Source organism: Convolutriloba macropyga, unplaced genomic scaffold, assembly GCF_964194025.1.
Source record: "Convolutriloba macropyga unplaced genomic scaffold, txConMacr16.3 SCAFFOLD_666, whole genome shotgun sequence".
NCBI classification, from domain to species: Eukaryota; Metazoa; Xenacoelomorpha; order Acoela; family Convolutidae; genus Convolutriloba; species Convolutriloba macropyga.
Window position 1 is genome coordinate 15772 of NW_027450502.1, and position 72089 is coordinate 87860.

At 34.8% G+C, this 72089-nt stretch overlaps 3 protein-coding genes across 3 annotated transcripts; all 3 read left to right on the top strand.

Annotated features, from left to right (window-relative positions):
* Positions 1–18015: 18015 nt before the first annotated feature.
* Positions 18016–20172, top strand: LOC142355955 (uncharacterized). The gene is made up of 4 exons (XM_075407954.1): positions 18016–18213; positions 18428–18903; positions 18982–19645; positions 19750–20172. The coding sequence occupies exons 1-4, from the start codon at positions 18016–18018 to the stop codon at positions 20170–20172; spliced, it is 1761 nt and encodes a 586-aa protein (XP_075264069.1).
* On the top strand, positions 20169–21482 carry LOC142355956 (uncharacterized). Its single transcript, XM_075407955.1, has one exon. It carries the CDS (start codon positions 20169–20171, stop codon positions 21480–21482), a length of 1314 nt encoding a protein of 437 aa, XP_075264070.1.
* Positions 21483–21504: 22 nt separating this feature from the next.
* LOC142355957 (uncharacterized) lies at positions 21505–35030 on the top strand (the record flags this gene model as incomplete). The annotated part of the gene is made up of 2 exons (XM_075407956.1): positions 21505–22206; positions 34884–35030. Coding segments are annotated over exons 1-2 (849 nt in total), but the record flags the coding sequence as incomplete, so codon positions are not given.
* Between the last annotated feature and the right edge of the window lie 37059 nt (positions 35031–72089).

Genomic DNA, 72089 nt, shown 5'->3' on the forward strand with positions numbered 1-72089 from the left:
GCTCCAACTGCATTTTATCAGTTTGTATATTTGCATAAATTATTGAGAGCGGATTTCTATCCGCGCAACTGGCAGAATACTCAATTCTGATTGGTTGATTGAGGGCTGTCCGTGAAGACGGAGTGAATACAAAGTTTAACTGGTTGGGGTATATTTCTATTCCTGTATAAATAGAGAAATTTGCTGAGTGTAATACTAGTCTAACTCTAATAATAATGAACAGAACAATTTTAAAATTGTTTAAAGAGGCGAATTATTCTGCCTTTGAGCAATTGGATTTGGAGTTGGATGCCAGAGAGATGAAATTTTTCCTCTCTGAGCATTATATAACAACTCAAATTGTCCTTTCTGAAGAGGAATTTTATTCTCTGCGGATTGCGCAGGAATATTGCATAAATAATAAAGACAGAAATTTACTAAAATATACGAAAATATGTCCTGCTACAGTGCAGTACTTCAAATGTTGGTTGGGGAAAGAGGTAAATTTTCTGAGTTACACTTATTTTTGGGAATATAATGGGGTAGGAAAAAAAAAATTTTTGAATTTTAGTTCGAGCGTAAGCTAGCATCACCAAACCCTGAATGCCACGAACAAATGTTGAACTATGTGTTCGATCTGTGGCGAGTGTGGTGGACCCCTGAGACAGCAAGAGCTGCCCAGCAACTATATGGGTTGTCTGTTGTTCTGGGGTGCGGGCTGCTTTTCCGAGACTGTACTATTACCCGCGAATACATTAAACTCATTAAAGTCGCTAAGGCTCGTTTATTTTAATTTTTGTTAATTTTGGTTTAGATATTTTTATAGTATGTATATTTTATTTTTGTAATTTCGTATGTTTTATAACAGATTTGTATAAAAGAATTATTTCTTTTGGACTTTTGGAATTAAATCTGATGGGATTGTATTCCCATAGCGTTTAGGTTCAGTCCGTGTTCGCTGAGGTCTGACATCAGAATAAATTGGATTAGGATTAGTTTTTATTTTTACTGGGTGGGGGGTTGAACTAATGGTAGGGCTAAATGTATGGGAATTGGACGTAGTACTTTGTGAACTACTTTGGGGGGTAAACAAATTCCTGATATGTAGTGTACTTTCACTATCATTTCTATTTGTTTTGTATGGGCTGTTAGGCGCACTCCGGCACGTGTTAACAGTAGTTGAGTATTCAACTGGTTGCGGTGATGTTATTTGCTCAGCCTGATTATTTGCGTTGTTAATAATAGGCCACGGCATATATTCCGGGTTATCAATTGTTTGGTGATTGAATCTATTTATTGAGTACTGGTTGAACCTATCATAGTAGGCCTGTGAATCATCATAGTTAGTACTATAGTCCTGTACTAACTTGTCTATTTCCTGTTCTTTAGGAAAGTATTCTACTAAGTGATTTCTATGCACTACTTTCTTTTGTTCAGTTGTGTCGTGAACAATTTCATACGTAGTATTAGTAATTTGTTTAGTAACAGTATATGGTCCAGAGCGTAACTCTAGTAGTTTCTTGGATTTCAATAATCCTTTAGCGTGATTCTCTAGTAGAACTTTACGACCGATTTTGATTGGTCTACCCAATTTAAATCTATTCCTATACTCGTGTGCTTTGTTTGTAATTTGCCGACAGCGAGTATATGTTTTACTATATATACTTTTAAATTCATTTTCACGTTGTAGTATAGTACTGGACAATCTATTTTGTAGTAGTTTGTCTACTTTCTCGTTTTTACAAGAATTTTCACAGTGAGTATGTAAGGGAAGGTCTTTACAATACTCTGAAATACAATTCCGTCTATTATCCCGCAGCAAGCCAAGCTTAAGGGAAATTGGAATTTGCGGTTTAATACCGAATACTATTTCGTACGGAGTATATCCTGTACTGTAATTTATTGCAGTATTATGCGCGAAGGCAAATTTATTAGTAAGACTAGCCCAGTTTGAACCGGTGTCGTTAATAAAACTGCGCAAATAATTTGCTAAGTTTTTATTTTGTACTTCAACCTTGCCATTTGTCCAAGGTGAGTATGAGGTCCGTGGCTTTAAAGTAATTCCGAATTCATGCGTCCAGTGCACAAAATCATTACTCAAAAATGCAGTACCGTTGTCATGTACTATTTGTTGGGGAATTCCGAATCGGGTAATATATTTTTCAATTAGCTTAACGGTTTCTGGTGCATCAGCGGTTTTTGATGGATACACTTGTATAAAGCGAGAGAAACTGTCTACTATAACTAGACAAAATTTCTTCTGATTACTACAAGGCCTAAATGGACCTTTGTGGTCTATGTGTATAGTATGAAACGGGGTTGTTTCTAACTCTCCCCACTGTTCTAAGGGGGCTTCGTTTAGATCATGTCTTTGTGGTTTATTCTTTTGGCAATCTAAGCAGTCATGTACTAGCATTGTAACCCATTTGTACATTCCGGGCCAATAAAAGAATCTACTAATGTTGTTAAATGTGCATGTGTCTCCGCGATGTCCACTTAGTGGATTATTATGTGCTAACTCAAAACACTTCATAAATAGCGATAGTGGAACACATATTTTGGTATCGTATAAACCGTTCTCGTCTGGTTTATTGTAGCATAGTAAGTCATATTGTTCCTCGAGTAGTAGAAGGTTAAATATATTTTTGTATGCACGTAATCCTTTACAATGCTTAATTGTACTTGTGCTCGGCGGTTCTTTGCCTGCCTTTAGCCACTGGCGAACGGTTTGTAAAACCGGATCATTTATTTGTTCGCGCAGAATTGTATCTGTGTCTAGTTGAGCTTGTTTGGTGAACTCTGTTAATTTTAGTAGTAAGTCCTTACAAGATACTTTTACTACTTCTGTATGTAGAGTCGTCGGTTCTACAATGTCACACTTGTGCGTGCGTTGTTTGTATTCCTCTTTCGCTGGTTCTAGTTCTTGTATCAGGGATATATCTACATTTCCTTTTTGTAATTCTAACCAGTCTTCGTCGTCAAGACCGTCGTCAACTGCATGTACCTCTTCGGGTATTTCTTCATATGTATGATCGTTAAGGCTCTCTGTAGATACATTCTCCGAAGACATTTTTCTGATTTGATTTATCTGTCGTCCATATCTGAACGAGTCGGCAATATTGTATATTGCACTACATGTTTGCTCTATATCGTCGCTTGCGTCGTTAATACTAAAATCTTCGTCAGTTATATTTAGTATTTTCTTTTTCTGTCCGGGTATATGTGCAATTACCGGATAGCTAGTATTTGGGGGTGCTTTCTTTTCGTCACAGTGTAGTATTGAATAGTTTATTGGTTTATAATCCGATGTGTAGAAGCGAATGTCCTTTGGGACTGTTTTTTGTGTTCAATTTGGAACTTTTTCGCTTCTTCTTGCGGGACTTGTCTACTAAGTAAGTCGGGGAAAGCAAGGTTTTTACCTTCAGTGTATATTATCTTTAGATTCTGAAATTTAGTAAGCACGACTTGATACTTAAAGAATCTATGTGATAATTGTCCGCGGCGAGACCAGAGGAATAGTATAGGTCTGTGATCGCAGAATAGATATATTGGATAGGGGGAGCCTATAATGTAGAACTCGTACGTTTGTAATGCTGATATTATTCCGCACAGTTCTCTATGCTGTGGGGACATTTTCTGTTCTGCTTTATCGAATACACGGGAGTTTGCAGAAACAATTCTTTTCCCTTCGGGGAACTGTTGAATTAGTATACTACCAGTTCCTAAGTTGGAAGAGTCAGCATGTATATGAAAGGGGTATTTTGGGTTGGGGATAGCGACGGAAATATCGTGTGCAAATTTTGCTTTCAATTTATCGAATACCTGCTGGTGGCTATCCAGCCATTCGAAATTCGTTTCATTCTTAACTAAATCATATAGCGGTTTTGCGTCTATATGATAGTTTATAACATAATTTGCATAAAATCCCATCGCCCCTAATACGCTGAGGACATCGGTTTTCGATTCTGGCGTTTTTAAGTTTTGTATATCTGCAATGCGCGAAGTGATTGGGCTAAGTGTCCCTTTCGATATTACATGCCCAAGGAATTTCACTTTTCGTAAGAAAAATTTTGTTTTATCCGGCGCAGCTTTTAAGTTAGCTTTACGCAGTAGTGCATGATATTCACGTATTACTGTGAACATTTCCTGTTTATCTTGTGCTTGTAGCAGTGTATCGTCAGTATAAGTGATGGCTTGCTTTTTCTTTATTAGCGGTCCAAATGCATAACGCATAAGTTTACTAAAGAAATTCGGAAGGGGCTTTAAGCCGTAAAATCCGACTTGATAGGTATATTGACGTCCACCTACAATAAAACTAGTTAATTTCTGAGTTTCTTCTGTAAGGGGAACTTGATGATAAGCGCACGACAAATCACTACTTGTGAAATATGCTCCATTTACTCGTGTCATCAGAACTTGTAGTGGCTCGAGCGGCCAACTTGAGTTACTTGTATCTGTAATTGAGTTGAGGTAGCGAGCGTCAATTACAAGTTTTACATAGTCATTCTTAGGCAGTATAATAATTGGATTTACAAACCAGCTATTTAAATCGTCGTGCTCATTTAGCTCTCGTATTATTCCGGCTTGTATTAATTCGTCCATTAATGCCTCTAATTTGTCACGCAAATGTAGGGGAACTTTACTGGGACGTTGCTTTTTAAATTCGCAGTCCTTTTTTGGGGGTATGTGAAATTTCTGTTTCGTGCGGCCGATGTCATATTTGTGATGGGAGTATACATCCTCATCATCTAGAAGAACTTCTAGAAGGGCTCTGAATTCATCGTCTGTTAAATCACTCTGTGTGAAGTCAAACTTTTTAAGATACTCGATATAGTGTGCATAGTTTTTACTTGCATCTTTTGGTCGTGTATCGAGTCCTTCTTGTACAACTTCATGAATAATGAAGTGATTTTGTTCAGTTGTTCTAAACTTGGGAAATTGTCCGGTATTATTGGGCTTGCATAAGGTTTTTGCATCACTTGAGAAATCAGTTGCTATTTCAGCATCATTTTTGCATTTGTTTACAATTTCATCGCCTACAATTCCAAATATCTCTTCGATGCTTTCATCTGTGTATTGCGTAGAGGACGGCATTTGATTAATTTCGGCTTTACTCACATAAACATATATTTTAATTCCCGAAGAATTAAATACATTGTATAGCAAGGCAGATATCTCAGACCAGTTCATTTTGTCTAATCCACATGCGATTTTTGGCATAGCTATGCATCTAATGTTTTGCATTAGAAGTATATTGCGAAGTTCGAATAGTGCAGTTGTAATACTTTCAATAGTCGGTTTACTATTGTATTTTTCTTTAGTTATTAGACTAAAGATTTGGTGTCCGAGACTAGGAGCAATGTATTGTAATACATTTTGGTTTATTGTATTTCCGTCACGATCGTTCACTTCTACTTGCCACTTACAATGTTCTCTCAAGTCGGGGAACCTTTTACACAGCATGAGTGCAAAGCCTTTGCTCATAGCGCAGTCCTTAGAAATTGTGTGTACAATAGCCATACTACTATTGAATATTGACTGTTCTTCGTGGTTAATATAATTTATGCAACTATCGGACTCGTTTGACTCAGCCTCTTGTACTGAGTTAACAACTGTACTAAGCATGAAACAATTATCCAATTCTTCATACTTGTTGAGTATTGAGTATGCGAACTCACTACAATCGCGCATGTTGAATTTGCGCGTATCATGACTTAATACTAGATCACATACAGCGTACCCAATAATACCCTTATTAAGTGTAATGGGGTGATTTTTGTGATTTTCTATTAGTATAGGTAGTGTTTTCTCCTTTTGTGTACAGACTGTGTTAATAAACACTAGTTCTGTCTTTACTGTATTTTTGTGCGGCAGAAATGAAGTGCCTTTGGGGTAACATAAATCAGTGTTTTGGTGTTTGTACAGATAGGTTGATCTTGCCTGTATATAAAGTGGCTGAGACAAGATTATTGCTTCTATCTCTGATACTTGTGGATACTGTTTTTCGTTATTCAGTGTTCCATAACTGATTACTCCTGTGTGTTCTTTTAACTCTACAGCAGGAATATCGAAATACAGAGCTTTAAAGAAAATATGGCAGAAATCAACACCAATCAGGTTAGACGTTCCTTCTTGTGTAACCCATACTTTATAGTTTGCTTCATACTTTCCGTCAGTGTCAAAGTATGATGTTACTGTAGTATGGCCCAGCATACGAATTTGTGATCCATTATAGGATTTTGTGATATTGAAAACTGAGAAGATTCTCATGCTAGGGTTCAATTTTTGCATTTCTAGAAATGTGGGGTAATTTATTATCGTACATGTCGAGCCTGGGTCAATCAGGTACTCAATCTCAAGTCCACTATTTTTATTTATGTCTCCGGTGGTGAAATAATACATATTTAGGTAAATCCTAGATTTTGGATTACTATTTGTATTAATTTTCGGAGACTTTAGAAGTTTAAAGGAAAGAAATCTGTGATAGCATCGGTGTAATTATTCTGATCGTAATATTCTGTTTGTTGGTTTTGATCCTCTACCCAGTGAACAGAGTGGGACGAGCGGGGTTGTTGATCATAATATCTACTACTTGATGCTTGGAATTGATTATTATGCGCTTGGGGGGGATAAGAACGTTGAAAATTTTGATTCTCACGTTCATAATATTGCCTAGCTTCAGTTTCATGGGGACTAAATTGGTTGTTTTGGGGAAATTTTTGTTCGTAGGATTTGTTGTTATTATTATTATAGTGTTTATTTCCGTATCTGCGGTTGTCATATCCACTGTTAGTATTATTTGGGCGATTCTGGTTATTAAAATACGGTTTACTGTTAGTCTGCTTTTTGTAGTCAGTACTGAAGGATGTCTTTTTCTCCTTTTCCTCAGTGAGTTCTCTCTTCATCTTTTTAAATCCTTCATCAATTCTGTGCTTAGAGCAGTTAGAAATGGAATGTCCATGATTACGGCAATAGTTACAAAAGCGTGTATTATTTGGTCGTCCTTTTACATTAGGGTCTTTAAAGGAACCTGAGTTAAGAGCGCTGACTTCGTTATTTCTTATTAGGCTAGTAAGCTCTTTAATTTGTGCTTCAAGGCTACTAATTTTATCATTTGTTTGTTTTACTGTTCCGTCAGTGCTAACAGTAAATGTTAGGTCCTTTGTTATTAAGTGATTTTGTATTTCGTCCCATGTTTTATCCGGATTTTCTATTCTGTATTCATGAGCTTTGCGCTTTAAAGATGGGGGTTGCAGGCCTCTAATAGCAAAGTCAATATACTTTTGCTCTCTTTGTCGCTGCTGTATTGTTCGTTCAGTAGCGATTTGGCCAGGATCAGTTAATCTTGCGGGTATTTTTTCAGGCCATCCTCTATCAACAGCATGCTTAATTCGGTGGAAATAATTTTTAATTAATTCCCCTTCCTGTCTGGTTGCTCCCTCAACTTCAAGTCGATATTTGAATTGGTCACGACTATCTGTGAACCGGTTTATGAAATCTCCTTTTATTTGATCCAGAGTTCTTGTGGGGTCAATAGTATTGAACCACTCTAATGCGGTTTCTGTCAGTAAGGATCCAAATAGCGCTTTGCGTCTATTTTGGTGATTTGCTAAAGCGGCAGCATCTGTAGGTAACGTTGTGCCCAAAGAGAAGTTTATTTTTTGTTCTACAGAACTCCAAAATTCATTTGCGTTTTGTCTGGGGTCATTTCCCGAGAATGTAACAAGTGACATATTTGGATGGGAGAGAGGTGTATCAGTAAGTGTTCTTACTAATGTAGCGGTACCGGTTGTTCCAGTACCAGTGCCACCAGTACCGGTGCCACTTCCAGTTCCTCCGCCTGAGGCCATTAACTTGGTTAATTTTTAAAAGTACTTAGAAGATAGAATATTTATACGAGCCTCACTGGTCGCACCAGTTTATACTAGAGGGTAGGGGGTGCGAAGGTTCAAACTTCTGACTCGATGGTCGTACTCCTAGTATATGCTATCTTTCTAAGCCTGATAAGTCTCATAAAAGTATTTAATGATCTAAGTAAGTAAATTTGACTAATTGATCTAGTTATAAGTTTTATATAATCTTTATAGAAATTGAACATAGATAAATTTACAGCTAAGTTATGAGGTTATGAAAGTTAAAATATAAAGTTATAAGAGTTAACTAAAAGAGGAGAGGGTCGGGAAAGTTAGTAAAAACTTTACTAACTTTTAGTTGTTATCAGTAACTTATTATTCCCTTTTGGATAAAGTCCTGACGTGAAGATTATCTCTAACTATTCGTGATTCGATATAGTTGAGAAGATTGTGTTAGCAATTTCACTTCGAATTACTTTTTACTTTGAGATTTCTTTCTCAATTTGGAGATATTAAATTCTCAGTTTCTCTGAGTTATTAATTCTTAATTTCTCAAGTTGTGATTCTTTCTTTGCTATATATAGTTCGCAGAACGGGATAATTCCCGTCCTGCTGGCTGGACGGTAAAATGTCCGTTTGGCCGGACGGACGGACATTTTACGCAATTTGAATGGTTCAGCTAAATTGCATCATTCTATTTTTAGAATGATGTAATCTGAATACTTAGCTTAGCTAAGCTAAGTATTCAACATAAACATTACTTTAGTACAGTGTCATAGGTGTGCCGATCTGTTACCCACTGTGGCCAACTGACCTTCTAAACACAGCTCCTCAGGAACCACAGTAATTTGCTCTAAGTCTGCACAGGCTTTAAACATTTCCCCTTCGTCTTCTTTAATAGAGAATATTAGATAATTTGAAGCCTTAGAAACATCAAGATTATCAAATATTGGACTTTTTCCATTTTTATTCTCCTGATGGTTTCGATATGCTATTGTGTATTCAATGAATTTCACTGATGTTCGCGACGGTGGACCAATTGCTTTCTCTTGTTTGAAGGTCGTTCGCTCGCAGTAACCGTAAATATATTATAACTTAATGAAGAAAGAATAGAAATTTATGCGATAAGATCCTTGCCGATGCGCATAATTTTATTATTCTTAATGCTAGCTATTGTGCAATCTTTGAGTTGATCATTAGATTAAATGGGCTTTTCAAATCTTAACTACCAAGCTCGTGTAGAACCGTCAGAAATGATGTGTTTGAAATCGCAAAGGCTGCCAAATTTTCACCTATAAAGAGTGACCTTTAGTTTAGGAAAATTGGTAGAAACAACGATCAAACAGGTTTTGTGGAGAAGAAACAAAAATGGGCATCGGTAATGTGGCCGATGCCGCCGTTTTTTTCCTTTATGAAACCATTTGAGAAATTTCTTTTGCCCGTCCTAATATATATCCTACTTTGAGCTCTAACCAAACTCAAATTTTGAGTTTAGATTCAGCGCTCCAAACTACTATTGTTTTCTCAATTTAAGTTCTTAAATTATTCTGGACCTGTATAAATTGGACCTGAGTTTATAATCGAGACTAAAAATCAGAAATTAATAACAAATGAATGATATACCATCTTAGGCGTCACACCACTAATATGACGACTTTTTTTTGGATAAAGGGGGTGATTGAAACGTAAGGCAATACTTAAATGATTTTATTAATTAATTTTAATAAAATTTTGATCAGTAATTTGGTTTAATAGCCTCAATTAGTTATGAAATAGTGCAGTTCAAGCACACTGACTCAATTCGAGTCAACTTGCGTTTATTGATATTTATCTAAGAGGAGTATTGCCTCAAGTTTGGTTCGTTGAAAATTCCGCAGCGAAAGCAGAGAAAGGTGAATTTTCATCAACATACCGAAACCGCATTTTTAGGGACATTAATTTTCATCTACAATTATGTGGGTTTTTCGTAATCCGCATGAATTTTAAATACGAGTAACTAGCATTCGATATTGCTGTCTTGCATCGTTTTGGTTCACGATGCCAGATCTTAAAAACCAGTCCGATTGATTCAACGAATATGTTCCTTTAGATCCTTGCGTTTTTTCCCCATTCCTGATAAGCATAAAAATAGTAAAAACTGGCATTATTATTTGTCTGCTATATAACACTCAAGCAAGATGCCAAAACATGTAAAATAGACGTTGGAGGGATTGCATCACAGTAACCGTAGCCATAACAATAACTTTCATTTTTTTTCGTGTTTAAAGTATATATGCAATGGCTCTTTAATACCCGGGCCAAAGAATTTTGCCAAATTTATAAGATCAGCGGTTACTAGGGTCGACTAGTTAACTATGTGGCTTTTCCAAATCCTTACGAATTGTAAATACGAGTAAACGAAAAAGGATATAGTTCTCTTGCATCTTTTCGGTTCCCGACGCCAGGCCTTTGTAAACGGTCAGTTCGACCCAACAAATAAGTACTTAGAGGTCCCTAGGTCCCTATTCCTAGGAACGATAGGCGTAAAAAAGTAAAAACCATGCTTTATTCTTATCTGCTGTACGAAACTCAAACAAGATGCCAGAAGTTGTATAAATGGGGTTGCAAATATCCATAGCCATAACAATCAACTTCATATTATTTCGTTTTTGAAGTTTATATGCAATGTTTCTCTAATAACCGGGCCGAGGAGTTACGCTAAAATTGTATCAGATAAACGATATCTATCTTGTATCTTGGCAAATGCTTCAATTCTCTTACACGATATTGCGGCGAACGCGTTGAATTTGAAGTTATTAAACGTATATCTTACAAAAGTTTGCTTTGAATTTAGCGTAGATCTTACAAAATTTCATCGCTTTGAGCTGTGTGTGAGACTCAAACCACTGACCTCCTGTTTGTGCCACCGTACCATATTGCTCTTCAGAACCCGATTCTTTCATGTCAAATCAACGCCAAATTCAATGAAAAGTTTTGTTAGATCTACGTAAAATTATGTACAATTCAACGTAAAACTATGTAAGATCTACGCTAAACTCAAAGCAAAATTATATAAGATCAACGCTAAATTCAATGCAAAAATATTTAATATTTAAGCTTAAAAACGCAAAATTATGTAATATCTACACTCAAACGTAGATTGTACAAAAGTTCAACGCGTTCACCGCCAATTTTACATAATTTTGCGTTTGATAGCGCTGACACTTCGATCCGGGCACGGAAGAGAGGTCAATTCCGCAATAATCAACAAAGCAGTAATCTGAAAAAAAAATAATTATTGTAATAACATTTAGATCAGCAAGAGTTGCATGAGTTCACGTATTATTAATGGCGCATTTTGATTTCTCAGAAGCATTTTTTTACAGTGAGAAACTGCTTATTTAACGAGCAAACTTTAAATTAATTTTTCAGTAAAATATTCTTTTGCTTTAAAGACTTCTCTGCATTATGTATCCAACCCCAGCCTAGTGGGCTTTAATATACAGCAGCTCAATTTTCAATTATATATCCTAATTATTGCTTACTTAAAGGGAGGGGAGTTGTTTCGTTTATTAATGTGTAACTAGTACTCTCTAATTGAGTTCTGAATGTTTGTATAGGTTTCACACTAGGAGTGTTAATACGTGTGTTGTCAGTGGGTGTTGGAATGGCTCTCTGGGTGTTGTCTTTTCTTCTCAGGATGTTATCCCCTTGGATTCCAGGAACTGTTTCCTATCATCTTAGTCTCCCAGAATCTTAATACAGCAGCCTTACTTAGTTTTCATTTTTCCAAGAAATTTAATGTTTTCAATATAAAAGTGAAACATTTACACTGCCGAGTTGTGAATTATAACACTTTATTATCTACTTTTGGCGCGGAATTCAATGTTTCCTTTTTTTAGCTACTTTTATATTTAATATTTTCGCCTTAATTAATCTACAAAATTGAAGGTTGTCGTTCAGAACGAGGTTATGATTATCCTCTTCCAGGCCATATTTGCGTACGAAAATAACCAGGCAGACGAGAAAGTGGCTCATTTAAAAGTTTCACGCGCTTGTATGAAAAAAACCATTAAGACCAAAAATGTACATATCCTTTTGATCTTTACATACTGGTATAGTCAGTCCCATGAAGTTGCAAGGCTATCGAACGTTTCAAAGGTCAAAATTCAATTTATAACATGCCGAGATTAGCGCTTTCATGTTCATTTGCATGTCGCGATTGTTTCGAACGTTCATTTGCGTTGCAATTTTATGGGACTGATTATACGGTTAGAATTAGCTCGTTCACATTTTGGAGACTGAAAATGTATAATTTTGCGCATTCCTAAGTAACACTTTTTAGTTGAACCTTCTAGCATAAGTGGTGAAAAGAATTTTTTTTGTATGTACCCGACAACTTCGACACGACAAAAACTTGGAAATAAGAACCTTTGAAAACAAAAGAAACTTACTTTTCTGGAGAAATAACATTTCATTGTTTACAATTTCTATATATCAAAGATTTGCAATTGCCTGCTATCCTGAAGTTGTACATGACATTTCGAAGTAATCAAGTTTTGTTTTAGTGAATCTAGCACAACTACTGAGAAAACAGAACAGTAGTTTAGAGCATAATTTTAGCTTAGTTTTAGAACATAATGTATATCAAATTTCGGTTCATCCCGTTATAGCCCCCCAGCCTACCCCAGGTTAGGGGTCATACAACATATACCCCCCAAACACCCAAGTACCGTTACTATAACATAATGGGGGCTATATAATTTTGAGGGTTCGGGGGTGTTATAATTGCAAAGATCCAAAAGTCAACCCTACCTAACATTCAGTCAGCAGCAAATCCGATTCCGAACATTTTCAGAGTATCAATAACTTTCGGTACCAATTCAGAAAGTGTTCAGAATCTTTTGTATCGATTCTGAAACCTCTCTGAATCAAAGCAAAATTCAAAATCATTGTTCTCTCAAATTCTCTGACTCAGAGGACAATTTTGAATCAGCTCTCAACAAATTTGTCTCAACAATGCAGACAAATTCTATAAAAATTCTTATTATGAGTTAATCACTTCGAAAAAGACTTGCCTCACAACGACTCTTGCCGAAAAGAGGAATCACAAGTCTCCTTATAATTTCTGTTTTTGTGAAACAACTTGATGTTGGTTCTTTGCAAAACTCCCGAATTGAGATAACGGCACCAAAATAATTTTTCCACCAACATCGGTTTAAATAAAAGATTGTTCCACTTTTAATGTTCTGAGCTTTTCAAGGAGAAACAATATTTAATGTTTATGTAGTAACATCCCCATTCAGTACCGAACTAAACTGCAAGTTAGGTGCGGGACATTAAAAGTTCAACTTGAGATCAGAAAAATTATCAGACAGAAGTAATGATCTCACGAAAACCGGACAACGATAGAACTCAGCAAAGTCATCAGACAATGAGTGAATTCAGAAAAATCATTAGTGAGAACAAATTGAACCCAAAATTCGAGTGTCAGGAAGCAGCAGTCAAAAAGTTTGTCAAATAAGCAGTGAGCTTTTGTTTTTATCGCAAAATTTTTAAAAATTCAAAACTTTTAATAGAAATAAATCAAAAGTTCGCTCTATTATGCGGCTCTAAACAGCTACCAGTCCTCCGGCCTCTGCAGATTGGACTTAGTAGAATAATTTACAGCAGATAACTCATCTCCGGTCATCAGAGATACTGACGCGAGAAGATTAGATCCATTTTTTTAGAAATCAATTGCTATTGAAATGCTAGGTTTTCAGCAAATAACTCAAAGAACCGTAAAATTAAAAAAAATTAACGAAACAGTTGTATATTAGAAAGAATAGTTTAATTTTTACAACACTTCATTTGGTTGTATCTAGAAAAATTTTTGTGTCGCCACTATTAATAACTAAAATTAGTTTTGAATGAATCGGCGTTGTAAATTCTTTGTTACACCTGATGATAAATTCTTTGAATAGTTACGCTGCTCAATCTTCTCCACCATATAAAGAAGAAGTTTGGGTATGTAAAGGTTCTCTTTTTAATGGCTTGTTTCTTGCGTCTGCTATTGTCAATAATTGTTCAAACATCTCATTTTTCCCATATTTTTGCGAAGAGAGATCAAAAAGAAAATATTTTTTATACTGTTCGCGAACAAACTTTCTGTCCTTCCCGAGCAAAAATTTTGATTGACCGTTTTGACTTTTGGAAATATTTTTAAGCCCTTAACTGTTTACGTTGCATTTTATCTAAACTTGTCTATCGCTCAGCATTTTATACAGTTGAACTCAATTGGCGCAAGTTACTAGACACCAACTGTAAAGTGTTGTTAATTTGTCAACTAAAATCTTGCTAATTGACAAAATCATGTCATTTGAAGCACTCAGTGAATTCTTTAGTTCACCTATCTGCATAGTTTCCCCCTGAATTAAGCAGGCTACAATAGATTAGACCCCTCTAGTCGTTCATTAGCGTTTATTCCGACAATAGTTGGTTATGTTTTTAGTTGAGCTCATAGTTCGCAAACGAATTAGAACACTATACAAGCACCGCAATCCTTCAAAAAATGTTGACATGATACAGCTTCTATAAAAAAAATTAGCGTCAAAGAGTACGCAATTGTGAGACAAAACGATCTCAACATCTTTTTTTGCAAATTTGTATGTTTTGTTGATACTACTTGATCATTAGTACTACTTTATCAGTAGTTGATGATCCTACTTTGTTGATTTACTACTCGCCGTTGTCGATACAAGAGGATTATCTTGGAAGATCTTTCAAGATTTTGGAAGAAAATGTTGCAGATCGATGTATCCTCTTGCAAGATCCTGCCAGATTCTTGCAAGACAATGCAAGATAACCAATCAAATTCGACTGGAGCTGTTTTCTTATAAACGTACAATTTAAACGTTAGGTTTATTCTGCGTTATTTCCAAATTGAATAAATTGATGAATGATGCATGAAGAGACAACATGCCACCTATGTGAATTCTCGGTATAATGATAATGCATTTTTTCAAATTAGAATTTTTCTAAAGTAAATAAAGTACATAACTTAAGTAGTTAATTTTCAGCACAAGGAGACAGTTCCAATCCTTATTTACAGCTGCCAATGGAATACTCGAGTTGATAGTCGGAAGTGTGAATGGAATTGGTCATCTAGTTGCAGCATGTAACGACGCTGTAGATATCCTGTCAATACCCTTCCATTAATAATGATGCAACTGGTTTTGAATATAACTGTTTAAATACAAATAATTATTAGTTTCAGAATTTAACAAAGATACATTGAAGAAACATTTTGGAGAAACTTAATTTTTGAAACGTCAATTAAAAGAGCTGCTTCACTATTCGCTTCCATCCAACATCCTTGTAAAGGAACCAAGTTCCTTTATATTTTATCTCCCTCCACACCCTCATTTTCCTCCCCCCACCTGCACTTTCGTCCTCCAAAACCCATTCATTTCCTGATTTCCATTCCCCCAACCTATTTCCACTGAAGCTATTTATTTAAGTTGATTTTATTGAAGAAGTCAGAAGTGGTTGACATTCACTTTCAATATTATCTATAGTAAGGGATTTTCCGTTTTTAACCACAACTTGTGTGCCAATGGCGCGAATAATGATGTATTTATAGAGCTTGATTTGCTACCATGGTTGCGACTTTCAGAAATACAAATATTAAAGAAAAGTTGTCTTGGTATGCAAGACTTAGGCCGAAGAGCATAAACATTTCTGGCGTATCCTAGGGTCAAAAAAGGAGCTTTGAAACTTGCTCGACTCAGACTGGGGAATTTTTGATTTTTTAGGGGGGAACTTAGGCATTTGACACTTAGCACATTTAAACTCTGATTTGATAACTTCACAAGTTTTAATCAAAAACATCACAATCACAAAAGATCCAACTGATTTTTAATCTGGCTCTAGAAGTGAAGACTGATTTGAGAGTTCTCCTGAGAAGGATGCTTGCGTGGGACGCCTAGTCAGGTCAGATGGGCTAGCCTTACTTGCAGAATTGAAAGTCTTCATTTCGACAGCTGGATTTTAATAGGCGTCTAGTTATCGTTGGATCAATATAGTATCTTTCCGCATTAGTTCTGAAAGGAGTAGGTTCTCCTCTAGGTGAAATTTGAAAGCACCACTAACACACACATTGACTTAGGATTAGTTGCAAGGCCTGGTATGCCCTTGCTACATTAAGGTTTATAGGAACGTGAAGTTATCCCCCCAACAATGTCAGTAGACACACCCATTAGGCGAAAGTTAGCCACCACAGGTTAGGGTTCTTTCTATCGCACTTGACAAACAAATAGGCAACCAGACAAAAAATTATAGCTGTCTACGTTTGTAAGAATTTCACTGATTAGTGAAAAGGTTTAACTCTATACAACTTATTAACGAAGCTTCATCAAACTTCACTGATTAGTGATTGCGACAAGCAAAAACATAGCAAACTAACATTAGGCGAAAAACATTAGCTAAGCACAGTAAGCAACAGCCTCGTTTAAATTATAGGTTTTAACATAACAAAAGGTAGAAGAAGGCTAATACAAGGAAACATAGTGCAGCAACAGTGCAGTATAAACTTTGTAAAATAAGAAAAACTGCTAAAACAATCAATATGCCAAACAAGTCCAAAGCATCGTCAGCAGCAAAGAACAGCCTAAAGCAACAACTTCAGTTGAAAGTGATAGAGTGGAACGCAGTAAAAGACCTCTTCGAAGAACAAAGCAATAGTACCGAAGGTCTAAGCATACTACGTGAAACTTTGGAACTCTTGAGGTCTCAAAAAGAGCAGTTAGAGAGAAGTTGCAATGAAATCATGAAGCTACAGCTGACAAGTGAAGAGTTGACAACACTTGCTAATGAATCTGCCGAAAGAAACATAACCATGCTGAAATGCAAACAGAGAGCAAAAGCACACAGAACGGATGCAAAGGACACTGAACCTAATTTTAACACATCAGCAGCGCTTTCCCCTAATCTATTGAGAAAACAGTACCCTTTACGCATTAGAGAAATGAAACATCATTTCAAAACCCGCAACAATCAGGAAAGTAACAATGCTGACTCGTGCCTCCCAGAAGACCCTGATAATTCTCAACCCGTTTTGAACTATGAAGGGAGAGGAAGGAACCGGGAATTTCTCACAGGGGCACTGAGAACAGATAAACGATCGAGAGAAGAGAACAATGTTCAAGGACAGAGCCGACATGAGATTGAGGACAACAGAGCAGGGCATTTGCAAAAACCATGTTTTTTTCACAACAATAACCAGGCTGCTCCGACCATGAGTCATAGGTACACACCGCAAACCAACCAACTACCAGTGAACAATTTCAGCGGGCCTGATGGACAAAATAACAACGGCTATAACAACAACCTATACAATGGCTTTTCGAGTTTCCCACCAGACTGGATGCAACACCAAGCACTGATGATACAGAACACATTGAGTGTGCCTAAGATTTCAATAAACAATTTTACAGGTAATCCTCTGAAATGGCATCAGTGGTTCAATTTCTTCAAAGCAACCTTTCACAACAACAGTGGCCTCTCAGACGCCCAAAAAATGACATACGTCCAAAACTCTGTATTTCATAAAGCAAGAGATTCCATAAGTGGATACTCCTACAATGGGGATTACTACCTTGAAGCCATCGCTGAATTAACCAGAAAATTTGGCAAACCACAGCATATTGTCGCTGCATACCTGGATCAATTATAGAAGTGGCCAAAACCCAGATTAGACGAATCAAACTCTTTTGTGAGCTTCTCGTCTTTCTTGAGGAGACTTCTACAAACCTTCCGGCTCCACAACTTTGAAGCTGATCTGAACTCTTCAGTTGTCTTGAGAATGGCCAGAGACAAATTGAACCCTAACATGATAATCAGATGGAATCAACACACAAAAAGCCAAGGCTTGCTGCGACCTAATCTTCCCCACTTTACTGATTGGATGGACTCATACGCAGAGGCGTGCGAAGACGGAACCAGAGAACAAGAGTGAACACTTTTTCTAGAAGGGGGCCTTCAGATGTTTCATTTCAACTCTGCCCACAAAACCACAACCTTGGTCGTTGTCCCGAATACTTGGAAAAGTCAGTGTATGACCAACAGGGTTCTGTGAGGAGGTTCAGTCTCTGCCATAACTGTCTAAGAGATCACGAAAAGGGTCTCTGCCAGTCGAAAACAAGGTGTCTTGTGGACAGATGCAATGGCTTCCACCACTCAACGCTCCATAGGACAGATGCAAGACAACAGCAACAAAATGCGCAACCAATTGGGAACTGGAATCAAATCTCACAAAACAATGTCTTCAGAAACCAAACAAACCCAACCCAGTCATGCTATGGACGTAACTTTCATAATGAAAACCAAAGGCAGCAGACGAGTTCAAACTACAACCAACAGAGTAAAGTGGATCTAACAGCACCACTTCACACAGGGGCAACTTGAACAAAAGCGGTTTTCACCCTCAACCGATGAACGCGCAGAAAAACGTCAGCAGACAGCAGAGAAACAATCAACGCACTGTACCCCAACAGAAGGCAACTACTCCGCAACAAAACTACACTTGCAGCAACCAACAGGAAACTTCATGGATAAGACCGCAGATACAATTGCAGGCGATAATAGTAACACTTTTCAACAGAGATCTTTGCATTGAAACCTACGCCTTGTTGGACAGTGGCATTGACAACACTCAAATAACACAGAAGGTTGCTGATGCACTTCAAGTTCAACAACCGAAAGACATAACCCTACCACTAGTTTTATTTCACGGTGAACACTCAGTTAAAACAGCAGATGTCATTATCGGCATAAGAGTTTTGTGCATCAATTGTCCTGTGATCAGAATCCCTGTGTACGCAACAGCAATGGAGGAGTTTCGAATGCCAAGAGTTCAAATTGAAATGTTGAATGAGATCTGCAGAGACCATTCTCACCTCCAGAACATAAGATTTCCAGCAATCAGAGACAACCGGATCGTAATTCTGATTGGAGCAGATGCATTCACAGCAACGGTTCCCAGACAGTTCACAACAGGACCCACTGGCACCCCATACGGAGTCAACACTCTGCTTGGCTGGACACTGACAGGGCCCATTCCTTAGAGGTACACACAGAAGAGGGTCGGACAGTCAAACAGCACAAGCATAACACTTTTCAGTCATATCAGGAGACGACAAGACGATCCAGATGAAGATCTTTTCCAACTCTTCTGGACAATTGAAGGAGTAAACTTCAATCAGTGCTCTTCAAAGGGACAGTTTTTAGATGACAAAGAAGCTCTGTCCTTCCTCAATGATATCATAAAACACATTGGTGACAGATTCCAGATTGGACTTCCATGGAAGAAAGACACCAAACTTCCTAACAACTACTTCATGGCCAAAGTTCAGTGGCACGCTCTGCAGCAGAGACTGGAGAGGGACACCAATTTGAGAGAACGCTACGAGGAAACCATCAAAAAAGATTTGGATAAAAGCTACATTACAACTGCAGACCCCAGTTGCAGACACTCTGTCTGGTACCTTCCCCATCATCCAGTGATCAACAAACAGAAACCAGATAAGATCTGCAGAGTCACAAATGCTGCTTCCAAATATAAGGGTACCTCACTCAAAGATGCACTGCTGACAGGGCCGGATCTACTCTGCAACCTGCATGGCCTTCTTCTCCGCTTCAGACAGTACTCAGTGGCAATCACAGCTGACATCAAGGCAATGTTCATGATTGGCATCCAACCACAAGACCAGGATTATCTCTGTGGACACAGAATTGCAATGAAAAGATCTTCAACTACAATCGACTCATTTTTGGAGCCACATGCTCACCTTCTTGTGCGATTTTTGTTCTGCAGAAGTGTGCAAATGACCAAAAACAAGAACATCCAGAGGCCTACACATCAATCATGCAGCAGTTCTACATGGATGATTTCATGTAGACCTACTCTTCTGAAGAGGAGGCCCGCAGAAGTGCAGATGAGATCAAAACTGTTTTGCATACAGGAGGATTCAATCTGACAAAGTTCCTGAGCAACAGACCAGCCGCATTAGATAACCTACTGGAAGAAGACAAGGCGGAAATGAAAGCCCAAAGAATCCTTGGTCAGACAGGGGACCCCAAAACTGACAAGTTGATGTTTGCAAAACCGAAGCTTCTCTACACAGGACAGCAGATGACTCAAGGAAAGGTGCTTTCAATTTCAGCTTCTCTGTTCGATCCATTCGGACTGATTTTACCTTTGCCAACAGAATTAGATGCATTCTCCAGAGAATCATTAAAGAGGGAAGAAACTGGGATCAACCTGTGTCGGAATGCTACCAACAGGAACTACAGGAGTGGATGGATGAGTTTGACAGCATGACTTCAATCGAAATTCCTAGATGCTTGATTCCCAGCACCAATAGAACCAATCAACTACACACGTTCACTGACGCCTCAATGAGTGCAATTGCTGCCATAGTTTATGTGAGGACAACCAAAGCCGATGGATCTTCCACATCCCAATATTTGATCAGTATAACAAAAGTGGCTCCGATCAAGAAGCTGAGCATTCAAAAACTGGAATTGGAAGCGGCAACACTTGGAGCAGAGCTAGCTGGATTCTGTGAGAGTAAGATGACAACAACCATAAGATCAAAACATTTTTGGACAGACAGCATGGCTACACTTGATTGGATCCAATCTAAGCAGAGACAGAAAAAGTATATTGCCAACAGATTGACCAAAATTCACGAGAATTCCAACCCGGACAATTGGAGACACATCCCTGGAAAGATGAATCCCGCTGACCACGGCACACGAGGCCTCAACCCATCAGACATACCAAAGCTGTGGCTTCAACCACCGGACTTTCTGAGCACACCTCAAGACTCCTGGATTTTTGCCGAAGACAGTGATCCCCACATATGCGCTACACAAGCGACAGAACTTCAGACGCCAGTCATTGAGGTTGAAATATTTTCAACATGGAGTCGACTACTCAACTCTACTAGAATGGTGTTCCAGGCAATAAGAGGCTTCAAGGCAAAAGTCCGAAGTAGAAGACAAAACGAATTACCTGAGACCTTAAACAATGACATTTTTGCATCAGATGAGAAAAAGGCAAAGAACTACCTCATCAAAATGTCCCAAAACGAGTTGTTCTCAGGAACAATTTCTGCACTGTTGAAGGGAGACAATCTTGAGAAAGGAGACAAGCTGATGCCTTTCACGCCTTTTCTAGATGACGACGGACTCTTAAGGATAGGAGGAAGACTCAACAAGGCACCTCTAACCTACAGTGCGAAACATCCTCTTGTTCTCCATAGCAGGAGCAAAATTGCAAGTATGTTGATTGAAAAGGCGCACCATGACTGTGGCCATCAGGGCGTGGAACATGTGAAGGCTCACCTGCAACAAATTTTCCCGGCGATTGGATTGATAAAAGTGCTGCGAAGCCTGGGGAAATACTGTTTCATTTGCAGACATTGGAGGGCAGACAATGTGAGACCGAAGATGGCCGATCTTCCTGAATTCAGATTTCCAGACGCAAACAAGCAGTACCCCTTCGTCAACACAGAAATGGACATGTTTGGACCATTCCACATCGAGGACAAGAGAGACCCAGATGCACTACGTCTGCTTGTTCACATGCCTGGTCACCAAAGCTGTCCACCTAGAAGTATGCCATGACCTCTCAACCGATTTTCTTCTCATGACCACCCGCAGATTTGTATCACGACGTGGATACCCTGACCTCATTGTGAGTGACAATGGCAAAAACTTCATTGGAGCAAACCAAGCAATGAAGTTTAACTTCCAGAGAAGCTACAAGCCAGACAACAAGTACATCAGACTGCAATTGGCTCAACAGAACATTCAGTGGACATTCAACCCTCCATTGGCACCACACTTCGGAGGAGTTTGGGAGAGGTTGATACAGACCGCGAAGAGGAGTCTACTAATAGTGCTGGGCAGTCGGAAACTAACACTCTCAGTTTTCCAGACAGTTGTGGTAGAGGCCGAGGCAATTTTGAACTCCAGACCATTAACTCATGTGGGCTGCAGCATCTCAGGTGAGGGACCACTTACTCCGAATCACTTCCTCCATCGCAGACCTCACATTTGTTTGAAACCTCTTGTGAACAGCAACCAACGGTTCTCCGCTAAGGATTTCAAGTTGACGCAGACACTACTTGATCACTACTGGAGCACGTTGCTGAAGGAACATATTTCTGAGCTCAACAAGAGAACGAAGTGGCAAAGGTCAAATGATGAGCTGGATGAAGGTGACATTGTGTGGGTGCTCACGGACTTCACACCCAGAGGCATCTGGCCTCTCGGGAAGATTGTAAAAGCACACAGAGGTTCAGACGGAATAGCCAGGAGCTTCGACATCCAGACGTCTACAGGAATGGTACAGAGACCAGCAGTAACCTTAAGTCCTGTATTCCTACAATTGTCAGGTGCGCCGGAGGGTCACTGAAACAAGTTCATTGAAACACACACACACACACACACACACACACACATACACAAACAAAAACTCAATATCGTAAAGAAAACTTTTTGTGCTTTATTGTGTTTACATTTTCATTTCAAATAATGCCTTTTCTTGCCGGGAGTGTAAAGGAACCAAGTTCCTTTATGTTTTTATCTCCCTCCACACCCTCATTTTCCTCCCCCACCTACACTTTCGTCCTCCAAAACCCATTCATTTCCTGATTTCCATTCCCCCAACCTATTTCCATTGAAGCTATTTTTTTAATATGAATTTATTGAAGAAGTCAGAAGTGGTTGACATTCACTTTCAATATTATCTATAGTAAGGGATTTCCCGTTTTTAACCACAACTTGTGTGCCAATGGCGCGAATTATGATGTATTTATAGAGCTTGATTTGCTACCATTGTTGCGACTTTCAGAAATACAAATATTAATGAAAAGTTGTCTTGGTATGCAAGACTTAGGCCGAAGAGCATAAACAATCCTCTACCTTAAACTAAACGTTCTTTTATTCCCGATTGAGAAAACTAATGTGTTAGAGGTGAGGATACTCTTTCCATCAATGACATTATAGGTGCCTTTTATTTTGATAATTATATATAAATCAATTATTAGTTAACCGCTGGGAAAAATTTTACAGTTCACAGTCCTCGTCAGTTTTAAATAATTATGTGCGATTTTGAGATTTCACCAGACGTTTGGCCAATCCTCATGAGTCACTTTGGTCAGTATCGTTGGGAAAGCCATGCAGTTACTTTCAAATGGTGTCGATGGAACCAATAGTTTTCCTTTTTAAACATTATCCCCTTATATTACTTAAAGTTATCAATAGCCGCCATCAGCCTCTCAAACGGCTATTATTTATAATTAGGTGCTCTCTTTTTACAATTCGAAGAATTTCAATTGCATTGGGGCGCTGTCATTTTTACAATTCAAAGAATTTGAATTGCATTGGGACGCTGTCTTTTTTTACGATTCGAAGAGGAGTAATGGCGAGGTCCATTTTTAATCAGTTTTATTGGAGTGAATTTTGAAGCAGGAAAAGAAGCAAGTGGATAAAGTTGGAGTGATTTTGTTGCTGAACAAAATGAAGAGTGGGGCCAAAAGAGAGTGATTTTTTGTTCATATCGCTGTTTTCTAGAGAGCGAGAAATTCATCTGTGAAAATAAGCGAGCGAAATTTTTTGTTCACGTGCGGCATTTTAAAGCAGTTTTTTTATTTCTTTTTAGTTAAGAGGTTTGTTTATAATTTTGTTTTAATTATAGGCTGAATTTGGTAGTGGTTTGAATTTTTCTGGAAATTCATGTGAATCTTATGCTAATTTGGAGGTTTTTCATGTATTTCGCTGATTTTTGTGCCAATTTTTGCAGTTTTTTGACGATTGTTTGGTTTTACTGGCTCAATTGGGTATTGAAAAGACCCCTTCTACTTGAGAAAATTTCTGATAACAAGTGGTTACAGTTTTGAGGGTATGAACTATTTTTTGTTGAGGACTATGACAAAAATGGCAAAAATTTGAACTATTTTTCTTAAATTTTTGCAGTTTTTCTTTTTCTGTTTTTTTTTAAATTTTAGTCTTTTATGAGTTGCTTATATTTTGCGAGCACCTGGATACCCTATTGGCTGAATGGAATTTTTCTTTGGAGTTTTCTGCTTTTGTAATATTAAAAATTAATTACTCTCCCCGGTTTTTTAGTGCAAGTTCTTTGTAAGAACTTTTTTTCATTGTTTGGCTAAAAGTATTTTCTTAAAATATTCTCACATGTGGGTTTAGTAGGCACGAGTGGTTTTGAGGAAGTATTTGGGGCAGAGATAGTAATTTCGGGATCTCAATTTATGACAAAATTTGATCAAATTTCTTTACATATTAACAGATTTGATTTTGTTGTTTTTACCTTTTCGTTTTAAGATTTTGCTTTTTTTGAAGATCTGCTCATACATTTTCATGATTTTTGAAGTCAATTGGTCACGCCGAAACAGGAAGTAAAGCAAAAGAGCAGGTGGTTTTGCGGCGTGATATGTTTTTGCTCTAATTTTTAAGTAGAGTGAAAAAACGATGATTGAACAAAAATTTGGTTTCTTGCTTGTGACTTTTGTTCACATGCGGCCAATTCACTTTGATTTTTACCATTCTTTCAATTTTTTTGGATCAATTTTTGTTTCTAAGTAATTTTCCCAATCCACTCATAGTTCATTCTAGGCATAGTTTTTTGTTTGAACCGAATCAATTTCTCGCTAATTGTATTTTGTTCACATGCGGCACTTTGACATTGATGTGTTGTTCTTTTTACTTTTTTGATGTGATTTTTTTGAGATGATTTTCCCATTTCACTCATAGTCTGTTCTAGTTTTAGTTTTGTGTTTAGTTAATGAGAATTTTTTGAATTGTACTTCAGGGCTCGTACTGCCATGTTTTTTAGAATTCAAAGATTTTGAATTGTATTGGTGCAATGTGTTTTTCTTAGATGTGTTCACAAATATTTCAATTATTTTGGTCTTACAAAACGGGATAAACAGGTAAATCCAAGCGGGAATTAAGTTACATTTGAGGCCCAAATTCATATGTGAAAATAAGCGAGCGAAATTTTTTGTTCACGTGCGGCATTTTAAAGCAGTTTTTTTATTTCTTTTTAGTTAAGAAGTTTGTTTATATTTTGTTTTAATTATAAGCTGAATTTGGTAGTGGTTTGAAATTTTCTGGAAATTCATGTGAATCTTATGCTAATTTGGAGGTTTTTCTTGTATTTCGCTGATTTTTGTGCCAATTTTTGCAGTTTTTTGACGATTGTTTGGTTTCACTGGCTCAGATGGGTATTGAAAAGACCCCTTCTACTTGAGAAATTTTCTGATAACAAGTGTTTACAGTTTTGAGGGTATGAACTATTTTTTGTTGAGGACTATGGCAAAAATGGCAAAAATTTGAACTATTTTTCTTAAATTTTTGCAGTTTTTCTTTTTCTGTTTTTTTTTTAAATTTTACTCTATTATGAGTTGCTTATTTTTTGCGAGCACCTGGATACCCTATTGGCTGAATGAAATTTTTCTTTGGAGTTTTCTGTTTTTGTAATATTAAAAAAATTAATTACTCTCCCCGGTTTTTTAGTGCAAGTTTTTTGTAAGAACTTTTTCATTGTTTGGCTGAAAGTATTTTTTTTAAATATACTCACATGTGGGTTTAGTAGGCACGAGTGGTTTTGAGGAAGTATTAGGGGGGAGATAGTAATTTCGGGATCTCAATTTATGACAAAATTTGATCAAATTTTTTTACATATTAACAGATTTGATTTTGTTGTTTTTACTTTTTCGTTTTAAGATTTTGTTTTTTTTGAAGATCTGTTCATACATTTTCATGATTTTTGAAGACAATTGGTCACGCCGAAACAGGAAGTAAAGCAAAAGAGCAGGTGGTTTTGCGGCGTGAATTGTTTTTGCTCTAATTTTTAAGTAGAGTGAAGAAACGATGATTGAACAAAAATTTGGTTTCTTGCTTGTGGCTTTTGTTCACATGCGGCCAATTCACTTTGACTTTTACTATTCTTTCAATTTTTTTGGATCAATTTTTGTTTCTAAGTAATTTTCCCAATCCACTCATAGCTCATTCTAGGCATAGTTTTTTGTTTGAACCGAATCAATTTCTCGCTAATTGTATTTTGTTCACATGCGGCACTTTGACATTGATGTGTTGTTCTTTACTTTTTTGATGTGATCTTTTTGAGATGATTTTCCCATTTCCCTCATAGTCTGTTCTTGTTTTAGTTTTGTGTTTAGTTAATGAGAATTTTTTGAATTGTATTTCAGGGCTCGTACTGCTATGTTTTTTAGAATTCAAAGATTTTGAATTGTATTGGTGCGCTGTGTTTTTCTTAGATGTGTTCACAAATATTTCAATTACTTTGACCTTTCAAAACGGGATAAACAGGTAAATCCAAGCGGGAATTCAGTTGCATTTGAGGCCCAAATTCATATGTGAAAATAAGCGAGCGAAATTTTTTGTTCACGTGCGGCATTTTAAAGCAGTTTTTTTATTTATTTTTAGTTAAGAGGTTTGTTCATATTTTGTTTTAATTATAGGCTGAATTTGGTAGTGGTTTGAAATTTTCTGGAAATTCATGTGAATCTTATGCTAATGTGGAGGTTTTTCAAGTATTTCGCTGATTTTTGTGCCAATTTTTGCAGTTTTTTGACGATTATTTGGTTTTACTGGCTCAGATGGGTATTGAAAAGACCCCTTCTACTTGAGAAATTTTCTGATAACAAGTGTTTACAGTTTTGAGGGTATGAACTATTTTTTGTTGAGGACTATGGCAAAAATGGCAAAAATTTGAACTATTTTTCTTAAATTTTTGCAGTTTTTCTTTTTCTGTTTTTTTTTAAATTTTACTCTATTATGAGTTGCTTATTTTTTGCGAGCACCTGGATACCCTATTGGCTGAATGGAATTTTTCTTTGGAGTTTTCTGTTTTTGTAATATTAAAAAAATTAATTACTCTCCCCGGTTTTTTAGTGCAAGTTTTTTGTAAGAACTTTTTTTCATTGTTTGGCTGAAAGTATTTTTTTTAAATATTCTCACATGTGGGTTTAGTAGGCACGAGTGGTTTTGAGGAAGTATTAGGGGCGGAGATAGTAATTTCGGGATCTCAATTTATGACAAAATTTGATCAAATTTCTTTACATATTAACAGATTTGATTTTGTTGTTTTTACTTTTTCGTTTTAAGATTTTGTTTTTTTTTGAAGATCTGTTCATACATTTTCATGGTTTTTGAAGACAATTGGTCACGCCGAAACAGGAAGTAAAGCAAAAGAGCAGGTGGTTTTGCGGCGTGATTTGTTTTTGCTCTAATTTTTAAGTAGAGTGAAGAAACGATGATTGAACAAAAATTTGGTTTCTTGCTTGTGGCTTTTGTTCACATGCGGCCAATTCACTTTGACTTTTACTATTCTTTCAATTTTTTTGGATCAATTTTTGTTTCTAAGTAATTTTCCCAATCCACTCATAGCTCATTCTAGGCATAGTTTTTTGTTTGAACCGAATCAATTTCTCGCTAATTGTATTTTGTTCACATGCGGCACTTTGACATTGATGTGTTGTTCTCTACTTTTTTGATGTGATTTTTTTGAGATGATTTTCCCATTTCCCTCATAGTCTGTTCTTGTTTTAGTTTTGTGTTTAGTTAATGAGAATTTTTTGAATTGTACTTCAGGGCTCGTACTGCTATGTTTTTTAGAATTCAAAGATTTTGAATTGTATTGGTGCGCTGTGTTTTTCTTAGATGTGTTCACAAATATTTCAATTACTTTGATCTTTCAAAACGGGATAAACAGGTAAATCCAAGCGGGAATTAAGTTGCATTTGAGGCCCAAATTCATATGTGAAAATAAGCGAGCGAAATTTTTTGTTCACGTGCGGCATTTTAAAGCAGTTTTTTATTTATTTTTAGTTAAGAGGTTTGTTTATATTTTGTTTTAATTATAGGCTGAATTTGGTAGTGGTTTGAAATTTTCTGGAAATTCATGTGAATCTTATGCTAATGTGGAGGTTTTTCAAGTATTTCGCTGATTTTTGTGCCAATTTTTGCAGTTTTTTGACGATTATTTGGTTTTACTGGCTCAGATGGGTATTGAAAATACCCCTTCTACTTGAGAAATTTTCTGATAACAAGTGTTTACAGTTTTGAGGGTATGAACTATTTTTTGTTGAGGACTATGGCAAAAATGGCAAAAATTTGAACTATTTTTCTTAAATTTTTGCAGTTTTTCTTTTTCTGTTTTTTTTTTAAAATTTAGTCTATTATGAGTTGCTTATTTTTTGCGAGCACCTGGATACCCTATTGGCTGAATGGAATTTTTTTTGGAGTTTTTTGTTTTTGTAATATTAAAAAATTAATTACTCTCCCCGGTTTTTTAGTGCAAGTTTTTTGTAAGAACTTTTTTTCATTGTTTGGCTAAAAGTATTTTCTTAAAATATTCTCACATGTGGGTTTAGTAGGCACGAGTGGTTTTGAGGAAGTATTTGGGGCAGAGATAGTAATTTCGGGATCTCAATTTATGACAAAATTTGATCAAATTTCTTTACATATTAACAGATTTGATTTTGTTGTTTTTACTTTTTCGTTTTAAGATTTTGTTTTTTTTGAAGATCTGTTCATACATTTTCATGGTTTTTGAAGACAATTGGTCACGCCGAAACAGGAAGTAAAGCAAAAGAGCAGGTGGTTTTGCGGCGTGAATTGTTTTTGCTCTAATTTTTAAGTAGAGTGAAGAAACGATGATTGAACAAAAATTTGGTTTCTTGCTTGTGGCTTTTGTTCACATGCGGCCAATTCACTTTGACTTTTACTATTCTTTCAATTTTTTTGGATCAATTTTTGTTTCTAAGTAATAGTTAGTAGTCCTTCAAGTGCTTATAGTGGTTCAGCTGCTAGGATTGCCTTAATTTCAGGATAAAAGGTCATTTTTAGTAGTTTGGGCTCAAAATGGTGCAATTTTTCATGTTTTTTGGATTTTTTGTTTTGATGTCTTAAATTAGTTGTTGTAGGTCTTTTGGGAGACAAAATTGCTTGTTATGACCAGTTTATGAGCTACATGTTTTGGTAATACAAACACAAACACGCAAAACACATTTTTTTCAGATTTTTTTTGAACACTTTTGTCATTTTTGAGTTGTTCTAGCCCTAGGTCTCCAAAAAATTTCCTCTAAGGTTTGATAAAGTGCTTGATGGTAGGTTACTGCATAGTTTCTAGTGTTAATGGATTGGTTCTCATGTTTTGTCATCATGAATTTTAGCATTTTTGACAAAACTTGCAAATTTTTTTCATATTTTTTGACGTTTATTGTCAATATTCAAGTTGTTTCAGTCCCAGGCGGAAGCAAAACCTCATCAGGGGCTTGATAATAAGTTACTGAAAAATTTTTAGTTGCCATGGAATAGGTTTCAACTTTTGAATATCACAAATTTTAGCAATTTTTTTTACACAATTCGTATTTTTTTCATGTTTTTAAAAATGTGCGCCATTTTTTCGGTTTTTCCAGCATCAGGGACCAAGCAATTTTCTTCGAGGTTTATTAATAAGGCACTGCATAGTTTCATGTTGCAATGAAATGGTTTTTAACATTTTAATGTCTCGACATTTAGCATTTTTTTAAATAAAATCTGCAATTTTTTAAGGCTTCCTAAAATCTTCGTCAGTTTTTTTGATATTCGTCCATTCTCAAGCGCGATAAAACATATTCTATGTTTTGATAAAGAATTACTATTTGGGTTTTAGTTTCAATGGAATTGTGTTCAACAATTTAACCTTTCGATTTTTAGAAATCTTTTGATAAAATTTGCAATTTCAAATTTTTTCAAAATATTTGTATTTTATTTACTTTTTTCATGCCTCAGTAGCCAGGTAACTTCATCCAGGGTCGATTAGTGTGTTATTATTTTGTTGCTAGGGTGCAATTGAATGACTTTTAACATTTTAATAGAACGAATTTTTATTTTTTGAATTTTGAAATTTTTCTAAAAATTACTGCCTACCGATCTATGAGCCAAAGAGTTTTTTGAAGCTTGGAATTGGTTTACTGGATAGCCTCTAGAGACACAGAAATGATTCTGAAGTAAATTTTGTTACAATTTTCAGCAACATTTCCTTATAATTTGCAATTGATTTCTTTTTCTTAATTTTTCTTAATCGACCTTCAAGGGCCAATGAATATTTTTCAGGTCTTGCAGATCTAATCCTGGATCGATTTCAGAAAAAATAGATTTGAACATATTTTTGAAATAGTAACTTTGTAAGGGAAAACATTTTGCCTGAGGTTTAAAAGCTTCAAGAATTTTAGCAATGAGTATATTTTTGTTTAGTTTTGATTCTTTTAGTTTCTCAATTTTCTGAGATGATTTTGTTTGTGATCTGGCTGGCATTGTTCAATTGATCTGCTGGTCACGTAGAGTTCGTCTGAGTTTTTCATTTAATTCCATGCTTTGTATTTCAGGACTTGTCCTGCTATGTTTTTTAAGTTCGCCGTTACCTTTTGATCGCGTTTTTCGTTTTACATAAATCACGATTTTCACGTGTGACTTCTGACTTATCCCACTCACTGTCTCAACAAAATGGATTTCAAATTCTTTTACGCATTGAATTCTGCAATGTAATGAATACAGTCACGGTCAAAAGAGCAAAATCAAAAGAAACGGGATGAACCAATAAAGCCGGGTCGTTAAGTCATAGTGCGTTAGGTTATCAAAGTTCATCAGAGTGACTGTTAGCTGATTTTAGGATTAAACTTAAAACCCTTAAGGTTAGAAGATGAAGTAGGTAAACATTTAGATTCTAACTGAAACTGCACACGGAATTAGAACAATTTTTGAAACTTGGGAAAATTTTTGTGAATTTCAATTGTCCGTTTTTCTCTTTCTGTTTCAAACCCGATGTGGGTCAAGCGCGTCAACGACGGCAATTTTTTGGCGATCGGCCGGCTATGTTTTCAATACGTTTTTGTCACCATATTAATGTTCCATACTCATAGAGCTGCTTTTTTGAGAGTTAGGATACTGCAAAAACACCATTACTACTGCAGTAAATCAGTGATCAATTAGGTAAGGTAGGCTTCAATTTTGAGCACTGAAACTAAAGTAAAACTCAGAGAATCAACCAACAACTCTAAATTGCTGACGAGTTATTTGGTTTTTGTTTGGCTAAAGTTTTCTTTGCATTGATTGGAGTCTAAAGTGTTTTAGAAAAATTTCTCAATGACAAATGTCCTTGATTGAATTCATTCATGGAATGAGCAATTAGATGTAAAAGGAAGATATGAAACAAGATATGAAACAACATAAAAGTAAGTGACAGCTTTTGAAGTGGCAGAAGAAGTTGTTGGTATGCGGGAGGTCAGATGTTCCAACCCGTGTGCATCAGTTTCCTTTTTCTAAGAAACCAGGTAAATGCGGTGTATATAGAAATTTCACCGCAAAAATTGCACATGTTACAAAAATTCAACCCTTTCACCGCATTCATAGCTATAAATGGGTCGGGTGATTTGCGGTGAAATTGTTTTTTTCCACCTTAATTTACTGCAGCTCCTACATTTTGTTTTTGTCAAACTTTTGACCCGGTGAGGTTAAAAACTTGCAAAATACAACAATCGTGTGATACGAACGACATTAGTCTCAGTTTTGTGTTCAGGTTAAGTTCAGGTATATATTAATGTGTAAGCACGCCAGCTTATGGGGTTTTCAATTGAAATTCGCATTTTCACTTCATGACTTTAACTTAATTTAGTACATGGAAAACAACAATATTTTGGATAGAATCGCATCGGTACTATTGGCGCCTTTAAGCAACAGCGAGAACAATCAGACATCAAGAAAGGAAGTAATAGGCTAAAAACTTAGAGTTTGAGAAAATTGAAAAATCAAATGTGAAATTATTTAAAACTTAGGGCCATAAATCTGTACAACCCACCCTCCATTGCTCAGTTTTGAGCAGGGGAATGAGGAGAGACACACTGTTATAACCCGAGGCTAAGTTTACTACTAGGCCATCCAAGAAACCACGGAACATTCTTGCATCATTTTTATAAGTGTCGGTAATGGCGCCTATGCGATGCAAAAGTGCCATTTTGACTTATTTTTTCAGATTTATGCTTTTGATTGATTTCAACCGAAGTGTGAAGTAATTTTTGAAAAAGTTTAATTCTCTATGCAGAATTTTTGATTGATTGTTTTCTTCTGGAATATTCTGTTGATTTTTTTCTCGAGTGATTTTTTCACGCTTAATATTTAATTTGAGGGATTTGAACACTGAGCGTCAAGAAACTGGTCTGTTGCTGAAACAGAATCTGTTGTGAGCAAAGAGAATACGCAGGCCAAGTAGCGTAGTGGTCAATCAACACGACTCTCATTTGAGAGGCCGGGAGTTTTTGGTTAACAAAAAACAATTTGGTCTTGTTGTTCCTGTACTTCCTCTGAACAGCCTTCTTCAAATTGGTTGGACAACAATTTGTTCAATTTTAAGGCAACTGCAGGATAGCAATTCAGTCGATTTTGCATCTACTAACCATGTTGAGAAGTGCGAATTCAAGTATTTATTCAATTCGTTAGGGCTTGTTTCGAAGATGATTTTCCACTTAGCATTCTTTGTTTTTTTTTTGTTGTTTTTAGTTGGAGTTACAAACACGTGCTGTTCTGGTTGTCAATTGGTTCTATGCGCATTCAGTAATTCAAAACACGTTTTTGTCTACAAATCTGGTCTGAACACTGAAGAAGATTCGTCACTTAATTAGGGAGCGATAATATTTAGGTATCAATTTACTTAGTGTCATCCGTAGTGTGCTGAAAATATGGCGTGATAGCCGAGAGGTAAGGTGTGTGATTCATACGCCAATGATTGAGAGTTCAATCCCCTGCCACCTCTGTGAAGCTGTCTGTGTAAGGATGAGCTCTTACTTAACCATAGCTTCAGGTTGACCATAGCCTGACCAATGTTGGCTGCAATGATGGTACCACGTGAAAGTTTCAGACGCAAACAAAAGTGGCCATAGTCACCAAAAAAAGAGCGATGCTGCTCATAGAAAGAATAGTCTGAAATGTGGGGAATAATAAGAAAAAGGGAAGCTGAGAACAGGCTACTGCAGGCCTAATGCTGTTCCGCTGCGATTACGCAGGAACCAAAATTATTATTATTATTATTATTATTATTATTATTATTATTATTATTATTATTATTATTATTATTATTATTATTATTATTATTATTATTTTTATTATTATTATTATTATTATTATTATTATTATTATTATTATTATTATTATTATTATTATTATTATTATTATTATTATTATTATTATTATTATTATTATTATTATTATTATTATTATTATTATTATTATTATTATTATTATTATTATTATTATTATTATTATTATTATTATTATTATTATTATTATTATTATTATTATTATTATTATTATTATTATTATTATTATTATTATTATTATTATTATTATTATTATTATTATTATTATTATTATTATTATTATTATTATTATTAAAACAGAAGTCAACAAGTACCGAAGAGTGGAACAGTTGGGAGGTCTTCTTGTCAAGCAAGAGTTGAAAATAAGGGGATCAAGAAGTCCAAAATGAACTGTGTCGTTTCAAATGTGAATTATTCGTTCGTGTTTCGATTCACATTGTTTCATCGGTTTAGTATTTCTAAGAGAAACTTGCAGGTTTTTTAAATGTCTAAATGCAGAATTTAAATGCAGCTGTTTAGCGCCGAAAAAAATTCCTGGTGTAACTAGACTAAAACAACCAAAAAATCACATTAAATATATTTACATGGGTCATTCTGATAGCTATATGTGATTGACTCACAGGAAAGATTTTGTTCAAACAAGATAATGTTCAAACAATAAGAGTGAGGGCTAAACTAAAAGTTTGGTTAAGAAAACAAAAATTAGTTGTGCCTTCATATGAAAACTTAACATCTCATAAACAATGAATGCAGAATCTTGTTTCTGAATCAAACTGTTGAGTTTTAGCTCACAATTGAGTGTCTCTTATATTAATTTTAGAAGCGTTTTTATCTTGTATGAACAAGTTCGTTCCTGTGAGTCAATCACATGTTCAGCTGTCAGAATGACCCACTTAAAGACATTTAATGGATTTGGCTTGTTTTGTTTAGTCGCACGAGGAATTTTTGTTCTGCGTTAAACAGCTGCGTTTAAAAACTGTATTTAGACATTAAAAACCTGCAAAACTTTCTTGGAAATAGTAAACAGATGAAACTGATGTGAATCGAAAAAGGGACGAATAATTCACACCTTCAGTGGCGGACGATGGCGTTGCACAATCAGCAACAAGGCACCAGTATTCCATTACAATGTTTTAGAGGACAAAAACGAGGACGGTAGTGTGGGCTTTATAAAAAACAATAGAAAAACTCATGACTTCAGGAAATAAGTGTTAGTTTAAAAGCTTTAAAAATTGAATGAACTGTTAAAAAATCATTATTGAAAATATTTACAAAATTGGATCGAAAGACACTAAATCCTCCCTATTTCGGGAAGGGACACCACAAGAGACCATAAGTTTTAACACATGCATGGCCAAGTTTACTTCTAAGCAATATCTAAACCCAACGAACGTGACTACCTCATTTGTTTTTACATTTTCAAGACACTGTTACTAACAGTAGTTGGGGGTCAAATTGACTCTAATTTATTACAAAGTTTCTAGATAAAAAGAGTTTTTTAGAGAACTTTAGCAAAAAAAATGTCTGAAATCTTGCAAACTTCAGTACGAGACTGAAAAAACTTCGATTGGTCAAAAATACACTATTTTTAATGACCGAATGAGTACTAAATTCCACGAGATTGATAGTCATTTGCCTAGTAGCTTAACGGGGATGTGAATTGTACGTACCATAGAGATTATTGAGCAATAATGGTCAGCAAGCAATATCCACCAGGGATGACCATTAAAAGCCTCAGAAGGACTTAAAAATCTTGAGAAACAAGAGTTAGTGCCCTGGCTGTGGGGAAAAACAACGAGCGCCATAGAGTGAACGCGAGGAAATTAGTTTAAGTAACCATTAGGACGAGGAAGAGCTCAAGAAACCTGAGAAAGCAGAGGGAGAGGAAGAGAAGCGATACCACGAGATCGAACCGAAAAGAAGGAGCTTAAGAGAAACTGGATCAGCAGTGGACAACGTCAAACAACCAGTGGGGAAAATGAAAGTTCGGGTGCAGTCGTCTTAAAATGTATTTTTCAGTCAGCCACTATCTGACTATCGTCTTTAAATTGTCGAAGCTGGAGAGGCATGAAAAACAACACAATTTTTTAGATCCCAAAGTCATCTCGAGTATTCACCGGGTGACAGAGTATCCTATGCGGAAACTTGACAATAAACAAACCTCAACCACCGGAAAACAGAAGCTCATAGGTCAATCGAGCAAATTGTGTAACCCAATTTTAGATTTCATAATAAAGAGTAAACACGGAAACAGACACAGAAATCAAAGTTCCGAGACATTTCCAGCAACAGATATGCAGAGCGCCAAATAAGGACCACTGTGAATCAAACTACTGACTATTTTATTAACAAGGCGGCTCGGCGATGTGCGTACGCACAAAATGTTCCGACCCCGCTCATCCACATTCTTGACTTAATTGGCTACCAAATAATGAAGCGATAGATAACTTTCAAAAACATACACATCGTTCAATAAACAACCAATGAAACACGATAACGCCATGCTAGAGGGCCAATGAAAATTGTTGATGAAAAAAACTCAGGACAAATAGAAAGGACAAAAATGAAAATCAAACAACAAAGATTATTTACGACCAAAACTATAATAAAGTCTATAATAAAATATATTATCAAATCTATAATAAAAAAATCATAACAAAATCAAACTTGCATCAGATAAAAACCAAAACAATTAAACCTATATTTCATTAGAAAAGACATGGGACGTGTCCCCAACGCGACTGGTTTACAGGTAGACAAAAAGGAGGAAATAAGTGCGAAGTTCAAAAATACTTTTCCATTTTTGAAAACAATTAATTGCACAATTATTATTGTCATTAGATATCAACTGAAAACACTAAAATGTTCATTTATAACTACATAGGAAGCAATTGAGACAAGTCACTATCCAATGTTCGACGGCGCAAATTTTCAATGCCAATGGACCAACGATTATTGTTATAATTTAAAAAAAAAAACAAAAATTTTATGAAATATACAAATATATAAAAATATAACATTTTACCAAATCCCGTGGTAGCAAAAGTAACAAGCCAAGAAACGAACAATTTCAAATAAAGCCGTTATAACGATGAAATTATAGCTCACGGGAGACGCATTGTTACCTGTTTATACAGAGACTGAGCTACAAATCAACCGAAAAACTCTATAAAAAAACGAAGCTCAGAAACCCAAACTTATTTTTCAAAACAGATACATTCAAAAGTCAGAAAAGACCTAAAAATACAACAAAAAGCGATGGATTAAGTTTCAACAACTCAGGAAGCCATTTGGACCTGTAAAAATTGAGACTAAGTAACGAGCCCACAAACAAACGAATTCATAAAGAAGCCAAAACTTCGAACAATTTTGCAACATAACACTGCTCAATGCAAAATTATATGATTTAACCTGCAAGAACTGTAGATCACTATTTTGTTTTCATCTTAACATCAACGAATCCTCCTTATAAAAGGACTACTTCGACGTGACAACAAAAACAAAACCAAAAATTGTACATAATCTCGAAAATTTTAATTAAACTACAAGGTCGAAGCAATCAGTTACAACGCGTAACCAAGCGCCAATATTTATTTCGTTTCAACAAAAGTATTTGAAATCTCTAATAAGAGAGATAGAGTAACATGGTGACAAAAATAAAAGAGAAAAGAAGACAAATGAAAAAAAAATCTTTTTTTTTTTTAAATTTTAATTCGAAAGTCGTTAGAACAAACAGCTTTAAGTTGAAATCTCCAGCTCGGTTGCGTTATACGTCTTTTGGAAGCAATTAAGGTCTATCGTTATTGGGTAAATGGCGTACCACAGCGAGATGAAAGACAAACTTAGGCAACATCAAAAACCCACAAAGTTTTGCGAGATAACTGTGTCTCAGCCCAAAAAGCATAACTTTTCAACAAAAACAATTAACATACTAGATACGCCTTTTGCCAACCTTGTGCATTTTCCCTACAATGCCTTCTTTTAATTGGACTTGTCAATAATGTGATAGTTCGACAAGGAAACAAAATAAAGATAAAATTTGCAATTTTGCTTAAAAAAATCAAAAATTGAAAACACATAGTATCAAAATAATGAAACATTTAGTTGAATTTGAAACCCTTGCCGAAATTTATTTATTATCAAAGGTAGTCGGTTTCCAATTGTATTTACTGAGAATGCGCCTGAAGGTGAGAGAAAAAACAAAAATAATGGCAAAATTCACCGACCTTTTTTCAAAAAAATATATATTCAAAGTCCTAACAGACATTAGATAACTACTGAAAAAAATGTCTAGGTTCTTTTATACCTTCTTAAAAAGAAATAGAAATTTAATTGGGGACACTAAGTCATTGAACTACAAAAATCATAAGAAATGAAAACAAAACGCAAGAAGTCTTTAAAAAATCTTTACGAAAAGAATTCGTCAGAGCCATGAAAACCGTGCGCTTAATTCTGAAAACATAAAAAAATGTAGCTCGGTCTCATTTATTGTAAACAATATCTGTCAATTATTAAGCCCTGATTTGAATTTCATGTCCGTAATTTACATAAAAAACGTTTACATAGCGGAAAATATTTGTAAAAAAAAAGTTCGCGCCCCAATCTAAAAAAATTTCATCAAATGGATTCATGGTGAGATCAAGATCAGCCCAGATATTGCTGAACGTCTAACAAAACACTCAACCATTGAAATTGGTGCAAAATAGATCTATTCTATACAAAATTGTCAGTTTGTCAAAAATAAATAATGCATTTTGTATATTTATCGACAACAAATTTGCCAAAAAATTGGCCAAATAATAATTTCAGAAGACTCTTATAGCCAGTTGAAGTACAACTAGCTCTTTTTGAGATTAGAAAGATTATGGTTACAATTTAAAGGTGTCTACTTCCAGCAAATTTAAAGCAAGTTGGGTTAAAAGGAACCCTTTTTCGGCAAAAAATTTCTGAATTTTGAAAAAATTAGCATGAATTCTAACCGAAAAACTCAAATCCAGCAGTTCAGCAACCCTCCTCTATCTTTAAAGATAAATTAAATAACCCAACAATTAACAAAATTTTAAAATATTTTGGCATTAATTATGAAAATTTGGTCAAAATGACGAAAATTTGGTCAAAAATGTGAAAAAAGTAGCTGAATTACGTCTAATATTCACAAAATTTTAAACCTCTGTAACTCCCTATAAAAAACAAAAAATGATAAAAAATCTTTTTAGTTCCATATTCTACACTGGACGGGCTTTCTAATTATACCATTCACAGCTCTCTACGATTATTATATCGATCGGCCAAAATTGACTGAACAAAAAAAAACCCGTTTGAGTTTATAGTTCCTCCCCCCTCAGAGAGGCGTCGTAACAATTAGCCTGTAATGAGTGGTGGTCCAGGAGGGTATCCCAAACAAATCAACCGAGTTTTCCATAAATCAGCTGTAGTGAATCTTGTTGTCATGGTTTCTTGACGTTGTAAAAATATCCGGGATGCGATTTGACTCACAGTAAAACTTGCACGCTCATGTTCCCTGCAAAAAATTGCTCAACTTTGTGAATTGATCAGCGCTATGCAAATAAAATATACACTCATCCTCCAATCTAACCAGAAAGTTCTAACAGCATCAACAAAAGTTTATGAATAACAAAATGGCTAGACTAAAAGACTGCAGAGTGCAAATTCAGTCCAAAAAAAGCCTCGATTTTTGATCTAACTGGAAGCCTATATACATAATAAATAATTTGATGAACACAAAACGCATATGCAAGTGTTTAAAATTCTTTGCCCGCAAATGAAAAACTTGCCATCCCGTACCTTCGATACAAATGAGGTTCAAACAAATTTGCGGAAAAACTGCAACAACCTACAGCATCCCAAAGTTTTCTAAAGATGACAGGAGAAATGTATAGTGTATGCCATCGCAAATTGTTTGAGTCCAGTTCAATCCTCTCTCATCAAGGTAAGCAACGACACTTGTTATACTAGCAACAACTATGGCACATGACAGATCAGGAAATAAGTTAAATAGGCGGTGGAATATAAACTCATTCGCTTCAAAATCTGAGGTCACCGGTAAATCAAGGCAAAAACAGTACATAAGAAATAAATCCTAAAATCATCATTCGACGACAGGAAGATATCTATAAGCGACGTTAGGACAACTAGAAGTTACCAAGCAAACCGTAATAGGCCAGCTCTTATCTCTAGAACAACGTATATAGAAGGACGAAATGATACATAAGTGATATCATATATGCAGACGTCAAGACAAAAAACATTCAATAACTTCAGCAATCAAAGTTAGGTCGAAATAAAGACAAACATCGATTGTGTTTAAAACACCAACCGTCTATCTTTTTGCATAATTTTGAAAAGTCCAGGAGACTGTGAAACTCAGCAAATACAATGATGGAACTCTGAACGACAAGTTTTTATCAGGACCAGACACGATATTACATTTGCTTGAGCTATTTTATTGTTTCTCGTTTCGCAGTAAACAAGAGAGCATATATGCAAATTCAGAAGAATGAAATTACAAAATTCTCTCCCAATTGAATACAATTGAAGCCTAAAATTTCCCTGAGTTAGAATTTCGATTAAAAAAATTGAGTCATGTGAGTACACACCACACGTTTTTGGCACAATAATCATACCTTCTGGTGCAAACCATGCTCTGCATCAAATAAGCACTAACGCAACGCACGCCAAAATTTTTAAGCAAAGTTTTTATTTGAGACAAGTTGTCATGCAAGCCAAGGGAAGGAACTGAGATATACCAAAAAATACGGAAATTGCTTCCTAAGTGGGGATTTAAATTGAAGAAGTGGATAACTTTTATAATGAAATCATGATTCTAATCCAAAAGAAAACGGACTAAATGCAGTGCTAAATACTTTGGCACCAAACAGGATTCAACTTCAATCCTTGGACTGAATTAAGATCCTCATACAGACAATTGAAGCGCAATTCATAAAAATGTGCACAAAGTTTCAGCAAATATGAAATGTTTTAACCTTCGTGTCTGCAGTTTTGGAGGCAATTGGGATATGTTAATTCTTCAGTGCAATTAAAAGTGAAAAGAAGGCGCTTGAGAACAACTGGATTGGCACTGAACGATGTAGAAAGCGTCAGACAACCCGTGAGGAAAATGAAAGTTCGGTTGAAGTTGTTTCCTTAAAATGTACAATGTGCTCTTCAGTCACCCAATATGTGACGAAGTCGTCTTTGAAATGTCAAAGCTGGACAGCCATGAAAAACGACACCATTTTATAGGATCCCAAAAAGTTCTCGCTTTTTTACGGGTTGCCAGAGAACCTCAGCCACAGAAAAAAAGAAGCTCCCAAGTCAATCACAATAACGGATGAGCAAATTATGTAACCTTAATTTTTATTTGAGCATAAAGAGCAATCAGAACACAGAAAGAGACACAGAAACCAAGAGACACAGAAAATCTCGGGACATTTTCAACAACAGATATGCAGAGCGCCAAATTAGGACCTCTGTGAATTAAACTATTACCTAAATTATCTATCAGCGAGTAAAGAGTGGTGGTTTAGGAAAGTATCCCAAAATCAAATTAACCGAATTTTCCAGAAATTAGTTGTAGTAACTCGAGTAGTCATGGTTTCTTGACGTTGTAAAATCTGATTAGCGATAATGCAAAAATGCACCACCGGAAAACTTGTCAAGCAAGCTAACGCAGCAATATCAGAGATTGGTATTTGGCTCACAGCAAAACTCCCACGCTCATGTTCCCTGCAAAAAAACAGCTAAGCCGTGTGTAATGATGAGCAATCTGCAAAAAAGATACACACTCATTCTCCAGTCTAACCAGAAAGTTCTAACAGTATGAACAAAAATTCATGAATAACACAATGGCTAGACTAAAAGACCGTAGAGTGCCAATTCAGTCCTAAAAAAGCCTCAATTTTTGACCGTACGGGAAGCCTATGTACATAAAAAACAATTTGATGACCATAAAGCGCATATGCAAGTATGTAAAATCCTTTGCCCGCAAATGAAGAACTTGCCATGCCGTACCTTCGATACAAGTGAGGTTCAAACAAATTTGCGGAAAAACTGGTACGACCTACAACTTCCCATAGTTTTCTAAAAATGACAAGAAAAATGCATAGTGTATGCCGTGAACTCGAGTCAGTGTTCGAGTCCGGTTCAATTTTTTCTCATCAAGGGAACCAACGCCACTTGTAATATTAGCAACACTCATAGCACATTACAGATCAAGAAATAAGTTGAATATGTGGTGGAATAAAAACTAATGCGTTTCAAATTCTGATGTCACCGGTAATGCAAGGCAAAAACAGGACATAGGAAATGAATCCTAAAATCATCAATTGACGGCAGGAGGACATACTTGAGCGACGTTAAAACAACAAGAAGTTACCAAGCAAACCGTAATGGGCTAACTCATGTCTCTAGAACAACGTCTATAGAAAGACGAAATGCTAAATAAGTGATATCATAGATGCGGAAGTCAAAACAGAAAACAGTCAATAAATTGAGCAATCAAATTTAACTTGAAATAAAGACAAACTTCAATTGTATATATAACAACAACCGGCTATCATTTTGCAAAGTCTTGAAAGGTCCAGGAGAAAGTGAAACGCAGCAAATATCACGATGGACGAGAGGTATTTATAAGTACCAGTCATGATATCACATTTGTTGAAATTATTTTTTTGTCTTTCGGTTCGTAGTCTTCAAATGGAAGACAACCGATGCCTTAGACTTCTCTGAGGTAGAATTTTGATAAAAAACATTGAATCATAGGAGTTTTTTGGAGGCAAAAAGCTTTTTTACTGGTGCAAGCTATGCTCTGCATCAAATGAGCAGTAATGCAACACACGCCAAATATTTTCAGCAAAATTTTTGCGTGAGATAAGTCCTCCTGTCGGTGATGATCACAAGTGAATGAAATGGGATATACCGGAAAGAGCGGATTTTGCTCAGCAAAGGTGAAAATAAATTGATAACCTTTTACAATGAAATCATGTTCCTAATCCCAGAAGAAAACGGTCGAAAAGCAGAGTTAAACACTTTGGCACCAAACAGGACTCAATCTCAATCTTTGGACTGAATCATATCCTCATAGGGACAATTACAACTCAATTCATAAAATATGCACAAGATTTCAGCAAATTTAACTTAGATAAATGCCTTAACTTTTGTGTCTTCAGTTTTTGAGAAAATTGGGATAATTTCATCCCACAGTGTGATTTCTACTTAAAACTGAAAGAAAGGCGCTTAAGATCAGCTGGATCAGCAGTGGACAACGTGGAAAGTGTACGTCAAACAAATAGTTTTGAAGTAAAAATTCTGTAGGAGTCTTTTCCTAAAAAGTTTACTCTTCAGACGGCCTTTATCTGAAATTGTTGTGTTTGACTTGTCAAAACCGAACAGACATAAACAACAACACAATTTTTCTGGATCACGAAGAAAAAATGAATTTTCGCAACGCCAACGAGTGACAGAGTATCCTCTGCCCAAACTTGACAATTATAAAAACAAAGAAAGCAGAAACTCCCAAGTCAATCAAATTAACGGATGAGCAAATTTTGTAACCGAAATTAAGATTTGAGCATAACGAGCAATAGGAACACAGGAACATACACAGAAACCAAAATCCCGGGACATTTCTAGCAACAAATATGCCGAACGCCAAAGTAGGAGCACTGCGAATCAAACCACTGCCTGAGTCATTTATCAACCGGTAATGAGAGGCGATTCGCTAGGGTACCCCAAACTGAAATTAACCAAGTTTTCCTAAAATCAGTTGTAATGACACGAGAAGTAAGGATTTTTGGACGTTGTCAATCACATATTGATTAGCGATAATGAGAAAAGGCAGTACCGGAAGACCTGTCCGACTGGTCAAGCAAGAGAAGCAATATCCGGGATGGGACTCTCAGTCATTTTCTCTGCAACAAATTTGCTCAACCGGCTGTATTGGGCCGCACTGTATTGGGCTGTATCCTCCAGTATAAACAGATAATTTTAACAGTATCGTCAAGTCCATAGATCGCAAGATGGCTATACCAAAACACCGCAGAGTGTTAATTCAGTTCACAAAAGGCCTTAATTTTTGACCGCAATGGAAGCCTATGTACCTAAAAAAAAGTCTGATGACCATAAAGTGCATATGCAAGAATTTAATTTCTTTGACGGCAACTGAAGAACTTGACAAGATGTACCTTTTGATCTAAGTGACGTTAAAACAAAATTATAATAAACTGCTACAACATACAGCTCACCATAGTTTTCAAAAGATGAAAGCAATAAGGTGTAATGTATGCCATGAAATTGCAAAGTTTTTGCACCCAACGCAAACATCTCGCAGCAAAGGAAGCAAAGACATTTATTACAAAAGCAACATTGATAACAGATAACAGATCGAGGGAAAATTTGAGAAAGTGGTATAAAAAAAGTCATACGCTTCAAAGTGTGAGGCCATCGGTATTTCGAGGCGAAAACAAGACACAGGAACTAATCCTTAAGTTCATTAGTGAACGGCACAAACATATTTTCATCGGGCGTTAAAATAACAAGAAGATACCAAGCAAACTATAATGGGCCAACTCATGTCTCTAGAATGGCGTCTATAGAAATATGAAATGGTACAGAAATGATTCCATTGATGCGCACGCTAAAGCAGAATTTATTCAATAACTTGAGCAGTCAGAGTTAAGTCGAACCAAAGACAAACCTTAATGATAAATGAAACATCAACCCATTAGCATTCTAAATAAGTTTGAAAAGGCCAGGAGAGTGTGCAACGCAGCAATTTTCACGGTGAAATACTGAAGGACAAGTATTTATCATAATCAGGCATGATATTACATTTATTGGAGTTAATTTTTTTAATACGTTGTTTCCCAGTACATAATAAAGCGTTTAATGCAAAATTAGACAATGAATTTACAAACTCCTTGAGGGATTTCTTTGAGATAAAAAACAGAAAAAACATGAAAATAGAGATAAAAAACTTAGGCAAAACACGCTACATATTTTCGGGGGCGAAAAGCCTACCTACTGGTGCAAACTGTGCTCTACATCAACTGACAAAACAAAATTGAACAGTAACGAAAACCACGTCAAAACCTTTAAGCAATGTTAGTAGGAGAACTAAGTCCTCAAGTCAGCCATGAGCATCATGGAAGGAACTGAGATATACCAGAAAATGCGGAGTGTTCTTAGCAAAAACGGTTTTTAATTGAAAAAATGGATAACCTTTTACAATGGAATCATGTCGGAATCCCTGAAAAAAGGCAATACAAGCAAATTTGAAATCTTTGACAACGAACAAGATTAAATGTGATACATAGAATAGCAATGCAAGTCTGGAAAACGTGCAGATGTTTCAGCAAAACCAACTTAGAGAAATTTTTTAGCCTTCATGTCTTCAGTTTTCGAGACACTTGTAGTATGTTCATCCTTCGGTGCAGTTTCAAGTTAAAGACCTTTGGGCAGCCGTGCGAAAGTCATAGAAGAAAGTCAGGAGAACGTTCAAAGACTTTTTTCCGTGAGAAGTTTTCTGTGTTGAGTGAAATAAGGATGATTTAAAGAAAACAGATTTAATTCTCATTCAGAAATTTGAGTATAATTATATCTGCATATATTAGTAGAGTGTGCATCCTAGCAATTCTATATGAGGACTTGAAAACTGATCTGTATGTCAGGAACTGTGCTGTCTATCAAAAAGCTCATAATCCCGAAATTAGGACTTCATGGTGATGTTAATGAGGTTCGTCTTAGAAAGCGGAAATTGAATTAAGACTTTACAAAAAAATTGGACAGATTCATCAGCAATGCTTCATTTGCTAAAGTCTGCATACAAAAAACAACAAGAGTTTGTTGTTAAAAACAGCAAAACTGCTTGAAAACCTTACATTGGATCAGTAAAGACTTGTTAAATGTGAGAATTACCCTGTCGATGTAGGCATCAGATGAATGCCCAGTGGAGAGTTATTTAATCTGTCTGCCTGGATTGGCCAATTTTGCAACAAGGAGTGCATGAAAAGCGGTGAGAGCCTTGATGTCAAGAGCACCGTTTGGACGAGGAACAGGCAACAAAATATATAGGGTTAAAATGCACCAAAACCTTTGACTGGAGAATAAAGCAGAATCCCAAGCCGAATGATGAGTTTCATTGTTCATTTTTTGAGGTTCAAAACAAAACAAGAAGATCAATTCATCGAAGCCAAGATTAAGGCGAACTGAAATATTTCAATTGTTTCAAAGCCAAAAACTTGCCGCAAAGAAGTTTAAAAAATTGAACATTATCCATTTGCACTTTTTGTGGAAGAAAACAGCCTAATTCCAGTGAAAAGTCAATATAAACATGTGAAAGTCGATTACAACGGAAGCACACAAAAATGTATGCAGAGAAGTATCTAGTCTCAAAAACTCTCTTGAAGAGAGCACATCGTGACAATCTGTACGAAGGCAGATTGTCACTCGGTACAGGAGATTACCAAACTCGGTAGAGGAGATCATCGTTGAACAGCCGAACTCCCGATGAAAATTTGTGTTAAGATGTTTCAATTGTTGACTCAGGAAGGTAAATTCGATTCGCACACAAATGCCAAACTATAATGAACGAGACTTGATGATTATTTGATCTCATTTTCCCTTTTTGATTGGGATTAGTTCCGACAGCGACAGATTAAAGCAAATTTTTCGCAACATTACCTGAACAGTTGGTCTTGCATTCTCATTAGTCTTACAACCAGAGCAGTACACATCAAAGTAGCAAAATCATTGAACAATTAGTCTTGTGTAGCTGAAGATGCAAGGTTAATAAACTTTTTGTTGTTGGTTTGTTAGCACACCTTAATTTTGTTCCTGCGGTTTTTTTCATTGTAGTCACCACATAAGCATCAAAGGTTAAATAAATTTAGAAGCACTAATAAGACTACCTGAAAGTGAAGTATGAAAAGCTTGATGTCGTATGTGCTAGTTGTTTATGAGAAAAAAATTCTAAGGCTTAAGGGTACATGATGTTGCTGATTTTTGAAATATCAGTGCAGTCTTTGCTGACACAGGTGTTCAGAGGTAAAAAAAATATTGGATGTAAACGATTGGGTTTTCGAGCTTTACTGAAAAAACTATATTAGTGTCTACTTAGTTTCATTAACAGGTTGATATTAATGCATTGGAAGGGATTGAAATTTGAAATTTTATTCAAATTTAAACACCATTTTTACATTTCTGGAACTCTTACATGTATGGACTCTACTATTAAATTCAAATTGTCCCCTCAAAAATGCCTATCAAGCTTTTCGAAAATGTTTTAGTTTTTTGAACTCTTAATTTCAATTAAAAGGCACTTTTATCCGAACCAATCTATAGTACAATAACTCGGGAAGGCAAGCTGCAACAATAGTGACAGTGACTATTATCAAGCAGAAAATTGCTGCATAGTTCTTTTGAGAGTAACTTCCTCCAATATAATTTTTTTTCGGTAATGAAATTCTGTTTTTATGATCATAATACTAATTGTTTTTTTCAGGACGAGGAAAAAGGACTGCGGTCTGTGTTCGGCATTCGACCAGATAGGATGCTGCTACCAAAATTTCATCTAGTTACGGACAAAAAAATAAATTTTTGAAATTTGCTAATGCAAGTTTGCATTAGTACAAAATGCATTCAAAATTGAGCAAATTTGTTTTCAAGACATAAAGGACGGGTTGATCATTGAAGTTTTGTGCAATTGTTCTATTTAAAAATTTAGAACCAAATAATTAAAAGCTGTTGAATTGGACAATGAAAAGAAAACCCAGTGTCAACCAAAGTTTAAACTTTTTAACAAAAAATTATGGCTCGAAACTTCCCAATAGTGCTGTTTCTGGAGATCTCTTTATGATCTTTTGATTTTGAAAAAATATTGCCTACTTTGAGCTTACACTACTTTGAAAAGCTCGACCGTGTAATTATAGTCAATATTGCCCCCCCCCCTTAATAGACTTTTAAAGTCTTTTCATAATTCGAGGCCTAGGCCTGGGACGTATAGGAAACAGTTAACGACGCCGAGAACAACAAACGGGCGCTTTAACAAAGCAATCTTACTTTTAATTAAGCAAGGTGGTTCTACATAGATTTTTTAAAGACACAATAGATACAGTTGTGATGATGCCGCACAATTTTAAGACAGCAATGAACTATGATGGTGGTAAATTCTGCGAAATGATATATAGAACACGCCAACCGCTTTACAACAAACCGACAGATTTCATCAATGATTCACAATTCTATCAAATAGCAAGGAATTAAAAAATGGTAGTTGTCTTAGCGGATAATTCGAAGTGGCCAACAGTTTGATAACAAGTCGACAGATTTCACCAATGATTCATCGGAAGTATCTGACGGCAACAAATCAGAAAAAAATAGCTTCACCGAGATGTTGCTTTGAAAGGCCAACGGCTTGATAGCCAATTGACAGTTGCCTAAACACAACAATTTTGTACCCGACTTGATCTGTGCCCACCTGAAATCACTCCCCGCAAAGCTCTACAGAGATTTAAAAAACATCATATACTGAGAAGAGTCCTCAAAGAGATAGACTTTAGTTTATTTGTGATTGGACAAAAGAAACATAGCCCAGACCAATGCGACCTTTGGACAAAGCACATGAAAAACAACTTTATAAAAAAGGAGTTGCAAATATTGAGGAAGAAGACTGAGGGCCTTTTTTTGCCATCACAGTATTTATTTATTTAACAAAATGCAGACAAACGAACCCGATAGACATGATAGTCACAATTGCTCATCGCAAACAGTGAAGCTTATAAAAACTCTGCTTGATGGAGACCAGAAAAATCAGAAACTGGCTATAAAAGTCAAAACTAGTTTTGCTATACAGGAAGGATAGCAGAAGAGACAACTTTGAAAAGAAGTATTTAAAAGCAGAAATCAATATATGCGCCTCTAAAATCAGGGGTGCAAGATGAAGCGGTGGAGGAATTTGATAAAGAGAAATACAGCAACCGAAGTACATAAAATCAATGTCGCATTACAAACAAATTAAGTTGTAATTCGTTTTATTTAAGGCAAAGCCGTAAATCCATACTTTGGCCCTCAAAATAAGTTCGATTGCACTTTCGTCGAACACCGATAACGCATTATGTGACCGCGCATTAATGAAACTAGGTAACACTTAGACAAAAATGAAAAAAATGCAAAATTATGTAAGACTTATTTTTTTTCGAAAAAAATTTAATTCCAAAGACAAGAAAGCCATTAATTACAAAACGAAAAATTTAAATAGGTTCGTCCATTCATCTAAGAAAACCCTTGAGACCTGCAATTAGCCATTATAAGTCTCACGTCTACAAAAAGAACGTCAAAGATGACAAAAATCAAAAATTCCTTTACTTTTTTTTTGTGAAAAATCCGTGCGGAAGCCAGTAAAGTCATAACGAATTCTTTAAAAACATTAGATTTTGTGAAACCAATCCTTTTTGACACCTTCCCTTGATATGTATTATTTGACCTCTCTTTAATGAAACTAGGTAACAATTAGACGAAAAAAAGAAAAAAGGCAAGATCATGTAATAATTTTTTTTTGAAAAAAAAATTATTTCCAAAGACATGAAAGCCATTAGGTACAAAATTAAGAAATTGAATAGGTTCTTTTATTCTTCCGAAGGAAGCCCTCTAGACTTAAATTTATCCAGAACATGTCCTACGTCTACAAAAAGAACGTCAAATATAACAAAAATCAAAAATTAATTAACTTTTTTTGTGAAAAACCCGTGTCGAAGCCAGTAAAGTCATAACGAAATCTTTAAAAACAATAGATTTTGTGACACCAATCCTTTTTGATACCTTCATTCAACGAAAATAATGTCATCTTTAACCTTTCATTAAGGAGACCAGGCAACAAACAGACAATAAAAGGAACAAAATTGCGAAGTTACCGTTTTTTTTTCATTTTGCAAAAACAATTGTTTTCAAAGTCATGAAAGCCATCATCTATCTTCTAATATCAGAATATCGGCTCATCTATTCATGCCAATCATACCGGTTCATTGTACAGGAAGTTAATTACGAACAAAAAGACAAAGTAAAAACGTAAAAACGAAAGTTAAAGACAAAATTAAAAAATTCAATTAAATTCTTCGAGAAAGTAATGTCGAAGCGGTAAGGAACCACAATCTATATCTTTAAGGATTTAAATATCATCATTTTTGCGTTATTTGGAACGCGAATATTGTGATATATGAACTGCCAATAACGCGACAAATTGACAAAACTAGAAAACATGAGAAATGGGCAAATACCTAAAAATTAAAAAAAAATTGTGAATTCTAGTAGTATCAAAGCCAGAACACAGTAACTTAAGGAGTAAAACCTTAATAAAGACTGATATTGAATTCAATAGAAAAAAAACACTCTTTGATTGCTGACTCTAAGCTACGAGTTGACCAAATTAAGAGAAAATTCGAGGCAAATTTCAATAAACCATTCTTTATTTAAAATTCGATTATTTTAAAAGTCAAAACGACTATAAGCTTTCATGCAATCAACTACATAAACTGATTTGGAGTTAATTAGGAAGCCAATAGGACCTATCACTAGTGAGCTTTGATTTGAAATGTTTTGTTATTTAATGAGATTTTAATATAAAAAAGATCGAATTTTTTTTATAAAAAACCGACTGATGACAATCTGAATTATTTTTGGGTTGTAACGGTCCAAGATTGGTACAAAACTATTTCTGCTAATACTGATTGTCCATAAAGAACATTTAATTTTTCGAATGTCAAAGATATAGATATTTTATTTGTTAAAAAATGAAAAATAGAAGCTGCGTTTTTGATAGTCAACGAATAAAGTTAGCAAAAAACGGCAAAGTTTCAACATCAGAGCACTGTCAACGAATGCTGAAGTAGAAATAGTCCCATTTTCAGTCTAGAAAGATTGTTTTAGTGTTGTTTGGGTGCGCACTTCCTACTAATTTAATCAGACTGGACTAAAGAAATTTATTTCGTGCTGTTTTTGGGGGAATAGTCTGAATTTTGCGAAATATTTAGCCAGAATTTGTGACAAAAACATTCAATAAAATAGCCTACAATTTTTTTTGCCTTGAAGAAAATCGACAACATTTTCTTGAAAAATTTTATTGATATTGCCAGTTCTTGCATAGTAGTCCCGCCTCATGATTAAATGTTTATCTAATATATTGACGTCTTGTTGTTAAGTTCTTGAAAATTTCAATCAGTTATAAATCCGGCTTTGCATTCAGTTCATAAATTTTTCTCTCGATTCTTGCGCAGCAAAGCCTAGTTCAAAAGTAATTTAGTCTCTTGATAATCAAAATCAGATAAAATTAATAAACCGTTATCTCGCCCCGCGAATTAAGTGTTCATTTAGAAGAAAACGACAGTCAGCAAATAAAAGAGTTTCCTTGGGAATAGACGCATTCTGGGACAATCCAACTTCAGAACTACCCTTTCGTCGGGGAAAAAGTAGTGGGTTCAATACAAACTATCTTTGTTCGCAAAAGTAAATATTATCATGGCACCCTACATGCCCATAAACCCGAGATGCCGGGTTTACCACTAGAAAGAATTTATGATGAAGCAATTACTAGGTTTGTCAGCTCAATCTGAACGCGAAAAAACGCGCGGAATGCACAACAAAGGATGGTTTTGCAAAATATGTGCCAATGTCTGATTGAAATTGGAAAAATGTACGGTGACAAACCTTGGCCAATTGCGGATCTTGCGACTATCTCTCTTCTCTCTCTCTCTCTCTCTCTCTCTCTCTCTCTCCCTCTCTCTCTCTCTCTTGTACTTGAGTATCTGAGTGGATGAAGTCAAGGATTGAAAGACTGTGTCCCTCTTGTAATTGAGTATTATGTGCCGGCCGATAGTGTTATATATCCGCTGAGTTATATCAATCTAGGCTTACGTGATTAATTGATCACAAACGAGAAGCAATAAGGTGTACGAGATTTTGAGATTTTAAACTTACTATTTGGTCAACCGCATTGTTTAGATAATGAACTTTTTTGTACTTAGAGCCTCCAAAAAACCATTACTAGGAGCAAGTGCATCATAAACTGACTATCATTGGGTTCCTGATCACTTATAATTTTTTTCATTTTCGCTAGAATTGAAAAATTACAACACTTCTAAGTTTTTTCATTTTCCTACAGCAACAGTACTACATTCCACTAAAGCCTAAGAAACTTGACTACAAGATTGAAAAAATTTTATTACCATTAAAATTCTTATCCTCAATTGGTCAGAGCTACAGTTGCTTCTACCTCCTTGCGACTAAGAGTTTTTACTCCTAGTTTTGACAAGAATTTTGGACAACTGAAATATAGTGAACAAAAAAGACAGCGTTAAAATTGACAACCAATCCGTAATTACTTAATTTCTCCAAATACTCACCACAAAACAACCGATAAAGTTAACAGGAAACAATGATTTCTTCAAAATATAGCTTAATTGAGAATTTTGAGAGTGTCTACAAATTTAATCAGAGTGGACTAAAGAATTTTATTTTTGATGGAATAGTCTGAATTTTGCGAAATATTGAGCAAGATTTTGTGACAAAAAAATTCAATAAAATTGCCAACATTATTTTTCCCTTTTAAAAAAATCAACAACATTTTCTTGAAAAATTTTATTTATATTCAGCAAAATTGGCAAAATTTTAGTTAAAAATTCCAAAAAAAAGGTGAATAAAATCAACGGAATTCACTCTATTTTCTCGAAATTTTAAACCTCAATATCTCCCTGTAAAAAACGAAATTCAAAAAAATCTTTTTCATTCCATATTCTACGCTTGCCAAGCTTTTTAATGATACCAATCTCAACTCTCTACGATGAATATATCGATCGGCCAAAATTGACTGAACAAAAAACCCCATTTGAGTATATAGTTCCGTCCCCCTCAAGAGGGGTCAGAACAACGAGAAATCGACTCTACTTCATTAATATCTTCCTGCAAATGGTAACACGATCTCCATATTCCTTCGCAATAGCGCATTATGATCTTTGAAAAATTAGTATTAATGTGAAAAAGTGCAAATCGGTCACAATCTAATAGTTCACAAACTAATATTATGAGGATGTGTGTATTATTGATGACTCATTGAAAAAATATGAAAAAAGGGAAAAATGATCAACTCTTCACTGGCGACGTGCGACGGCGTTGTGTGACCAAAACGAGACGCTTGAATTCGTTCAAGATCTTTCTAATTCCATAACAGTGGCAGCAATGTGAGGCTCGTTAATAAACTAAAAGTTAAGTATTCAGAAATCAAGATGTAAAATATCAATTTTAAATAGTAGAATTTAAGAAAAGTGGTTAAAAAATTTGAATTGGAAAATATTTAAATCTTAGTCCAAAATCTAGTACACGCATTGAATTTTGGTAAATTGAAGGGATCTGGAGCGACCAGTTTCGTAGTTAAAAGCTAAGAATGTTTCCAAGATATCAACAATGGTTACAGCGTTATATCCATAGTTGTTGCCGTCTATGGTTGTGTCATACATTTCAATCAATTCTAATTAAATGCAGTAAAATTAATATGCATTATTTAGTTCAAATTTGTTTGCCTTTCATTTTGATAAATGTTGATCTTAATATTTATTCATACTGTTTAAAGTGGGGCCTTCTGATCCAATGCCTGATCATGCATAGTAGTCCCGCCTCATGATTAAATGTTTATCTAATATATTGACGTCTTGTTGTTAAGTTCTTGAAAATTTCAATCAGTTATAAATCCGGCTTTGAATTCAGTTCATAAATTTTTCTCTCGATTCTTGCGCAGCAAAGCCTAGTTCAAAAGTAATTTAGTCTCTTGATAATCAAAATCAGATAAAATTAATAAACCGTTATCTCGCCCCGCGAATTAAGTGTTCATTTAGAAGAAAACGACAGTCAGCAAATAAAAGAGTTTCCTTGGGAATAGACGCATTCTGGGACAATCCAACTTCAGAACTACCCTTTCGTCGGGGAAAAAGTAGTGGGTTCAATACAAACTATCTTTGTTCGCAAAAGTAAATATTATCATGGCACCCTACATGCCCATAAACCCGAGATGCCGGGTTTACCACTAGAAAGAATTTATGATGAAGCAATTACTAGGTTTGTCAGCTCAATCTGAACGCGAAAAAACGCGCGGAATGCACAACAAAGGATGGTTTTGCAAAATATGTGCCAATGTCTGATTGAATTTGGAAAAATGTACGGTGACAAACCTTGGCCAATTGCGGATCTTGCGACTCTCTCCCCCCTCTCTCTCTCTCTCTCTCTCTCTTGTACTTGAGTATCTGAATGGATGAAGTCACGGATTGAAAGACTGTGTCCCTCTTGTAATTGAGTATTATATGCCGGCCGATAGTGTTATATATCCGCTGAATTATATCAATCTAGGCTTACGTGATTAATTGATCACAAACGAGAAGCATTATGGTGTACGAGATTTTGAGATTTTAAACTTACTATTTGGCAACCGCCTTGTTCAGATAATGAACTTTTTTGTACTTACAGCCTCCAAATAACCGTTACTAAGAGCAGCTGCATCATAAACTGACTATCATTGGGTTCCTGATCACTTATAAATTTTCCATTTTCGCTAGAATTGAAAAACTACAACTCTTCTAAGTTATTTCATTTTCGTACAGCAACAGTACTACATTCCACTAAAGCCTAAGAAAATTGACTACAAGATTGAAAATATTTTATTACCCTTAAAGTTCTTATCCTCAATTAGTCAGAGCTACAGTTGCTTCTACCTCCTTGCGACTAAGAGTTTTTACTCCCTGTTTTGACAAGAATTTTGGACAACTGAAATATAGTGAACAAAAAGGACAGCGTTAAAATTGACAACCAATCCGTAATTACTTAATTTCTCCAAATACTCACCACAAAACAACCGATAAAGTTAACAGGAAACAATGATTTCTTCAAAATATAGCTTAATTGAGAATTTTGAGAGTGTTTATAAATGGAATAAAACAATTTGGATTAGATGAATTTTGCATTCCTTTTATTTTCCCTTGGTTTGATTGCACTTAAATTTTTTTAAACAAAATTTGTGGATTAAAACAAAAGCAAAACAATGTGGATTAGTTGCATTTTACATTCCTTTTATTTTCCATTGGTTTGATTGCACTTAAATTTTTTTAAAACAAAAATTGGTGGATTAGTTGCATCTGGACTAGTTGCAATGTGGATTAGTTGCATTTTAAATTTTTTTTATTTTCCTTTGGTTTGATTGCACTTAATTTTTTTTAAAAAACAAAATTGGTATACACATAGAGCTAATTGAATGGAATGTGTTAGAAGGTTGAGAGAGAACAACCTGATGTAAATTGTGCATAAGATAAGCTTGACACAGCTTGACAAGAAGCTCTACTTGTTCAACGTATACTTGGCTAGAGAAATGAAGCCTTGAGGAACAAGAAAGAACGTGAGAATTGGTTATAAGAGACGCCCAAGTTCGAGAGTTTAAGACCAGTTGGTGTAATTGGTAGCACACTAGGCTTGCAAGTAAGAGATGCTGGTTCGAATCCAGTACTGGTCCATTTTCACAGTAGTTGCACCTGAATAGACCGCCTAACAGAATGAACCATTAGACATGAAAAAACGGAAGACGAAAAACTTTAAGTCTGATATTAAATTCAACCATCAAATTAAGACTTGTCTAAAATAAAATTGAAGCTTTGTTGATAATTGAATTTCATCATACCGTCATAAAAATGATTTTTTATTGGACTTTGAGCGCCTAATTTTGTCAATTGCTTGTGAATTCAGTTCCAATCGACAAAAAAGCATCAGAACACAAATTGGTTCAGGAGAACTGACAAGCCTATTTACAAGCAAAGACCAAAAAACTATAAGTTCGATCTTGTTTCTTCTACAAATAAAAAACCTAGGGATTTAGGGTGCATGATACAGTGAACTTCATGGAACAAATTCATTATTGAAGCTGGGATAAAAAGTGAAAAAAATTGACAATTACAGTTCTGAACAAGATCAAAAACAAGGATAGAATAATATTAGGAAGGACCGGAAAAATATCTATTATTCAAACGTAAAAACCATTTGAAGATTTAATACAAAAAAAGTTTTGACCCATATAAAATGACTCAATTCGTCTGCCTTAAGGCAACCTATTAAATTTATATAAGTACAATTTATATTTTTTGAACTCTGTACTGCAATTCTCAATAAGCACAGTGCTCAAACAGTTTAATGCACAATAAAACAAAGGATCGGAGGCTGCTATATTGATGACAGAGACCACATACGATGACGGAAAATGACCGCATATAGTCTTTCAGTTGAGTTTTTATGTCATGGAGTTCAGTTTTTGGGCCGTAAAGTAATTGTTATTTTTAAGACGAAGAGAAGTAACCGTGAATTGTGGTTAGCATTTAACCAGAAAGGAAGCACTAAGTTCGGTCGTACAAGTGTGGAAAAAAAGGCATTGAGATTTGAACTAAAGAGCTGTTTGTACTTTGATGCTAATAAAAGTTGAGAATTAAAGAAATGTGAGATCTGTTGAAATTGAGCAATGAAAAAAGACAAAATTCAAAATGATTCTTACAAAAATCAACAAATTATGGATTGGACTAGCCAAAAATGTTGTATTACAAGATATTCTGCTTCATTGAGGATCAAAAATGGAAAAGAAACTGGCTGAAGAATTCGAATATATTTCAGCTATACAGGACGCGACGCTCAAAGCAGAAGAACAAATCTTGACAACAGATCAAAGGAAAAAACACCAGTGGTTGAAAGAAGAAACCAAGATGAGCCCCATTAATGTCAGGGGAGCCATAAAAAGCGGCGCCGGTTTTTGAATAAACTAAAGTTGCGCTCACAACTGCCTCTGATCAGACCGTCCCAGACCGAAGTGACCCCTGATCAACAAGTTCCAGACCATTGTCCAGACGAAAGTGCGTTCGAAGTTTTTTCCAGACCATGTAATTCGAGCGTACCGGGAACATGAGTGAGCTCAAAACTCGTCTGATCAGAGGTAAGTAGTAAGAGAATCTGCCATATGCTTGTAGGGGGGGGGGGGGTTCGGACCCACCCCCCCCCCACCTACAAGACTTTTTACCACCGAAAAACTGATTTTCTCTTTGTGAAACGAAGTTTTTTGGCTAAGTTTCGCCAGCCTGTGAGAAGTTCTTGGGTTAAGCAGTCTGGCGAAACTTATCCAAAAAACTTTGTTTCACAAAGAGAAAATCAGTTTTTCGGTGGTAAAAAGTCTTGTAGGGGGTGGGGTCCGAACCCCCGCCCCAACAAGCAAATGGCAGATTTCCGCTGTTGCAAGGTTCGCTGTATATAAAATAAGGTGTTACTTACGTTCTAGACTCTCACTAAATGTTTTTGGTGAAAACTTAAAAAATCCAATATAAGACATCAGAAGCCTAAAATTTTCAAAAATTTCAAAATTTTTTTCGAAATTTTTTCAAAGTTTTACAAAGTTCTAAAATGGTCTGAAATGGATTTTGCGCTATGAAAGAGCACTCAAAAGTGATTTTTTGTTGACTTCACTTTTTTCACCTAAGTAGTATAAGGCCGAAACATATAAAAATTTCGAATTTTTTGAAAAAAAATTTTCAAAATTTTTCAAAGTCCTAAAATGGTCTGAAATTGATTTTGCACTATTAAAGAGCACTCGAAAGTGATTTTTTGTTGACTTCACTTTTTTTCACCTATGAAGTATAGGGGTCGAAACATGTAAAAAATTTAAATTTCTGAGAAAAATTTTTCAAAAGCTTTTAAAGTCCTAAAATGGTCTGAAATGGATTATGCGCTATGAAAGAGCACTCAAAACTGATTTTTTGTTGACTTTATTTGTTCAACCAAGTAGGACCGGAAAAACTCAGTTTCTGAAGTAGTCTGAAAAAAGTCAAAAAGTAGTCAGAAGCAGTTTTTGTTAACAATACATTTGCAAATGTTCAGTATGATGTGGAAAGGTTGGCTTTGCTTTTTTATATACATATATAACTATGTATATTTATATCAAAACAAGTACGTATATTTGCTTGCATGTTCTCAAAATTGTATTTTTTATGTCAGAATGAACAATCGAATGAAAGGAAAGAATGAAATCTTTATGTATATAATTATGCGTATTAATGAATATACTGGAATTTTATATGGAAGTGTATATTGGTTTATAAGTAAATATAACTGTGCTTAAGTTTAGTAATATGTTTGTTTGAGTATAAGCTGAATTTTATGTTGGTGGGTAGAAATTGTAAATGTGTGTAATTGTCAAGACGTTTTTGTTTTTATGTGTGTATGTTTTTCTATATCAATACAGTGGAATGTATGTATATATGTCTGAATGTGTTTATGTATTTATGTATTTATATGTTTGCAATCAGACGAGAGCAAGAGAGAGGGAGATAAGTCCCTGGAGGGCAATTTAATTGCCTTGAAGTATGTTGTTATTTGTCTCCACGATCCAATAATATTATATCTTGTAAACAGATTTTGACCTTCAGCGCTGATAAACTCTGTCCTCTAAACATTGGCGAGCAAAATATCACTACCGAAGACGACAACAACTTTTTGATGTTCTGAGCATGCTTTTTTTGATAACATATTTCCTTACACTTATTCAGCTAACCTTCTAGGATTGAGCAAGATTTTTTACAGGAAAAATGTATTTGAGATAAATTGTTGAGAGATAAACAAAAAATTGAGCCAAGTAAAAAGAGTCAATTCTGTAAAAAACCGAAAAATTTGGTAGAAAAACTATGATACGCAGGAGCAACTGAACTTTTTAGTCAATTAAAGTAGAATGATGGGACTTCATCAAAAGCTTGAATCAGAAAAAAAGTGTAATGATGTACATGTAGAGTAGTTTCCACTGGAACCGTAAAAATAGCTAAATTTTCAAAAGTTAATCAGCCACTTGATCAATTAAGCAAGAAGAAACACAACCTCTGTATCTGCGGGGGTTGCTAGAAACAGCTTCAGTCAGTAGTGTTAAAGTCTTGTTTGCGTATTGGGAATAACACTAATGGATAATTCGTGCTGTCACTGAAATCTTAAACAAAAGCGAATCGCTTCTTCAGTAAATGGTTCCAACATACTGAATATAAAAATACTCAACTATTAAACAGTGGAAGTAAATTACCAGAGCACCTCAAGCCACCAAATCGAATGAGTGCATTATTGTTCTTTCTTGAATCAAATTTCCTGTGCATTCAGTAACCCTGTGTTAATATTTTGGATTACTTTTTGTTCTGTTGACGTTTTAGAATAACATAACCGTAACGATATTTGATAGAGCATCGGAAAGAGTAACATCCAAAGGAATTTGAAATTGAAAGCAGCAGATTCTATATAACATATTATTGGGTTATGAAGCCTGACGAAAATCTCGGAATTGAACACAACACTACTGCTACCTACTACTACTATCTACAACTACTGTCTACAATTGGTACCTACTACTACTACTACAACTACTACTGCTACCTATTGTACTACCTACAACTACAACTAGATACTATTACTAACTACTACAACTATTTATTGGTTCTAAGTTACACTAGTACCTACTACTACTTCCTTTTAATACCTTCAATTTTTACCTATTGGTTTCTAACTATTTAAAAGAATGTTTTTCTGTTTTTTCTAAAAAATGAAAACAATTTTATCTCTAGAGACTCGTTAAGCATAAACAACAGAAGCTTTTATCTATCTCAAATTAATTTGTCCTGACTGACAGAGACCGATAGAATATACCCGCCAATATTTTCAACAAATCATTAAGTGTTTGATATTTTTTCAAAGATATGATAAAACTTTGTCGTATACATTAACTCAGTAAATTTCAACTCAATGTTAACTTGTTAATTAACAAATTAAAAATCCATGGTACGATATATCAGGTTGATATTTAACTAATTAAATCAATGTAGGGTTTTACTGTTTCGCGAACCAGTCTGATTTTTAGAGCTTCAAATAAGTTTTATTGCTATGTTCTTTTTTTGAAGTACAAATTTTGTATACTTTTTCCCTTATGAGGGATCAGTCACAAACTTATGTCTTTTTGTTCAAATGCTGTTTTTTTTTTTCATTCAATGTTTGATATCTGATTCCATTTGCAATTAATTGATAGATATGAAACAATAACTTTTTCAAAATTTCCAATATGAAAGATTGTATAGCTTAAACATTGACAGGTTCACAATGGCGTTGTACTATGTCTATTTATAATATCAACTTTATAGAAACAAGCTTCCGCAAAATTGCCTAGTGTGTACCCTAATGGAAACAAACATTTTACAACGTACCTACTTTATCCAAAAAACTTAGGTTTTACTCTGTATAGTTGTTTTCGTATGTTTATTCAGAGTCACCTGTTGTTTCAGTTGTCAGGTAATACACAACTTTTTCTGAATTTTTACATTCAAAAATTTGTAAAGACTGAAAACTGCTGGGATAGCTTGCCAGAAGGACATGTGTTAGTTGAGTTTCATATTAACCTTAGCTTCGGCTCAGAATGTGTTCACAGCTAAGACCGTGATTTTGCTATTTTTGTTCTATTAACTTCTTCCTAATTTTACTGAATTTCAATTGGTCATTGTTTATCTGATGAAATCTAAAATTAAATTAACCTCATGAAACGTTTCTCAACAAAATTAAGTGAAACAGTCTTGTTGGATTTGAGAGCTGAAACTTTAAATTTAGGTGTTTAGGTGAACACACTTTGTTTGTTTTGAACGTCTGCTTACACTCAATGGGCACCAAATGGTTCCAGAGAATTACTTTTCGTGGAATATGGAACAACATTCTTCTTTATTAGTGTTCAAAACTCAACAACCGATGTCGGTATGACTTCGGATAAGCAAGTATTATAAAATTGTGAACATGGGCAATCACTTTACCTGAAAGTTGAACCATTGAGTTCGAGTTCGTGTTTGTGATCTAAAAATAGTATTCATTGATAACTTGACTTTTTTAAATAAAAAAGACTTTTTTAGTATTCAAAACTCAACAAACGGAGGCGGTATGGATTTTGATAAGCAAGTAAAATAAAATGGCGATGCTTGGTCAATCGGTTTACATAAAAATTGAAGTTTTGAGTTTTTGTCTGAATTTGTGATCTAAAAACACTATTCAAGGATAACTGACTTTTGAAAAAAGAGTACTTTTAGTACTAAAAACACAATAATTGGGGACCGTGTAACTGGGAATTATCAAATATAATGAAATGTGATATCTTGGCCTATCGCTCTATTTAAAGTCAAAGTTTGAGTTTGAGTTTGAGTTTGTGATCTAAAAATAGTATTCAAGGGATAATTACGTCATAATAGTTGAGTTGTGTTATAAAGTTGAGAACGCAAAACAATTGAAACACGTTCTCACATTCTGTTTAAACAACAGCTATATATGTGTCAAAAAAGCTTTTGATATAGTTCAGTAAAGTAAACTATATCAAAAGCTTTTTGATATAGTTTACTTTACTATATAGACTCTGTTCACATGGTCGGTTATGTAATCATTACTGCACGAGTTCTACAAGCATTCCTGAAGACTATAATTTTGCATTTTTCTGGAGGAAAGAACAGAAAAAACTCATGATTTTCCGAAGTGTTGACATATTTTTCCAGTAAATCTTGAAAAGGGCGGTCAGTGCAACTTCTTAAATTATTAATTTTCTCTGAAGAATAATCAGCTAATGAACTTTAAAAATTGCAAATTAACTAATATGGAGATATTTGAAGTCATGACCACATTAGGTAACAGTTAACACAACTAACTTTGATTTTTTCCTACCATAAAAACCGTCAACACAGACAGTAGATATCAGATTAGGCGCTTTGATGCCATCATCAAACTGACAAGTACATTTCTAAATTCTTTTCGTCAATCTGGAAAAGGTTCCAGTGTTAAAACCCTGCTATCCATAGTAAATTAAGTTCAAAGTTTAAAGTGTTCAAAGTTATTGGAAATTAGTGTTTTAGTTTTCTATGTGCTAATAAGTAATCTTGGCTTTGTGTACCTCGTTTTGATGGTATCTTACCGAAAGGGTTTCTATGTTTTCAAACGTTTGTTTGTTATGGATGCTATGAAGAGGCGATTTGAGTTCTTTCAACTGAGTCAAAGACAAAAAAACAGCAAAAAACAAATCCTGATTATAGAAGCAATTAGGCTAATTTAATTTCCAGGTTTTTTAATGCAGTATTTTAATTATCTCTGAGCTTAAACAATGTGAGAAATATGTAAAAACGTCTCTTAGAAAAAAGTTCCAGATGGAATTTTACTACTATCTATAACGATAATTGGTTGAATCATTATGTACAAGAAAAAGTTTTTTTTCACGAGTAATCATATAGCAAAACCTTAACCTTCAATAAAGCTTTACTGGTCTGCAACTAACGCTAAGAATCAGCGGCCTCACAGGAAGTATGGAAAAATTTTTTTCGTGGCGCTCAAAAAAGGAAACCCCTAACGGAACTGCAAATATACCAAAGGTAAAGAAAAGAAACGTTTTCCACATCAAATTTGTTTTTTATTTGAAAGTCTTAAAGTAAAACAATGCCTAGCTGACATAAAAAAAGATTTAGACTATGCAAAAAAAGTTTTATAATACTTCCCTGTCAAACAAATAGTAATGAACAAGCTGAATTTTCATTACTACTTTAACGAATTTGTAATTTTAGAACCTCAATGGTTTGCCTGGAGGAAACTCATAAGAGAACGGACAACTCTTCACTTCTTGCACCTATTTTAAATTTCGTTCTGATACATTAAATGCTTACTATTCTTGATACCATAGCTTTATGGATTAACGAAGTTTTGCGTCCGCGTTATTGAATACTTAGCTATTAAAAATTTTATGAATTACTTAAATAACATACTGAAATACTTCATATTGACACATAGCTTCAAAAGCTACTGAGTGAATTCTGTAAAAACTAAATGTTCCATGACATACACAAGTTGTTGCACTTGTATACAGAAAACACTAGTGCATAATTACGTCTATGGTTCAGATTGAGCCCTTGAGCAAAACATGTTTGTTATATACTGACAGAAAACGTGAGCAGAGTTTTTCTTATCGTTCTTCAATATAAACCACGTCAATACTAAGCAAAATCAATACTATTGTACAAATAACTTGATATTAAACCTACGACTTAGAACCGGTTACTATATAACCTAGAAGCAATTGTAACCATAAAAAACAAACAATAAGGTCAATAGGTGAATTTAAATGATTTTGATTTGTCCTGTTTATTCAATTGCTTTATTTATGTTAACGTTATACTGGAGCACATTGTGGGTCGAAATGTATTCCGTAATAAACATTTGCAAGCCTATGTTCTCACTCTATTTTTATCTCAACGTTTGCTGCAACACAGTATAATACATGTATATACACCTTCTTGATCACAGACAAAAGAATACTTAAGCAAACTAATAAAGTGCTTTTAGCCGAAAATATTATACAAGAATTTTGCAGAGCAGACTGAACTTCTCACAATATAAGTATTTTTCTTCATAAATAATCAAGTGTTCAAGTTAAATTTTTGTTTCAACCGATGACTTGTAAGAGAGCTGAAGTGAAAAGAGCCAACTTAAAAGAGAGCCGACATTTTATTTAAATTATTAGTTGATAATTTAAAATAAATTTTATGGCCAATTAAATTGGCTTCTCAAATGAGACTAAATAATTTTTCACCAATCATAACGGAGTATTTGTGAAATGAAAATTTAGTATCTCCTAGTATAGACACTGAAAGCGAATTAAAAATTATTTATCTTGAAACCATCGCGAATCATGGCCATGCCTCTTGGGACTTGATATGAAACTATCATAACCGAACATGAGACCAATTAACCCACTCAGGTACTTTTTTAGTAATCAACTAACAAATTAGGGAAATTAACAGCAACTTTTTGATTTCGGCTCTCCATAAATCAAAACAAAGTGCGGCGGTTTATAATGTCGAATCTCTTGTGCGTATCCGTTTCAACATTTTCAGAACAACAACTTACGGTTTGGTGATCCTACTCTACTACAAATTTCTGACTTTCTACTCCTTTGAACAGGCTGAACACCGTTTCCTGTTTCTCTGACGTGGATAATGTTGAATCAACAAACTGTATTTTAAAGGAGTGGTTTTTACAACTACTAAATATTGGATATTAAGCATACACAATGAAGTTTAATAATGCACAGCGTTTCAAAATAACAGGTTATAAATGGAAATTCAATACTGAAAACTAACGTCTATTTCATAAGCTTTAATCAACAAGAACTTTTCAGTTCTAGTTGTTATTGTCACATGAACACCTCACATTTTCATCGAATCTCATTCTTTTTGGAAAATGAAGTACACATCCTCGAACTACAGGATGGCTCTTCTTTTGTAGAGCATTGTTAGGCGATGGCTCAGTGCTAAATTTCTTGAAGTTTTCTTCAATTGTTGAGTTTGCTTCAAGAAGGCTAGGGAATCGTTCTAATATGGAATATATCACAGTCTTTCTGTTATCATCGGATTTAGATGATGTAGTATGATGAATTTTATCGTGAATATTGTTTAGTTTGATTTCATTTCTGCATGATTCGAGCTTTTTCCACAGATTTTCCAAATCTTCTATGGCAGCGAAGTATTCTTCACGGCTCTTGAAGAGGGGCATACTTTCGAATTCGTAACTGCGCAAAATCCTCTTGATGTCCATGGGAAGTGATACTATGTCAGAAGTCAAAGGATTGGGTATATGCTGAGAAGTTATTTCAGTTTCCGAGGGGGTTGAGTTGTTGATAAAGTCTTCTTCTTCGGTTATATTAGGTAATGTAGTAACAAAGTCAAAAAATTTTTTGGATATGAGGCAATGATCGAAGGTAGTCCAGCTTGAAATTGAACTGTCCTTCCTTTGTTGTATAAAGGTAATATTGTTTTCATATCGAGTTTGATAGACAATTGTGCGCTGAAATGAGCCTTCAAATTGCGTTAGGATATGATACATTATAAGTTATAAACCGGCAGTTGAGTTTGGGTTTTGGTATACACTAACTGAATGGAATACCACTCAAGAATGAAAACGCTAAAATGTTATTTTGAAAAGCAAGCCATTCACTTAAAAGTAAATTCAAACTGTTGGCTGGGATGTTAGCATTCAATCTATTAGCCTAATTAGCCAAATAGTTTCCAATGAATACCTATAACATTTCGAGGAGGCCTCAGTTGTTAAACCTGTTAGTCTAATTCTTATAGGTTTTCATTCGTAATGAATTGAAGTTTCTCCCAAGTACCTCGGACATTGCCATTTCAAGGTTTTGATCTGCCTGCTAGGCATAAAGCAGAAGAATTGATTTGTGCGTGAGAGAAGTTCAGTCCGCTCTGCAAAATTCTTGCATAATATTTTCGGCTAAAGGCACTTTATTAGTTTGCTTAAGTATTCTTTTGTCTGTGATCAAGAAGGTGTATATACATGTATTCTACTGTGTTGCAGCAAACGTTGAGATAAAAATAGAGTGAGAACATAGGCTTGCAAATGTTTATTACGGAATACATTTCGACCCACAGTGTGCTCCAGTATAACGTTAACATAAATAAAGCAATTGAATAAACAGGACAAATCAAAATCATTTAATTTCACCTATTGACCTTATTGTTTGTCTTTTATGGTTAAAATTGCTTCTAGGTTATATAGTAACCGGTTCTAATTCGTAGGTTTAATATCAAGTTATTTGTACAATAGTATTGATTTTGCTTAGTATTGACGTGGTTTATATTGTAGAACGATAAGAAAACCTCTGCTCACGTTTTCTGTCAGTATATAACAAACATGTTTTGCTCAGGGGCTCAATCTGAACCATAGACGTAATTATGCACTAGTGTTTTCTGTACACAAGTGCAACAACTTGTGTATGTCATGGAACAATTAGTTTTCACAGAATTCACTCAGTAGCTTTTGAAGCTATGTGTCAATATGAAGTATTTCAGTATGTTATTTAAGTAATTCATAAAAATTTTTAAAAGCTAAGTATTCAATAACGCGGACGCAAAACTTCGTTAATCCATAAAGCTATGGTATCAAGAATAGTAAGCATTTAACGTATCAGAACGAAATTTAAAATAGGTGCAAGAAGTGAATAGTTGTCCGTTCTCTTATGAGTTTCCTCCTGGCAAACCATTGAGGTTCTAAAATTACAAATTCGTTAAAGTAGTAATGAAAATTCAGCTTGTTCATTACTATTTGTTTGACAGGGAAGTATTATAAAACTTTTTTCGCATAGTCTAAATCTTTTTTATGTCAGCTAGGCATTGTTTTACTTTAAGTCTTTCAAATAAAAAAAACAAATTTAACGTGGATAACGTTTCTTTCCTTTACCTTTGGTAAATTTGCAGTTCCGTTAGGGGTTTCCTTCTTTGAGCGCCACGAAAACATTTTTTCCATACTTCCTGTGAGGCCGCTGATTCTTAGCGTTATTTGCAGATCAGTAAAGCTTTATTGAAGGTTAAGGTTTTGCTATATGATTACTCGTGAAAAAAAACTTTTCCTTGTACATAATGATTCAACCATTTATCGTTATAGATAGTAGTAAAATTCCATCTGGAACTTTATACCACATAGTAGTAAAATTCCATCTGGAATTTTTTTCTAAGAGACGTTTTTACATATTTCTCACATTGTTTTAGCTCAGAGATAAATAAAATACTGCATTAAAAAACCTGAAAATCAAATTAGCCTAATTGCCTCTATAATCAGAGTTTGTTTTTTGCTGGTTTTTTGTCTTTGACTCAGTTGAAAGAACTCAAATCGCCTCTTCATAGCATCCATAACAAACAAACGTTTGAAAACATAGAAACCCTTTCGGTAAGATAACATCAAAACGAGGTACACAAAGCCAAGATTACTTATAAACACATAGAAAACCAATACACAAATTTCCAAAAACTTTGAATACTTTAAATTTTGAACTTAATGTACTATGGATAGCAGGGTTTTAACACTGGAACCTTTTACAAATTGACCAAAAGAATTTAGAAATGTACTTGTCAGTTTGATGATGGCATCAAAGCGCCTAATCTGATATCTACTGTCTGTGTTGACGGTTTTTATGGTAGGAAAAAATCAAAGTTAGTTGTGTTAACTGTTACCTAATTTGGTCATGACTTAAAATATCTCCATATTAGTCATTTTGCAATATTTAAAGTTCATTAGCTGAACATTCTTCAGATAAAATTAATAATTTAAGAAGTTGCACTGACCGCCCTTTTCATGATTTACTGGTAAAATATGTCAACACTGCTGATTTCGGAAAATCATGAGTTTTTTCTGTTCTTTCCTACAGAAAAATGCAATATTATAGTCTTCAGGAATGCTTGTAGAACTCGTGCAGTAAAGATTACATGACAGACCATGTGAACAGAGTCTATATAATAAAGTAAACTATATCAAAAAGCTTAGTAAAAGCAGAAGGTCGCCTTCGCTTTTTTGACACATATATAGCTGTAGTTTAAATAGAATGTGAGAACGTGTTTCAATTGTTTTGCGTTCTCAACTTTATAACACAACCCAACTATTATGACGTAATTATCCCTTGAATACTATTTTTAGATCACAAACTCAAACTCAAACTCAAACTTTGACTTTTAAATAGAGCGATGGGCCAGTTTATCACATTTCATTATATTTGGTAATTCCCAGTTACACGGTCACCAATTATTGTGTTTTTAGTACTAAAAGTAGTCTTTTTTCAAAAGTCAATTATCCTTGAATAGTGTTTTTAGATCACAATTTCAGACACAAACTCAAAACTTCAATTTTTATGTAAACCGATTGACCAAGCATCGCCATTTTATTTTACTTGCTTATTGAAATCTATACCGCCTCCGTTTGTTGAGTTTTGAATACTAAAAAACAAGTCTTTTTTATTTAAAAAAGTCAAGTTATCATTGAATACTATTTTTAGATCACAAACACGAACTCGAACTCAATGGTTCAACTTTTAGGTAAAGTGATCGGCCATGTTTACAATTTTATTATACTTGCTTATCCAAAGTCATACCGACATCGGTTGTTGAGTTTTGAACACTAATAAAGAAGAATTTTGTTTCATATTCCACGAAAAGTACTTCTCTGGAACCAGTTGGTGCCCATTGAGTGTAAGCGGACGTTCAAAACAAACAAAATGTGTTCACCTAAACACCTAAATTTAAGGTTTTTGTTTCAGCTCTCAAATCCAACAAGACTGTTTCACTTAATTTTGTTGAGAAACGTTTCATGAGGTTAATTTAATTTTATATTTCATCAGATAAACAATGACCAAATGAAATTCAATAAAAATAGGAAGAAGTTAATATAACAAAAAGAGCAAAATCACGTAGCGCTAAATGAATAAAAAGTTCACAATAACAGTCTTAGCTGTGAACACATCCTGAGCCGAAGCTGAGGTTAATATGAAACTCAACTAACACATGTCCTTCTGGCAAGCTATCCCAGCAGTTTTCAGTCTTTACAAATTTTTGAATGTAAAAATTCAGAACAAGTTGTGTATTACCTGACAACTGAAACAACAGGTGACTCTGAATAAACATACGAAAACAACTATATAGAGTAAAACCTAAGTTTTTTGGATAAAGTAGGTACGTTGTAAAATGTTTGTTTCCATTAAGGTACGCACTAGTCAATTTTGAAGGAAGCTTGTTTCTATAAAGTTGATATTATAAATAGACATAGTACAACGCCATTGTGAACCAGTCAATGTTTACGCTATACAATCTTTCATATTGGAAATTTTGAAAAAGTTATTGTTTCATATCTATCAATTAATTGCAAATGGAATCAGATATCAAACCTTGAATGAAAAAAAACAGCATTTGAACAAAAAGACATAAGTTTGTGACTGATCCCTCAAAAGGGAAAAAAGTATACAAAATTTGTACTTCAAAAAAAACATAGCAATAAAACTTATTTGAAGCTCTAAAAACCAGACTGGTTCGCGAAACAGTAAAACCCTACATTGATTTAATTAGTTAAATATCAACCTGATATATCATACCATGGATTTTTAAATTGTTAATTAACAAATTAACATTGAGTTTAAATTTACTGAGTTAATGTATACGACAAAGTTTTTTTTTATATCTTTGAAAAAATATCAAACACTTAATGATTTGTTGAAAATATTGGCGGGTATATTCTATCGGTCTCTGTCAGTCAGGACAAATTAATTTGAGATAGATAAAAGCTTCTGTTGTTTATGCTTAACGAGTCTCTAGAGATAAAATTGTTTTCATTTTTTAGAAAAACAGAAACACATTCTTTTAAATAGTTAGAAAACAATAGGTAAAAATTGAAGGCATTAAAAGGAAGTAGTAGTAGGTACTAGTGTAACTTAGAACCAATAAGTAGTTGTAGTAGTTAGTAATAGTATCTAGTTGTAGTTGTAGGTAGTACTAGTAGGTAGCAGTAGTAGTTGTAGTAGTAGTAGCAGTAGGTACTAATTGTAGACAGTAGTTGTAGATAGTAGTAGTAGGTAGCAGTAGTGTTGGGTTCAATTCCGAGATTTTCGTCAGGCTTCATAACCCAATAATATGTTATATAGAATCTGCTGCTTTCAATTTCAAATTCCTTTGGATGTTACTCTTTCCGATGCTCTATCAAATATCGTTACGTTTAAGTTATTCTAAAACGTCAACAGAACAATAAGTAATCCAAAATATTAACACAGGGTTACTGAATGCACAGGAAATTTGATTCAAGAAAGAACAATAATGCACTCATTCGATTTTTGTTGGCTTGAGGTGCTCTGGTAATTTACTTCCACTGTTTAATAGTTGAGTATATGTATATTCAGTATGTTGGAGCCATTTACTGAAGAAGCGATTCGCTTTTGTTTCAGATTTCAGTCTCAGCTCGAATTATCCATTAGTGTTATTCCCAATACGCAAACAAGACTTATACACTACTGACTGAAGCTGTTTCTAGCAACCCCCGCAGATACAGAGGTTGTGTTTCTTCTTGCTTAATTGATCAAGTGGCTGATTAACTTTTGAAAATTTAGCTATTACAGTTCCAGTGGAAACTACTCTTCTTGTACATCATTACACTTTTTGTCTGATTCAAGCTTTTAATGAAGTCCTATCATTCTACTTTATCTAACTAAAAAGTTCAGTTGCTCCTGCGTATCATAGTTTTTCAACCAAATTTTTCGGTTTTTTACAGAATTGATTCTTTTTACTTAGCTCAATTTTTTGTTTATCTCTCAACAATTTATCTCAAAAACATTTTTCCTGTAAATAATCTTGCTCAATCCTAGAAAGTTACCCTGAATAAGTGTAAGGAAATAGGTTTTCAAAAAAAGCATGCTCAGAACATCAAAAAGTTGTTTTTGTATTCTGTGTTGCAACATTTTATCATTTTCTTGCCACGGATTCAAAGACAAAGAGCTTGAATTCAATTTCTTTTCTGTAAAAGATCTTGAAAATTTTTAATATGGTAGCTAGCTAGGTGTAGAAACTTCAGATTTTCAAAAAAGCATGCTCAGAAAATCAAAAAAATGTTGTCGTCTTCGGTTGTGATATTTTGCTCGCCAATGTTTAGAGGACAGAGTTTATCAGCGCTGAAGGTCAAAATCTGTTTACAAGATATAATATTATTGGATCGTGGAGACAAATAACAACATTCTTCAAGGCAATTAAATTGCCCTCCAGGGACTTATCTCCCTCTCTCTCGCTCTCGTCTGATTGCAAACATATAAATACATAAATACATAAACACATTCAGACATATATACATACATTCCACTGTATAGATATAGAAAAACATACACACATAAAAACAAAAACGTCTTGACAATTACACACATTTACAATTTCTACCCACAAACATACATTTCAGCTTATACTCAAACAAACATATTACTAAACTTAAGCACAGTTATATTTACTTATAAACCAATATACACTTCCATATATAATTCCAGTATATTCATGAATACGCATAATTATATACATAAAGATTTCATTCTTTCCTTTCATTCGGTTGTTCATTCTGACATAAAAATTACAATTTTGAGAACAAGCAAGCAAATATACGTACTTGTTTTGATATAAATATACATAGTTATATTTGTATATAAAAAAGCAAAGCCAACCTTTCCACATCATACTGAACATTTGCAAAAGTATTGTTAACAAAAACTGCTTCTGACTACTTTTTGACTTATTTCAGACTACTTCAGAAACTGAGTTTTTCCGGTCCTACTTGGTTGAACAAATGAAGTCAACAAAAAATCACTTTTGAGTGCTCTTTCATAGTGCAAAATCAATTTCAGACCTTTTTAGGACTTTGAAAAATTTTGAAAATTTTTCTTCAAAAAATTCGAAATTTTTATATGTTTCGGTCTTATACTGGTTAGGTGAAAAAAGTGAAGTAAAAAAATCACTTTTGAGTGCTCTTTCATAGCGCAAAATCCATTTCAGACCATTTTAGGACTCCAAAAAATTTTGAAAATTTTCAAAAATTTTGAATTTTTTGTGTGTTTCGACCCCCATACTGCATAGGTGAAAAAAGTGAAGTCAACAAAAAATCACTTTTGAGTGCTCTTTCATAGCGCAAAATCCATTTCAGAACATTTTAGTATAAAGAAACATGCATTCAAAGAGGGCAAGGTTTCAATGTAGCAGTCCAAACCAATTAATTTGCATAATTAACATTGATTAATCCAATAGGGCAGTGCTTCGATTTCAGTGACTTATATTACGATTCTGCGTGGCTGCAAAACAAAAATGGCGTTGTGAAAATAACGACAAAAAGACAGACTAATGATGGCTTTTTGTGATGGATGATTAGTGTTGAAGTTAAAACTGAACAAATGTTGTAGTCAATAAAGAAATTATATAGGCAATCAAAGCAATCTTGAACAACTGCAGTCTCAGCAATAAGACTCAACATGAAAACTTCGACTATAGTGAGCGCCTACTATGAAGATCTAACAGCACCAACAACAATTTAAATTACGATAGAACAAGAAAAAGCCTCCATTTCATTCATGTCATACAGCAAATGGTGCCACAATCAACACATCCCTTCGCAATGGCTCAATATCGCCCCCCCCCCCAACAAAATCAGCAGTCATAGAAAAACAGTTCAAATTGGGAAACACTTCAAAATGAAGCTTTCAAAACCTGAAATAAAGAAAAATTCTTTACATTTTAGATGACTCATAGAAACCATGTAAAAACAAAATGGAACGAATGATCAACTTCTGCACTGGCGCCGAAGAGGTTGTGCGACAAGCGGCGAGTGCACTAGATTTCGTTAACGGGATTTTTCTAGATTGATAACAGGGGCAGCCATGTGAAAGAGGTTTACAAATATAAAATTAAGTAATCAGAAAACAACAGGTGAAGTATCAACCTTAAAAAGCAGAATATATGAAAACTGATAAAGAAAAATTGATTTAGAAATTTTTAAAATCTCAGCCTAAATTCTTGTACTTTCGTTTTTTTTATAGGAGAGGAGGCCTGGAGGGACCAATTGTTTTAGTATAAAGCTTAGAACAATTACAAGATCTCAACAAATATTTCCGCGTCACATGTATGACAAACCTGTCATACGTAACCGTTAAATTAATTTAAGTGCATTAAATTAATTTGATATGTCTTTAATACAAATTTATTTGCCCATCATTTTGATAAATGTTGATTATTTTTTTCATACTGCTTAAGTTCCCGAATTCTGATCTAATGTCTCTTCATAGATATTGCTTCCCGCGTCTTGATTAGAATTGTGTTCATGTATGTTGTCTTGCTGTTAGCTCAATTTTATCAGTTCTTCTCTTGATGCTTGCATCGCAAACTTATATAATTTAATTTCTAACAAAGCAAAATCATTTCAAATTGATAGGTGGTAATCTCTCGCCGCAGAAATTGTATTCAGTGATTAAAGTACGACATGGTGTAGTTAGCAAACAAACAAAATCCCTTGGTAGTTGACGCAATTTGGGACAAACGAAATTCAGACTCAACGCCACTTCGTTGGGAAAAAGTGGAGGGATCAGTAGAAACTAACTTTG

Excerpts from the sequence above, each read along its gene's own strand:
- LOC142355956 (XM_075407955.1), top strand. The coding sequence starts at position 20,169 with ATGACTTCAATCGAAATTCCTAGATGCTTGATTCCCAGCACCAATAGA.
- LOC142355955 (XM_075407954.1), top strand. The coding sequence starts at position 18,016 with ATGGCTTCCACCACTCAACGCTCCATAGGACAGATGCAAGACAACAGC. Across the intron at positions 18,214-18,427 it reads TTCAAACTACAACCAACAGA|GCGATAATAGTAACACTTTT; the intron begins GTAAAGTGGATC and ends ATACAATTGCAG. Across the intron at positions 19,646-19,749 it reads AGCCACATGCTCACCTTCTT|ACCTACTCTTCTGAAGAGGA; the intron begins GTGCGATTTTTG and ends GATTTCATGTAG.